At 35.2% G+C, this 72089-nt stretch overlaps 2 protein-coding genes across 4 annotated transcripts; one reads left to right on the top strand and one right to left on the bottom strand.

Annotated features, from left to right (window-relative positions):
* Positions 1-17377: 17377 nt before the first annotated feature.
* Positions 17378-29314, bottom strand: LOC18441187 (mediator of RNA polymerase II transcription subunit 11). Of its 3 annotated transcripts, none has more exons than XM_011627612.3 (4): positions 28876-29314; positions 26834-26943; positions 26570-26686; positions 17378-17942 (listed from the first exon to the last, which is right to left on the bottom strand). In XM_011627612.3, the coding sequence occupies exons 2-4, from the start codon at positions 26888-26890 to the stop codon at positions 17766-17768; spliced, it is 351 nt and encodes a 116-aa protein (XP_011625914.1). In that variant the 5' UTR covers positions 26891-26943; positions 28876-29314; the 3' UTR covers positions 17378-17765. The 3 variants fall into 3 exon arrangements, with proteins under 3 accessions (XP_011625914.1, XP_020527210.1, XP_020527211.1); XM_020671551.2 differs by lacking the exon at positions 28876-29314 and adding an exon at positions 27299-27721; XM_020671552.2 differs by lacking the exon at positions 28876-29314 and adding an exon at positions 27092-27134.
* A 13373-nt stretch (positions 29315-42687) lies between these two features.
* Positions 42688-44149, top strand: LOC148781283 (uncharacterized). Its single transcript, XM_088871034.1, has 3 exons — positions 42688-42948; positions 43212-43726; positions 43888-44149. The coding sequence occupies exons 1-3, from the start codon at positions 42688-42690 to the stop codon at positions 44147-44149; spliced, it is 1038 nt and encodes a 345-aa protein (XP_088727160.1).
* Positions 44150-72089: the final 27940 nt, after the last annotated feature.

Raw genomic sequence — 72089 nt, forward strand, 5'->3', positions numbered from 1 at the left:
GAGAGAGAGAGAGAGAGAGAGAGAGAGAGAGAGAGAGAGAGAGAGAGAGAGAGAGAGAGAGAGAGAGAGAGAGAGAGAGAGAGAGCTTTCTTTCTTAAGGGGGGTGTGCCCCCTATTTTGGCATTCTAGAGAGATATAGAAATACTAGAGAGCGAAGAGAGATTTAGGTGTAGAGATTTATGGGTATTGTGTCTTTTATTTATAGTGCAAAAATAGTATTATGATTTTTTAGGGTGTTCCATGGCTTGCCTCTTCATGTGATAGTGAATATGTATTATTAATTTTCGGTGACTTGTGGGACAAGAGATTTGAGCCCTCTATTCCAAAGATAGGCCATCAATATTATATGGAAGGTGCTAGAACCTTTATCACCCACTTCCTAAATCATTTTTCCAATCAATAGAAATTAATTAAAATAATTACATTCATAATATTGTGCATACGAAAATCATACATAAGTCTCCTTATGCTTTTCAAAAATCCATTCAAAGCTTTCTCAAGGTAAAGGCTTTTTAAGACATCACAAAGCTTTTTCTTCAAACCAAAGCTTGATTCAACAAAATAAAGAAAGTCCTTGGAGTGGGGTGTGCCACCCTAGGTGGTACTCCACATTACAGTGGTGGTCCCATATAGCTTATTGGGTCTCTTATGCAATAATCAAATTAATTAAAATATTATATGATTTTTAAAAATTCATAAAAATTAATTTAAATAATTAAAGCAATCTAAAATCAATAACTTTGTTTTTATAAATCCAAATTTGATAAATAAAATATCCAGAGATCTAAAAAAATTCAAATAACAATTCTAAAAAGCATATATAATTAAAACAAATGTAATTAAATTCATTAGATGGAAAAATGATCCATATGATTTAGGAATTAAATAAATAAACACTGAGGCCATCCACTTTCAACTGTGGACTACGGTCCACATTTGCTTTTCTCAAATCAACTCAGTGTTGCCCATGACCCACAGTCTATGCAGGGGCTTATTAGTGGGTCACCAAAGTCTAGCCAATGGGCAAAGGGTCGTAATATCAGTTTGTGGATTTCAGATTCTCCTCTAGAGACGTACCAATGTCACTTAGACCTGATGCGACCACAACTCATATGACGCATAGGGGTATCTCTCGCATATACATAAGCTTCACTCTGAAATGTGGTTGGCATTCTCGAAACGACTATCATATATGCATGTCATATGATGGCACGTGGATGCGGCTTTGGCCCCCGTCTTTGAACGCCCCCATCACACACAAGGGCTATAAAGTCCTTCGACTCACTCAGGTACTTCGACCTCATCAAGGAATGACCTATTAAAACTATTATCGGATAAATTTCTATACCCACGTAACATAGGTTTTTTCCAACCGTCTAGCCTAGGGTATTAATATAGTCCATGAAGGACCACACTCCTCCTGAGTTCATGTTCTATTATATCAAAATGTTTATTACAAGCACACATAAGCCACACTCACCCAACAAAAACCATATTTCCTAATACTATTTGGAGGTGCGCTTTAACCATATTTCTCGATACTATTTGGAGGTGCGCTTTATTTTGAATTCTTAGAGCCTCGGCTCTATACAAACTATACACTTTATAAAGTAGCATAGTGGCTTTTCAACAAAGAATTGTGTTTATAAAGTAGCATGGTGGCTTTTCAACAAAGAATTGTGTTTATAAAGGAGCATGGTGGCTTTTCAACAAAAAATTGTGACTGTTCACAAGGTAGTGACGGTTTTGACTGTTTGTTCCAAGAAGATAAGCTTAGGAAGTGTTGTATAAGTATTTTACTTTTCTTTCTCTATTAGTTAATGTGGGACTGAAAACTCCACATACCCTTTCTACAATGAAATAGTTCCAAAAAAAAACTATGGTAATAAATTATGTTGTTTTGAAATATTGCTAGTATTTTATAAAACTAAAATACTAACACTCATGACCAAAGGAAACTAGGGCCAACACGGTACATTAACTGATAAATAGATATCTAGATCCACATATCCCAACCTTAAAAAATGCATGTTTTATAATTGGGATTCAAAAAGTGAAAGTTTTGGGCGTTGGAATATGGGTTTATAGAGACTCAGTGTCTCAATTTCTTGGAATTACAGTGGCCCTTATTTGATGGACTTGGATTCTAGGAATATATAGTTCTAGAAAATTAATCAACAATAGTTTATTGAACAATTCATCGATGAGATACCAACATTTTTTTTGGTGAGAGATTTTTAAATTACAGCCCATTTATAATATGACTAAAATGACAGATGGTTCAGCTCACAAAACAAAATAGCAATATGTTGCATTTGGATTATTCATTTTTTATTTATAAGTCATTTTACTTTTTTTACCATATACCATGGAATATAATACACGCTCTTGTAAACATGGAGACATGGTTAACTAATTCTCTCCCTCTCTCACCAAATGTTAGCTCAACTGGCTAATCGATAGCAATGCGATAAATGGTAAAAGACTAAAAACTAAAAAAGAAAATGCAATCAATGGTAATACAATTTCTTATATACTTTAATGTTATAATAGGCACTCAAATGTGCAACTTGGCAAAATAATTTCTTGTGATTCCTAATAACCATTGTAACTAATCCCTAACTAACATAATTGATTGATATAACTAAACTAAGGGAAAAGTTTATATAAGGTTGCAACCTTAAAAATGTAGAATTACAGATGCACCTCAAAAATCCATCGTAGAACATAGTTTCAATATTGAAAAACTCTCTAATTGATCATCTCGACATCGAGATATATGAATATGAAAAAAAAAAAGAAGACTATGAGTCCCGAAAATAGTGCATTTTGCAAAACATTATCTAGACAATCCATTTTCATGATTGTTATGTATTTATAGATCTACTTGATTTTTGTTGGGTTTATGTGGCCTTTAAAGGCCTTATGAGTGTGTATTGAAATACTTTAATTATAGTGAAATATAAATTCAGTGGGAGTGTGGTCCCTTGAGGACCATACTAAGCAAATGATGTTTTCTTATATCGGACTGTGATTATCAATCTAGGCCATATGGTTGAAAAACCCAAGGTACCTGGGCATAAAGAATTAACCGATGAGGGTTTTAGGTTAGCCCTTGATGAGGTCAGAGCTTATGCCTAGATGAGAGAGCCGAGGGACTATGTGACTCTTGTGTGTGATGGTAAGCCTATTGAGACGGGGGCCAAACCATCATCCATGTTCCATCACACGGCATGCTTATTGATAGATCATTCAGGAAAGCCAGATATCCACCTTTGGGTGAATCACATGCAAGTGCGAGAGATATCCTTATGTGCCATAGAGCTGTAGTTACATCAGGTCATGGTGACCTTGAATCGTCTCTAGAAGAGGACCTGTAATCCACAAACTGGGATTGCGACCCCATGGCTTATCAGCCAGACTTTGGTGACCTGCTAATGAGCCCCTGCTTGGACTGTGGGTCATGGGAAACACTGGATCGGTTTGATAAAACAAGTGTGGTCAGTAGTCCACAGTTGAAGGTGGAGTACCCCATGATCGTTGATAGAATTTCTGAACCATATGGATCCACTTCCCATCATATTAATTTACTTGTATTCATTTTATTATCAAATTATTTTAGATTCTTTATTTGAATTTTTTTATAAGTCATTTGATATTTTATTTCTTATTTTTGGACTTATAAAAATGAAGTTATAGATTTACAAAGTTATAATGTTTTAAAATTCATTTTGTTCAATATTAAAATATTTATTAAAAAAAATACATGGGAGCCCATAGTGCACATGGGCCCACCATGTGGGTATTAGGTGGGGCCCCACTACCATACATGGGTGGCACGCCTCACCCTTTGATACTTTCTCTTGTTGCTTTGTCTTCAAGTTTATTAAATATTGTAATTATATCTTGTAGTATATGGTCAAATATTGATTAGGAAATAATATCTTATCTTGATTATTGAAGGAATATCGTGACGATATTATAGAAATATTTTGATGGAAAATATGAGATGGCATATACAATTTATCGTATGCAAACTATCTTTAATGGATTTAATTTATTTAAATATATTGATGGGAAAATGGTTTAAGGAAAGGGGGATAATGGTTCACGCACCTTTCATAATGTTGATGGCCCATCTATAGAATGGATGGCTCAGATCTCTCACCCCACAAGTTACCTTGATCAACGGTCCATATTCAATATCAAGAAAAAGACAAACTCTGAGAAACCCTAAAGAAACCCTAGACCTAACTTTCACTATAAATAGGGGTGCTCTCCCCCATCTCTACACACCTCTCCCTCTCTCCCATAACCTCTCTCTCTCTCTTAAATTCTCTCTCCTTCCTAGGGGCCATGCCCCTCTCTCTCCTCTCAAGCTTTCTCTCTATCTTTCTCTCTCATCTCTAGACCTAAAAAGAAACTAGGGTAAGAAATTAGAGGGAAGTCTGGAGTTATTTTTTTGGAGTTAGGGTTTTGTAGAGATTTAAGGGTGGTTATCTAGTTTGACAGAAATTAGCTTTCTCGATTCGAGATTGAAACCAGATCGCTGATCCCGCACCATAGGATGTGATGACTCGGTGTGAGATGTAAAAAGCCCGGTTAAGGTAATCTCCAGCATCTTTCTTTTATTTGTTAGTTCTTTTATTTTGTATTCTCAAGCGCAGTATTAGGTTGTATGAATGGCATCAAGTAGTTGAGATTTATTTTATTGATATATTATTTATTTTTGGAATTTCTATTATTTGTAATAGGACCATATGTTAGTGATCATGTTGCCAAAATTATAAGGGGTGATTATTATTAAAAAAAGAAATTGTATTTTTTCGGCAAAAGATCACATAGGTCTTTCTTTCATTGGTATCAGAGCTAGTTTTACTTGATTGCCATTAGGAGTCATTTTTTATAATGGTTGGTCGTACCTTCATCTCTGAGATCCTGAAAACCGAAAGGTTTGATGAGACCAACTTTGCTTCAAAGAAAGAAAAATCAAATTTGTGCTCTATGAAGAAAACTTGCATGATGTACTCTATGAGGGCCGACCTCATCGTCCAACTGATGACTCATCTCAAATAATCAAAGATGAGTACGCCAATTGGAAGAGGAAGAACTTAAGATGCAAGAACATTCTTTTATGTGCCATGACTGACTCGTATGCTTCTGAGTACGAGTCAATCTATACTGCAAATGAGATTTTTGATAAACTCGAAAGAAAGTACGCTGAACCCTCTCTCATGAAGCAAACTATAGCTATGAGAAGGTACAATGATTTAAAAATAGTAGAAGTACCAAGTTTGCAGATCTTGTGCACATGTTTCGTGCCCTAGTCAAAGATTTGGAAGATACAGGCATGAAGCACAATGAATCTATGTTATTGATGCATTTAATGAATTATCTTCTTAATTCATTGGAGAATTTCATATCTTCCATCTCTGTTAGAAGAAAGGCACCAAAATTGGAGGAACTCATCACGACCATCAAATCTGAAGGAGAATGGAGGAGTTCAAGGCAAACCCCAAGGGATGTTGTGCATATGGTAAAATCTCAATCATCTTTTAAATTTAAGAAAGGAAAGGGAAGAAATACTTTTGAGAAGAAAAGATATTCCAAAAGAAGAGATTTTGGAAATAAGGGAGCAAAGAGAGAGACTCGAACTTATTTTATTTGCAAGAAGGTGGGCCACATAGCCAATAGTTGTCAATTCAACAACTCTGGTGGAACTAACAAAAAATTGGTACGTGTGGTTTTCGAGTCCATGTTAGCTGATCCCAAGAGAGCTTCTTGGTGTCTTGACTCGGGGGCTACGACCCATATCACAAACACCAAGGAAGGTTACCGTTTTTTCACTTTCATAGGGCCAGGACAGTAGCATATTTATATGGGAGGAAATCAGAAGACTGATGTACTTGGAGTTGGAGATTTTGAGTTGAAACTGAAGAGTGGGAGCACCTTGATCCTAAAACAAGCACTTTATGCTCCTGATATGAGGAAGGGCTTAGTTTCGGTTTCTAAGATGTCTATGGCTGGACTCATAACCACTTTCATTGGGGAGAAAGTGGTGGTTAAGGAGGGCAAAGATGTGATCATGACTAGATGACTTGTAGACGGGCTATTTAATATTGAAATAAAACAGAACGTTGGTTATGTCTCGTCCCCTAATGAATTAGATGCTACCCTATGACATATGAGGTTAGGACACATTAATATCAAACGACTGGAAAGATTAAAAAGGGATGTGATTCTTTATAAGGGAGATTTATCGAAAGTGTGTTAGTCTTGTGTGCAAGGAAAACTAATAAGGAAAAATACCACCAGGGCAAAAAGAGCTACTAGCGTATTGAAAATCATTCATAGTGACATATGTTGACCTATGAATGTGACCACCAAAAGTAGAAAAAGATATTTTATCATTTATAAATGATCTCTCGCGGTATAACCGTGTGTACCTTATTCACGCAAAATCAGAAGCCCTAGAAAAATTCAAATAATATAAGGCCCAAGTAGAGAATCAAACCAACCTGAAAATTAAAGTCCTTGGAACCGATAAAGGGGGGGAATATTCATCTGACATTTTCAAAGAATTGTGCATTGAAAATGAGATCATCCATCAGTACACCATGCCTTATACTCATAAACAAAATGGTGTAGCTGAGAGGGGGCATATGACCTTAGTAGAAATGGTAAGGAGTATGATGGGGTATGCAAATCTCTCATTGGAGTTTTGGGGAGAAGCCGTATTAATGGCATGTCACATCGTTAACCAGACTCCCACAAAAGCTGCCCTACGTACTCCTCACAAAATCTTCACAGGTCGTACTCCCTCCCTTGAACACCTGAAAGTTTGGGGTTGCTTAGCCCATGTCCTTATCCCACATCAAAATAAAACCAAATTGCAACCCAAAACTATCAAATCCATTTTCATTGGTTACTCAGATCATGGTAAGGGGTATTGATTCTACAACCTTGAAATTGGTACGGTTATTGAAAGCCGCGATGCTCACTTATTTGAGGAAGAGTTCCTTGAAGCAAGGATGAGTAAAAAACTAGCCAACTTTTATGAGGAGGCAAAAAACAAGGAAGTAGTTCAAGACCCTAACCTGTTTCTGAACTCCCTAAAGAAAGTGAACCTTTATCTGAATCAAGACGAAGTAACTGAGTCAGTAGACCACCTCTTTACCTAGAACATTTTGTCTACCTTGGAGAACATTTTGATAAGGTTGGGGAAGATTTAGATTCAGAACCCAGAACTCACCTTGAAGCCTTGACCTATCCTGAAAGAGAATACTGGGTAGAAGTCATGAAAGATGGGTATGCTTCCATTAACCAAAACCATGTATGAGAATTAGTACATCTACTTGAAAAACATAAGGCCAATGGTTGTAAGTAGATTTTCAAGAAAAAGTTGAACTCTGAAGGGAAAATATAAAAATACAAAGCTAGGTTGGTTGCATAGGGTTTCACCCAGAAAGAAAGGATAAATTATGAGGAAACTTTTTCCCTTATTGCCAAATTTCCATCTATCCGAATCCTTATAGCTATAGCAGCCTTTTTTGACTTTGAAGTTCATCAAATGGATGTCAAAACAACCTTTCTAAACGGGGATTTAGAAGAAGAAATTTACATGACCTAATCTGAGGGATTTGATGAGAAAGGCAAAGAGAACCTTGTATGCAAACTTAATAAATCCCTTTATGGCCTGAAACAAACATCGCGACAGTGGTACATTAAAATTCAAAGAGACTCTTGCTCTTGCAGGATTGTCTATAAACAATGAGGATTATTGCATATATCAAAAGGTCAGTAGGAGTGATGTGGTCTTTATATCGTTATATGTGGATGATATGCTAATTGTTAGTAGCTCAATTGCCCTAGTAGTAGAGACGAGAAATTTCCTTGCACAACACTTCGATATGAATGATCTTTGAGAAACTTCATATGTGTTGGGCATCAAGACAATAAGAAACAGGAGAGAAAAGACTATATAACTTTCACAGGTAACCTACTGTAAGAGGATACTGAAAAAGTTTGATATGGGTATGTGTAAGCCCATATCAACCCCAATTGACAAAAAGACGAAGCTTAGTAATAAAATGTGTCCTACCGAAGACATGGAGAGGGTACCATACAGGAGCACAGTTGGGTCTCTTATGTATGCCATGACGGGAATGTCATGAGTCTGGTAAGCCGTTTCCAAAGAAATCCAAGAGAGGAGCATTGAAAAACTGTAAAAAGAATTCTCAGATATTTAAAGGGGACCATGAACTATGCACTCACATATAAGGGGGAACTCAAATAGCAATAGAGGGATATTCAGATGCAAGCTATTTCGCGGATCCAGATGATGCAAAGTCTATATCTAGGTATGTGTTTATGCTTGGAGGGGGTGCGGTTTCTTAGAAGTTAAAGAAACAAGATATTGTGGCCTTGCGAGTATGTGGTATGCTGTCTAGCAGCCAAGGAGGTCGTGTGGATTAAGAAGTTTCTTAATCAACTTAATTTTCATCCTGTAGGATGTAAGGCAGTCCAAAATTTATGCGACAACACTGCGGCTATTTGTGTCTCTAAGGAGCTTCGGTTTCACATGAACTTCAAGCATATTAAGCCTTATTTTTATTACCCTAGAAATGAGGTAAGCTTGAAAGAGATTGATATCAGCTACATAGCTACAGATTTGATGATTGCAGACCCTCTGAGTAACGGGGTTATCCCTAATGTTGTTGTACGACATGTGAGAGAGATGGAGATGAGAGAAAGTGAGGGAGAGAGAATGTACGGCCTTCAAAGGCCAAGTGGGAGATGTTGGTAGTGAAACATAAACTCAGTGGGAGTGTGGTCCCTCGAGGACTATACTAATCAAATAATATTTTTTTATACCGGACTGTGCTTATCGATCTTGGCCAGACAGTTGAAAAACCCAAGATACCTGGGCATAAAGAATTAATTGATGAGGGTTTTGGGTTAGCCCTTGATGAAGTCGGAGCTTATGCCTAGATGAGAGAGTCGAGGGACTGCGTGACCCTTATGTGTGATGGTAGGCCTACTGAGATACGGGCCAAAACCTCATCCATGTTCCATCACACGGCATGCATATTGATAGATCATTTGGGTAAGCCAGATATCCATCTTTGGGTGAAGTGTATGCATGTGCGAGAGATACCCCTATGCGCCATAGAGCTGTGGTCGCATCAAGTCGTGGTGACCTTGAGTAGTCTCTAGGGGAGGACCTATAATCCACAAACTGGGATCGCGACCCCTTGACTTATCGGTCAGACTTTGGTGACTCACTAATGAGCCGTTGCTTGGAATGTAGGTCATGGGAAACACTGGGTTAATTTGATAAAGCAAGTGTGGTCTGTAGTCCACAGTTGAAGGTGGAGTACCCCATAATCGTTGATAGAATTCCTAAATCATATGGATCCACTTCCCATCATATTAATTTAATTGTATTCATTTTATTATTAAATTATTTTAGATTTATTATTTGAATTTTTTTATAAGTCATTTGATATTTTATTTCTTATTTTTGGACTTATAAAAATGAAGTTATTGATTTACAAAGATATAATGTTTTAAAATTCATTTTGTTTAATTTTAAAATGTTTATTAAAAAAATACATGGGGGCCCATAGTGCTCATGGGCCCACCATGTGGGTATTAGGTGAGGCCCCACAGACTATACATGGGTGGCACGCCCCACACTTGGGATACCTTCTCTTCTTGCTTTTGCTTCAAGTTTATTAAATATGGTAATTATATCTCTTAGCATATGGTCAAATATTGATTAGGAAATATTGACCATATCTTATCTTGATTATTGAAGGAATATCTTGACTTGATATTGTTGAAATATTCTTATGGAAAATATGAGATGGAATATGCAATTTATGGTATGCACTCTATCTTTAATGGATTTAATTTATTTAAATATATTGATAGCAAAATGGTTTAAGAAAAAGGGGATAATGATTCATGCACATTCCATAATGTTAATCGCCCATCTATGGAATGGATGGTTTAGATCTCTCACCCCACAAGTCACCTTGATCAATAGTCCATATTCAATCTCAAGAAAGATGTAAACTATGGGAAACCCTAGACCTAAATTTTACTATAAATAGATGTGCTCTCCCCTCATCTCTACACACCTCTCTCTCTCCCATAACCTCTCTCTCTCCTCCCTAGGAGCCATGCCCCTCTCTCTCCTCTCAGGCTTTCTCTCTCTAACCTTCTCTCTCTTCTCTAGACTTAAGAAGAAACTAGGGTAAGAAATCAGAGGGAAGCTTAGAGTTATTTTTTTGGGGTTAAGGTTTTGTTGAGATTTAATGGTGGTTACCTAGCGTGGCGGAAATTAGCTTTTTCGGTTCGAGATTGAAGCTAGATCGCCGATCCCGCGCCATTGGATGTGGTGACTCGGTATGGGGTGTAAAAAGCCCGGTTGAAGTAAAATCCGACATCTTTTCTTTTATTTGTTAGTTCTTTTGTTTTGTATTCTCAAGCATAGTATGATGTTGTATGAATGACATCAAGTAGTTGAGATTTATTTTATTGATATATTATTTATTTTTGGAATTTCTATTGTTTGTAATAAGACCATCTGTGAGTGATCATGTTGCCAAAATTATAAGGGGTGATTATTATTTTTTAAAAAAAAAAATTGTATTTCACCTGCAAAAGATCACATAGGTATTTCTTTCAATTTTTACCATTTTTGGATTTTTAAATTTTATAATTAGATATGTAAATAGATTTCCAGATAATCCTAAAAATGTTTTACACCAAAAATACATGTTATAATAAAATTTGAAGGTGCTCCTTAATTGGATTGTTTAAGGTTGCAACCTTATAAAAACCACACCCCTAAACTAATTGTAGCCACCTAATTTCGCATGGTATTGAATTGGGGAATTGCCCCTAGTTGTTCAAATTTGGGCGGTTCACTATGGTGAACTATCCAGTTTACCATTTTCTCTTTTGCTTTTTCAATCAGGCAAATTATAAGATTAGGAATCAGTAACTAGAAGATTATGATCATGAGGAGTGTGGTCCTTCATGGACTATATTAATACCCTAAGAATAATTGTGACCTCCATGTACAAAAGATAAAAGGTCTCTTTATAGACAATCTCAACATACAATGACTATATTTTATAGTACTCTATTAAAAGTACTGCAAATTAATATTAAAAGTACCGCAAATTAGTATTAAAATACCTAACTTTAACTTAATTAAACATAGATTACTCCAAATTTGATTAACCAAATATGAAGTAGAATAATTTAAAAATATTCTTATTGTAAATTACAAACAATATATATTTTTCATGAATTACAATAATTTAATTAGATATGAATTACACTTAGATTTGTAGATTATAATAGTCTAATTAAAAATAATTTATAATAAAAAATTAATATAAATTTTAGTAATGTCATTAAACAGAAGTTACATTCGACTTCAAATTACTGTAATTTTCAATAAATCGATTAAGCACGGATTAAGCAAATTATAACAACTGTGCTATAAATCACATTGTTCTATTTAGACATGTATAATAGAAATCTAAATAAACATGATTATAGCGATCCAATTAAATATGAATTTACATTGATTTATAGAAATTTGCTATAAATTAGCCTAACTGTGATGTAGATATAACTAAGGAAAAACAATTAAAAGTTATAATTTTATTATTTTTTAAAATTTATGTTTTTAAGGAATGAGGAATTTGGTGCGTGAGTTGTGTTTGGGAAGGTGTGAGTTGTTTTGAGAAGCTTATCCTTAAGCTATATAAAATAATGAGATAGGTAGAGATAATAATAAAAAGTCATATTTTCATAGACTTGAGAGATTTACTTAGATATTTATAGAAGATTTAGATACAGATTGATTTAGATATGGGAAAGACAACGGAGAAGATTTGAAAGACATTAGGAAAGAGATAGAAGGTAGAGAGAATATTAGAGAGAGATGATAGGAGAGAGCAAATAGGGAGATGAAGAGAGAGTATAAGGAGGAAGGGAAGTACCTAATTTTCTAGAGAGAGAGTTTCTTTTTTTTCTTTTCTTTTTTATGGGTTCTTTTTAATTATTTATTTATCTTATTTTGAGTTATATTTAAATGAGAATAACTCTCATTGTAAATAGATTAGAGAATGAGAATTGAGTAAATTTAATCTTGTGAAAATTTCGTTTTTTAGGTAGATTCCATTACAAACCTTAAGAGATGGTATGTTCTCTCCATCATTTTTTTTATTGCTCCAGTTTAACTTAATGTATAAATAATTATACTAAATTACGACAACTAACAATTAATAAATTTTAAGTACATTTACTACAATTTATGATAAATTAATGTCATTTATAACACATTTACTAAAGTTTTGTTTGATGCAATTTATTGCAAACAACATAAACTCCTAATTTTGGTACAATGAACCAAAATTAGGGCTTTGAATCAATATTCATGTTTTGAAACCTTGATAATATTAGGGGTTCAAGAACCCGAATTAGGTCTTTAAAAGAATCTACATGAGAAATAATATTAGGAATATTAAAGGTTCCACCCTCAGTGAGGTCATAAGCCCCCATATCTTTTCTCACTACTTCCAACTATGTTTTTTTGACCCTACCCCTTACCATTTTTTAGCTTTACAGGTGTTCTACTAAGTATACGCTCCACATGGGCAGCCTACTTAAGTCCACTCTCTCTCATCTTGTTATATATTTGTACTATACCTAAATTCTCCTTAATATATTAATTTTGAATTCTATCCCTTCTTGTCTTGCCACTCATCCATCTCAATTACACTCATTCTATAGGTATGTTATTTCTTGTTCGCCCAACAATCTGCCTCATAAATCAAAATTGGTCTTAGATTGTTCTATAGACCATTTAGCTTCATTAGCATGCACGATTACATAAAACTCCGATTGCATATTTCCACTCCACCCACCCAGCTCTAATTCTATGTGCGACATCTTTTTCATCTCTCAATTTTCTTAAAGTATTAACCCAAGATATCGAAAGTGCGTTTTTTTTTTTTTTGGTATTTCTTCACTTTCAATCTTAATTACTCCAGCATCTCTGCGGCAATTATTACTAAACTTACATTCCATAAACTCTATCTTAGTTTGGCCAATTTTAAAATCTTTAGATTCTAGAGCATCCCTCTAAAGTTCTAACTTTGTGTTGACGCCATTTCGGGTCTTATCAATAAAAACTATATTGTCCACGATCAACACGTACCACTTTACTTCATATTGTAGGTGCCTAGTTAACACAACTAAGACAAAGAGGTATGGGTTCAATGGTAATCCCTGATGTAAATCTCTTGTTACTGAAAACTTACTCTTCTCTATACTAGTTGTTCGTACACTAGCTATGCTCCCTCAAACATATATCTCATAAAGTCTTTGTCGTGTCTGGTGACATATTTCTTCTCCAATACCCCCCAAATCATTGAGATACTATATTATATGCTTTCTCTATATCAATAAAGGCTATATGGAGGTATTTTCTCTTCACCCTAAACTTCTCCATTAGTTGCTTAAGTAGGAAAATAGTCTCAGTTATTGACCTCCTTGGTATAAAACCAAGTTGATTTTTTGATACAATCGTTTTATACCTTAGTCGTTGCTCAATCTCTCTCTCGCATAGCTTTATAATGTTGCTAATAAGTTTGATTCATTGATAGTTCGCACAATTTTGTATCTCTTATGTTTTTATAAATAGGTACCATAATAGTTTTTTCTCCATTTATCTGGCATTTTCCATGAATGTGGAATTTTAAGATAGTTTCTCACTCTATAATCTCTCTAAAATTTCAAGATGCTCTCTCTCTAAAACTTAAAATTTGAGACAGTTTCTTTTTCTAAAATTTTGAAATGATTTCTCTATCTAAAATTTGATATAATTTATCTCTAAAATTTTAATGTACTTTGTCTCTAAAACTTAAAATTTGATATAGTTTCTCTCTCTAATTTTTTTGAAATAGTACGTAGTTTATCTCTCTAAAATTCCATAGTGTCTATCTCTAAGATTTTAATATAGATTCTCTCTTTAAAATTTAAACTTTGAGATAGTTTCTCTCCCTAAAAAATTTGATATATTTATCTCTAAATTTTTTTCATGTAGTTTCTCTATCTAAAATTTTAAGATACTTTATCTATCTAAAACTTAAGATTTGAGATAGTTTCTGTCTATAAAAATTTTGAGTACTTTCTATCTCTAAATATTTTCAGGTACTTTATCTAAAATTTGAAATATTTATTCTCTCAAAATTTTAAGATGCTCTCTATCTAAAAATTTGAGCTCTCTTTGAAAGTTTTCAAGTACGTTCTCTCTCTAAAATTTGATATAGTTTATTTCTAAAATTTTAATATGCTTTCTTTCTCTAAAACTTAAATTGAGATAATTTCTCTCTCTAAAAATTGTTGAGACAGTTATCCCTCTAAAATGTTTTAGGTACTTTTACTCTCTAAAAATTGATATAGTTTCTCTTTCTAAAATTTTAGTATACTTTCTCTATCTAAAACTTAAAATTTAAAATAGTTTCTCTCTCTAAAAATTTTGAGATAGCTTCTCTCTTTAAAAATTTTCAAGTACTTTCTCTCTCTAAAATTTGATGTAGTTACTCTCTCTAAAATTTTAGGATGCGTTCTCTCTTTAAAACTTAAAATTTGAGATAGTTTCTTTCTAAAATTTTGAGATAGTTTAGCTCCCTAACATTTTATATATTTTTTATCTCTAAAAATTTTAATATACTTTCTCTCCCTCAAGCTTAAAATTTGATATAGTTGATCTCTAAAATTTTGATATAGTTTGTCTCTTTAAAAATTTCAAGTATTTTTTCAATGAGTAATGATCTTATAGGACCTTCCCCCACCTATGTGTGTAGGACCTTAAAGGATCACCATTAAAGTCGACACGTATCTTTAGAAAAGTTATCACATGGGTGTGAAACTTGACTTTTTTATAGATCCGTGCCAAATTTAATGGTGATCATTTGGGGTCCTACACATATGGGTGGGGGAGGGTCCTATAGGATCATTTTTCTTTTTCAATTTAGAATTGATACAGTTTATCTCTTTAAAAATTTAAAATACCTTTTCTCTCTAAAATTTAAAATTTGAGATAATTTCTCTCTCTAAAAATTTTGTGATAGTTTTCATCTTTAAAATTATAAGACAGTTTATCTCTCTAGAATTTGATATAATTTCTAGCTTTAAAGTTTTAATAAACTTTCTCTTTCTAAAACTTAAAATTTGAGATAATTTCTCTCACTAAAAGTTTGAGATATTTTTCAGTCCAAAATTTTTCAAGAAGTTTCTCTCTTTAAAATTTTAAATTATTTTCTCTATCTAAAGCTTAAGATTTGAGATAGTCTCTATGGATAAAAATTTTGAGATAGTTTCTATCTCTAAAAATTTTCAGATACTTTCTCTAAAGGGAAAGGCTTTTATACTTCCCCTACAGCATAGAAGATCTATGCTTCCCCGACCATCCAGCCATCCAATTTTGATCAAGAGAACCACTCACTGTTTGATCTTAGATCCGACGTCTCAAAGTATTTTATTTTTAGTTTTTTTTATACAAATTATATGGATATGAAATTTGGTACATGCCATCTTCTTATTGAGGCGCACCTATAAAAAAATATTAAAAATAATTTCTCGATGAAATATAATGATCAAAATACTCCTTGAAGCTTTCAGGGGTATTTTCGTTATTTTATTTTATTGGAAATAAATTTTTTATATTTTTTGTTAGTGTGAGTTTATAGAAGATTGGATGTCCAAAATTTGGTGTCAAAATAGTCTATAGAAAACAAATTAAAAATAAATAAGTGTAGAGATGTGACATTGTGATTGGGGCAATCTTAATCCTCCATTGAAAATGGAGGGTTGGATAAAGGGAAATATATAAGTTTTATGTTGCAGCAGAAGCATGGATGTTAGTAGTGTAATTAGATGCTGGCCTTGCTCTTACTCATCTGCACAAAATGAGAAAGTCAATAAGTTCCATGTTGAAAGAAATAAGATCGGAAAATTAGGAAAGCCTTGTGATAGACTATTTAGAAATATGGGTGTCATTTCTTTGAAATTATTCATGAACTTTAATGGTTTGCATTTTAAAGATTATTTTTGGTCTTGTGAATCTTATTTTACAGCCCATATTCTGTCATTCTTCTGCTTATTTTTATTTTTTTTAATGGGAATGTCAAATTAAAAAAGTTTTTGTTAATTTGGAAGACATTTTTATATAACCCTTGCTTGTTGCGTGTATTTTATATTATTCTTCATCTCATATTATTTCCAATAATTAACAATGCTTATTTACTGTGACTCAATATTATCATTTTGACTATTTTAGCCTTGACCCAACTCTTTAAGTCTTAGACCAGTGTATTTTTTACTTAGCCAGCTCTGAGCATCATATAAGGTCTGGGGGGAGGGGAGGGTACATGGATGACTTACTATTCATTTATGGCACGTTTGGTTCGTGCATAAATGTTCTTAGGAAAGCATTTTTACGTGAAAATACTCGGCCGCTCCTTGACCCGAAACTGAGGGCACGTTTGGTATTTGCATCAACACATTTTCATGTGAAAATTATATTAGGCTCGTTTGATATGCGACAAAAACAAAAAAGAGAAAAACTACCTGGAAATTTTAAAGAGAAACTCTCTCACATTTTTAGAGAGAGAAAGTATCTCAAATTTTAGAAAGAGTGAGTATATTAACATTTTAGAGAGAAATTTTATCGAATTTTAGAAAAAGGAAGTACTTAAAAAATTTTTAGAGAGATAAATTATCTCAAAATTTTTAGAGAGAGCAATTATCTCAAATTTTAAATTTTAGATAGAGAAAGCATATTAAAATTTGACAGAAAAACTATATCAAGTTTTTTAGAGAGAAAGAAGATGAAAATTTTTTGAGAGAGAGAGTATATCAAATTTTTATAGAAAAACTATATCAAATTTAAAGTTTTAAAGAGATAGCATCTTAAAATTTTAGAAACTGAAACTATATCAAATTTTAGAGAAGGGCAAATTTGAAGATGTCATCTTTGCAAAGATTTCAACATTCACGCTACTTTACAAATACTAAAATAGCAGAAAGAACAACAAAACAAGTCCACTTTTTTCAACAATTTTGCTTTATATGTGAACATATGCCACATGTTCATCGCTAGCCTGTGCTACACATTCCATACATCTTCGTAAAGGTGTATGCTAATGTTTGGACACCCTCCTATCAATATGTGGTCTCCATTGATAAAAATTGTCTTTGAAATTGAAAATTTTACAATCCAAATGCCGTAGTACCAAAAACATGACCCTATTTAAACCATTCATCAAGCATTGAAATGGTCATGTGTAACAAAAGTCAAGTCATGCCATAAAATCATAAAAGCAGTCAAAACACTCGTTGTCTCTTAATGACATCCATGTACTTCAGGACACAACAAAATACAATTTATGCCACCAATAGTCACAACCAACCTCCTATAATGGAAAACTAGAAGAAGAAAAGAACCTCAGCCTCCGAGGCATTCGAAGATTTTTGTTTCTCGATTCTTTGTCGGAAAAACAATCTGTATGCATTATCATATGCACTAGATAAATATACATTGCCACTAACCATGACTGAAATAACATGCATGTCGTGGGGATCATTTTGATTGGCATATCATTCCTCTGTAATGATCTATCATTCACATATAAAGAAGCAAGGAGAAGAAGAAGATATGACACAATCGAAAATCAATTTGCCTTGTTGTACTCCTCTATGGTCTGTTTCATGCCATCCAGCCGTCCTATAATCATGCCGAGCTTCTTGCAACACATCTCATTAGAAATTCTGGAATTGTAATCACATTTCTCGAATGGCCGATAATCACATGCACTTTTAATTTCCTGCCACAACATCATCTGAATCTCCTGCATTCACAATGTAAAAGAGAGCCCATTAGATATGTACGATAAAAATAATTAAAGCATTTTCAGCAACATCATGAAATATTTCTTGGAAAAATATATATTCTTACAGGGTTATCTGACATTAAACAACCCTTCGAATACAAGTGTTAGATTAACATGGCTTGTGAAGGGTCGACTCACTGAATATGTGGTTGCTTTCTACTAGAAAGTTGCTTTATATGGGTTGTGCTTGGTCATTAAGTAAAGGCACATGTCAAATTATATCTAAAAGATGAAGTAAACTTTTGTCATCTTTATAAAGACATAGCAGAAACTTTTACTAAAGAACAAGAACATATGTACTAATTTTGTTTGAAATACCCTTCTACTTTTGTGAGATATTCAAATGTATCCCCACTTAATACTTAAGCTACTTGTATAAAGCAACTTTTTACAAAATAGCAACCACTTTTTCATAAATACAATCCCCACCCCTTTCTAACCTTAAGCTTTGTAATTTGAGGATTCTGAAGTGTGCGCACACACACACATACACACACTTATAGGAAAACATTTATATAGGCAATCAATCTTATACTATTAAAGTAAGGAGGACCTCAAAAACCCAACAGATAATTTTCTTCAGATGCTGGAAAATCTCCAATAGATTATCTTGACCTCGAAGTGTATGGATAAGGGGAAAAAACAGATTCAAGTCCTACAAATGGTGCAACACATTATTTGGATTGTCCATTTTCAAAATTTTCAAGTGTTTATATATCTGCTCAATCTGCACTATTTTGGAACTTTGAATTTCACAATTAAAAATGAAATTAGATTTTCAGGCTATCGCAAGGGCTTCCAGAACTGAAACTGCATCTTCAAGCAAGGTTTGTAGGTGCGCCTTATTTTGATTGTTTAAGGTTGACACCTTATATAAGCTGCACCCATATGTGTGTGTGTGTGTTAAGGGTTCAGATTTTATGTTTCTTTTTATGGGCATTAATTGGTATGAGAGCCATGTTAGGGCTCTTCAATCGTTTCAGCTTTGTAATTTCCCGTTTTAGGGGGTTTACTTAGGGCATCTCCATTATGGTCGATGAGAAGCAAAACTTTTGTCCCTTTCTCCTCATCTTCTAGCTGTCATTGAGGATGGGACCAGAAAGAGTTCGCGAGACCAACTCATCCTGGCAGGGTGCTCTAAAAAAGAGCCCCTCCAAGAAGTGGCTTTTTGGAAATTAAATCGAGAAAGACCCTGGCAAAATGAAAACCATTGTCTACAACCCCAAGGGCTTATTTCAAGCCTCCGGATTCAAATCCATTGATAATGTAGAGGAAGTAGTGTCCGAGGTATCTGAAAACTCGGAGAGTCCTTATCGAACTAATTGTTGATACCAGAAAGCTAAGAAAATTCATGGAGAAGGGCATAAGATTCATCTATATCGGGAGATTGGAAGTAGTAGTTAACCCTTAACCAGGGAAAACCTAAACATTTCTGAACTTGTCAATGCTCAACAGCTAGCATACCCTTTTTGATGCAGCCTTAATTGGAGCAATCAAAGCCTCTCCAGCCAAGGCAAGATTCATCTCTTTATATCCTCGAACTTTACCATCTCATTGACAAACCAACACCTAAACCAGGTCCTGAGGCACAACAGGGCTTTGATGGCTCTGATTGCCATCACTTGGAAAATTACATACTGAGCCATAAACACATATACACCTACAACTAGGACTATTGTCTGATTTGAGGGAATATATATGGAGGAAGATATTGAGGATCAGATAATGATCCCTCAAAGAATAAATCCTTCTAAGGTCAGTATTCCTTGGGCATGGACTCTCGAGCATCAATCCGCAAAGGTCCTTGAGCCTCCCCGAGCGAGTATCAGCTCCAGCAGGCCAGGTCAGATCTCCATTGACTTTGGCCAGAGTATGAGGGCCCCAGCCTCCTCCTATTCTCCAAAGAAACGTTGCAACATGAGAAGTCGACGCGGGCCATACTCTCGCGCATCTTCCGTACCTTCCCATGCCTCTCAAAACTATGGAAAGATCTAGAGGTCATGGCTGCTCTTCGTGAGCATTACCTTTAGGATCCCCGAAAACAACGGTGGCTAAAAGAGTACATTCAGTCCCAAAGAGTAGAACTTTGAGAGTGATGGATCAAAGATCTCAAAATGGGACAAGAGGTTATCCTCCTAGACTTCGTTATGGAAGGCTAATAGTGCATAACTCCTTTGCCACTTCTGAGGAAGTGGATTGACTGTGGAAGATTATTTAAACGATGCTCGCAGAAGACTTTGGCTCAGCCAATTCAAAGAATATGAAAGGTCACTCATAGACCATCTTCGGAAAGCATATAGCAGCAGCAAGAAGGTCTAACTTGACTTCGGCATGTGGAGAAGAACTTGAAGTCTCCTCTTTTCCACCATTCGAATGAAAAGCAGGTTGCTGTCCCAATGTTCCGTCTGAAGCCCACTCAAGCCAAACCCTCCTTCATTAACAGTTGAATTGAACCAACACCGTACTGCCTGCCATTAACCTTAAGTATTGGAGAGGATCTGGGGGATCAAGTCGAGAAGCTAGTCTATTTGGTCGACAACCTTCTAATGACTCATGCCTAAGTCTCTCCCAAGCCCAAGATGGCCCAAAAGATGCAAAATTCGTTCTCGTCTGAGCCTCAGACAGCATAAGGCAACATATCTCCACAAACTTCAGCCTTTCTGCAAGCAAAGACGGGGACTAGATCCCCCAAGATTGAAGAGAACCAGTACAACTGCAGACAGAAAATTCAAGGGTAACTATGAGATAATTACCAGAAAACACTTTTATGCCTCCATACGAGTGGGAGCCATGCACGGAGGATAATCTGATGATGAGACTACCAAACTCTTTTCAGAAGAGTGTGACCCAGATGATGGTAGCAGCTATTTTTCCAGGTTCCAGAGCAGTTGCTTCAATGGGTGCCAACGATTCATTCAAGCACTCCAGAGGAAACCAGCCAAAGTCAGGCGCATGCCCTGACTTACAAAGTCCCCCATTCTATTCCCAGGGGCTTCATCAGTAGATGGCCAAAGCTCGGAGCAAATAACCAAAATGCTAAGTCTAATGGTTGCAAACACTAATGCTAGGCTCAAATTGAGACATTCTATATGATAGCCCAAGGTTTCATAGGAAATCCATGATGTTGGTGGTATCAGTTTGACAAATGTGGTGAGGAGGAGATAAAAGCCTTGGTGAGAGTGGAAGTGGACAGGACCATCGAAAGAGATGCATTCGGTAGTCAAATTCCCAATCCTATTAAAAAGAATTCTAGAAAGCACTCAGAGATACATCTAGAAGTGGGTTAATACTAATGGGTCAAGCAAAGTGACTGTCAAGGCACTCCACCTAAGCTGGAAACCGTGACCCAAAACTATCTTCTCAAACCAACACAACAGGAACCATGATCCATAGTCATGCGCAAGGGCTCATGATTGGCCTATTAAAGCTAGCCAATAAATAGTAGAACCACGATTCCAATATGTGGATTATAGGTTCCCCCTTAAGAGCAAGTCAGATGCGCGTATCACTATAGTGCAAGGGGACCTCTCTCTATACACATGTACATGTATCCCTCTGCAGGGATGCTTCTTAGTATGCAACTGTCATACGTAAATGTCGTGCAGAGGTCTGTTGAGGATTTTGGCCCTCTCTCTTACAGATCTACAACCGCACACAAGAAACCACAAAGTTCTCTTGGCATACAAACCATTCTTTAGGCATCTCTCCGACCTCAAAAAGGGATGAACCTGTAGGAATCCTCAACGGTGGTGCCTATGCCTAAGGGAAAGAGTTTTGGACATGACCCGAGCCACAAACAGCCTAACCCTGGGTCAATCAACCAATCATATACTCCCATTGAAGTGTACAATTCACTATATTTATTATATTTATATGCTCTCACGAGCTTTAAAAGCCACAACCACTTGGCCTTTGAAGCTTGTACAATCACCTTGTCTCACTCTCTTTCAAGCCCATCTCATGTACATGCTTGGCAAACACATTTACCACACTAATGCTTTGGTCAAGGATCTACCAACATAGCCTCTGTCAAGAGATAAGCAAACTCGATCTCTCCTACTTGGATCTCGTTGCGTATGTAATAGTCCGCCTTTATATGCCTGGTTTTTTTACGAAGTTGTGGCTCCTTAGCCACACAAATCGCAGCCAGGTTGTAGCAGAAGATCCTCACACACAAGGATTTACTGGATCAAATCTATGCTAATTTAGGAACTTCTTCAACCAGAGAGCTTTTTTTGTTGCGAGACAACAAGCCACATACTCTAAGTCTCTAACTCCAAAGTAAAGAGCACAACGACAGTTTGTTTCCTTGAGCACCAAGAAATGGCTACACTGGCAAGTGTGAAGATATATTCGATGTGGACTTCATTTCATCTAGATCTCCCTAATAATCCACATCTGAATATCCCTATATCTGAATATCTGAGCCTCCTTCATAAGTGAGGATGAGATTAACAGTTCCCTTCAAATATGACATAACTCTTTTATTGCCTTCTAGAGCTCCATGCCTGGATTACCCTAGAACCTGCTACTCATACATATAACAAATGATAAGTTTGGTCTCATCCCCAACATAGAACACTTTTGTATGGGATTCTCTGCAATGGCTTCTTTTTCTTCTGTACTCATGGGACATATGGCTAGGCTTAACTTGGTCTTCTTATCAACATGGATATGGACCTACAATTTTCCATCTCAAATCTTACTCTCTTTTTTTTTTTTTTTTGCAATATGCCTCATGAGATAATTGAATGGTTCTCTCTTCTATTTCTCATAAGCTTAATTCCTAGCACATATGAAGCCTCTCCAAGAGCTTTCATATCAAAGTGTTGTGAGAAGAACGCTTTTGCTTCAAAACGAGTCATTGAACTACTGGCAATTAGCATCCACACACAGGGAGGTGAACACATCACTCCAATTCACGTTGACATATATACAATAATCCTCCTTGTTAGGCAAAAACCAGCTTTTGGCAAGGTCTCTTGAAATTTTATGTACCACCCCCTCGATGCTTGTTTTAGGCCGCAAAGGGATTTCTTAAAGTTTACATAGTAGTTTTTCCTTCCCTTCTCTATGCAGCCATCTAACCACCTATGCCCTGCAGTATGGAAACCAACTGACCTTTCTCCATGTTATATAACCCCCAATTAAGAGTCACACAAGGTAGGTTGAGAAGATACAGAGGGGAACAAGTGTTGCTTGCTGGATTCTGCACTAAGTAAACCAAACCCCCCCCCCACCCCTCCAAACCAAAAGAAAAAAAAAACCAAAATGCCTCTGTTACCAAAATGCTCCAGGCAGAAAATTAGAGAAAAAAGACACTCCTGAAATCAGAAACCCTGACACTCGAATGCAAAACCCCAAAATCCAAGTAAAATCTGTAGACTCTTGTCAGGGTTGAATTGTCCTTTTTTCTTCTGGAAATGGTATGCCTTGCTTATACTTATCCCCCATCCAAGCCACAAAACAAGTACATATACCGTCCATGCATCTTGAACCTAATAGTTATTTTGAATGAAGGCGCATAGACCATTATTGGATTGAGACTGGTGTAACCTTCCATTTTACATTAAGAAGCCACTGGAGAACTTTTATCTCAGAATTCCAATGTATTGGTCAGCCTGCAACTACATTTTGCTATATACCATCTTGACTTTCAGAACTATGTTCATACATGCTAATTTCATCCCTTTACTAATTATCACTATCAGATGGAATTCCTTCATGACCTTATTCAGATCAGCATTCCTAAATGAATGCCATGCAATAAAATTATCGAACTATGGAGGCTTACCTCTAACAAGTCTCAAGACCACACCACTTATGTCTTGCTCCTCATAGGGTATTTATTCACATAGCAGAAGATATTAGAGAGTCAAAAGAACTTTACTCGAAAGAAATTATTGGCAATTGCTCCTTGTCCATTCTGACATAGTTCATAAGGTTTGGTGGCGTATTGCCTTGCTCTTTCGTGAAGAAGAAAGTATCCTAGTCTCTTTCCTAAAGCCAATTTGGAGTATTTTTTCACCTCTCATTAATTTCTTCTGGGAAAACTACAGTCAAACTTTTTCTTCAGACTCATGCTGCCCATTCCTCTGATCTTTGAAAAATTAATAGTTCTCACAAATGTGAACCTCCAAATCCCCAAGTATCTCTATCCAGTGAGCTGGTTTTCAACAAATAAACTTTTAGCCACATTTGAACTTTATCCTTCCCTCCATCTAGAAGCTCCAATACCAAATCCCAGCAACCACATCAGAAACTAAGTCATCTCATTCTGACCATGTTCATTTACCAAAACCTACATGCTTCTACGATTAAAAAGTGATCTAACTCATCCTCACTTGTTTCATTCTGTATTTAAACCAAGGAAATTGGTTCTACCATGTGGAAGCTGATCAAAATGCTCAATTCACAAACTCCAAGATTTGATCCTTGCTTGATGTAGGGTCCTCTTTTCTAGGATGAAAACCCATTAGAGTTAAACCACTTCCAAGGCACCATTAAATCTCTCATTTAGACTAGACTTCAAACAAATTTCCTGGTATTTCTCCTTAAATGCTATTATGATTAGCATTTTGCACCATTATCATCAATGACCAAAGCCATCCTCCAAGGAAGGAAATGATGGTGACACAGGAAAAAACGTAAGCACTCTTTCTCGAGTACCTTCGTGAACCCCATAGGAGACACCTCTCGATGGAAAAGAAGTGCAATCACTGCAAAAAAATTAAACTTAGAACCCATGAATCAAAAGGCTTGAACTCAGTTTCCATGGTGAATTTGGTTATTTGACAAAGAATCCCACAGAATTCTTTAATGTTGTACATGTGAGGGGAATTTTGGTCAACATGAAGGGTATTTTGGTCATCGAACACTGTGTATTATATTTATCTTTCATCAGTTCCTTTCTTGTCGCTTGCTACCATTGTCCTGCTCATTTTCACATATATTCAAGGCTGTGTGACAAGGACACGAATACGACAATCCATGTCTAAGTCAGATTCAAAAAAATCTGACCCATCACCTATATTTTGGCAATGATAGTATGACACACCAACACAAGTCCATACATCACTTACATGTCTATATATTCAGATAGATAATTAATTTATAACTTCAAATCAAACATGTTTCTTTATAGTACACTTTTATTTTTCTACATTTCTAGATATGTGCAATGTTTTGATGTGCTATTGTTCTAACCACTTCCCGGTTGGGTGTGGTAATGGTCATTCCCGAATAGCATAAGGATTTCTATCTTATGTGGCAGCTTCAATTAATGAAATGAAAAATAAACACGAGGTTTTAAATAGAAGGTCTACATAAGGGAAGGCAGCCTACACAGTGGAAGAAGCAAACATCCATAGAAGATGAAGAAGTTTAGACATTAACTATCTAACGAAAAGAAAGACATGAAGGAATCATGAAAGATGAGGACAGACGCAGAGGTGAATCTTAGGAAGTACATCATTACAAGCATAATAAGTTTTGGGTGCAGCAACAACTCCTGCACCAAACCACCTTGCTTGGGACAATGGTAAAACAGCCCTTTCTTAGTTTTTCCCTAGAAGAAGCGATTCAGATATAAATGGGACTGATATTCTGCAGATATTGACGCCACACCAAGCACCCAATTATGTAGGCCTTGCATATAAAGCCACTATATCTGCAACTTACACTCCATTCCAAACATGCCGTAAATATACACACAATATAACTTTTCATGGTACCTATATTTGATGCCCTCCGACTGATTGATGAAAAAAAAAAAAGGGTCCATGCCCTTAGAGTTAACCAGTCAATAAACTAGTAACTATTTCCGTTACAAATACTAACTCGTCTTGTTCAAAGGAAATACACCTCATGAGGCAAGAAGGTAGATGCCAATAAGAAGCTAATCAACACAATCAAACCATGCAAGCCATTAAGGGAATGTTCTATTCAATAAAAATAGAATGTGTCTTTCTATTGCTCTTGTAAGTTCAAGAACTCATGCCATCAAAGTTGAATGCATGACACGTGATACCAATTCTACTTATAAACATGCCGAACTTGGTGTACATTTATGCCAATTCTACTTAAAATATGCTGAACCAGGTGTACATTTATCACATTAAGAGGAAGACACATTCACTTTCTAGAGACATAATATGAGAGAAAGATCATCATTTTCTTCAAATCAGAATGATAGGATGGATAAATTGCATTTTTCTAGAGTCAACACAAATCTAAATCAATTACTTGATGACCAATACAATAGAATGCAGAAACTTTCAACAAGTTCATTATAAATTACTTTGCAACTTGTTATGGCAACTACAGGGAAACCAATAATACGTTGAACAAACGATGCACAACAAATCCAGCCGTAAGAGCTCTACATCACTGTTAGACATATTACAACAATAAACAAAAGCGAAAATCAAAACTAAGATGAATTGCAGAATTCATGTGCTCACATAAACTTGCATAACAATGATTCATAGATCTCACTTTCAAAGGATAGTCTGAAAGAAAACAACAAAAGAGTATACTAAAAAAAGGTAGATACTAAATATCTAAAAAGCAAATACGTGTTTCACCTTAATGGATTGCATGAACTCCGGGCAATAATTATTAAGAACTTCCATTCTGGGACCTGTTCCATTTGCCAATTCCTCCATTACTCCACCAGCAAGCTCTAAAACACGAACTATCCTCTGAAAATTAAGTGAACAAAGACTCAAGATTTAAGCCACCATTTTAGAAAACCAAAACATCACATTATAAGATGTGACCAAAGGAGAGGTGAAAGAATGTTTCATGAATAATAACACTCTCTCCTCTTTCCAATCAAAGGGAAATACCTTTTCGACTTGATGAAGCAGCTGCAATGAGGCATTAGGAACATCATTTGTATCCATTTGACCAAACTAGAAACAGAATGCGTAATTTTTTCTCTTTTATTTGTATGCACCTGCATGAAACATTCATAATCAAGGACTTTGGATCATCAGTTATATCCCTATGCCCTAAAATGAGAGAGCTCCTGTTCGAATTGGGGAAGATCAGAAAACAAGTTCCAAGGTCGATGGGCTCTAATTCACGGTAAAACAAAACTTCACCTCTCGAGGTGGGGGGAACTTTTATTTTCAGACGCGAACCCTCTATTAACTATTCACAACTTACGATATATATTATATTATATAATAATTTATTTATATATTAAATAATATATTTAAAATATAAATTATATTTTAATAATATTTAATATATGATATATATTTATGTAATATAATATATTTATGAGCGGTGACCCTGCAGAACCCTACCTCAAAATAGCGGTGATCTTATTGGACCCTACCTCAAATAGAGGTGATTCTCACTAGACCCTGCCTCAAATAGTGGTGATTCTTACTAGACCCTGCCTCTCTCCCTTACCGCATCTCTCCTCTCTCTCTCTCTCCCTCGCAACCTCTGTCCTCTTTCCCTCACGGCCTCTCTCTTCTCTTTCCCTCAATATAAGCCAACAATGATGTGGACCAGCTGACAAGTTTTGGTGTTAGAGATTTTTTGTGGAGCAGTCATACTCATTTGATAGTCATTTAGTGAATCCTTGGAGTTCAGAAGGTTAGATTGAATATTTGGCAAGATCCGGTTTCTTTCTCATCTTGCTACTTCATTCATCTTGTTCTATGGTCTTTTAATTTCTCTGTATTAGCCATTGATAATGGTCTCTGTATTAGCCATTGATAATGGTATTTGAGTTGAGAGGTCTTTATGGTTTAGAGTGTTTGTGGACATCCATGGCCCAAGCTTTGGGTACAAGGAGAGGAAGAGAAAAATAGTGTACAATGTTTGTAAGGAATTGTGGGATAACATATTGGCCCGGTCAACTGCTGCACCAGACCTCAAAACAGAATATAATGAAATTCTGAAAGTTCTACAATAGGAGGAGGGGAACTCTGAAGGTTCTGTTGCCATGGCAGATCAACATACTTAAATGCTGCCTTTAATAATATGAACTTCCTGTCTTGATTCCTTCTCGGCCCCCTGGATTTTTCTCTGTGCCTTGAATAGCACACCCTTCCCCAAAGTCCTATAGACGGCCCCAAACTTTTTTCAAAAGTCCTACATCCCACACCCTCCATCCAATTTCAAGCAGATTGAACCTATTTATACATAACAACCCTCGTTTTTGCTCGAAATTCCCGACCATAAAATTTGGCCCTTCCTCTCTCTCTAAGGCTGAAGTGGCTAACCAGTCTGAACTCTATGTGTGTGTACGTATGGGCGTGTGCAAAACACACAAGTCAGAAATTTTCTAACCGATTGGGTTACGGCAAGAAGTGCGATGTTCTGATGTTCAGCTAACTTTAATAAAATTGATCAATTTACAGTCCATGAACGGATCAATTTACAGCCCATGAACAGAGTTTACTTGGCCTGGAATATGGTAAATTAAAATACACAAGCTCTCTAATACTGGACGCGAATTGGAGCAAAATAATGCAAACTTGTAACCAAAACTGAGCGAGAAATGCAAAATTTGAGCCGAGTACAAGAAAGCATTTGTAATTTCCTGTCCAAAATTACAACCGGAGACAATTGAAAGAAGAAGAGTAGGCACAAGAAGAATGGGAAGAAATTAAAATGGGGTGGATTACAAACCATAAGAAACAATGGAGTATACTAGACAAAACCCATCAAAAGTATCGAAAAAATTATGAAAAATCCTATCATAACCTCATTAACAATCATGTAGATTTTGACAACTCCCAATTTATACATTTTTGCCCATTTATGAATACAAGTAGTCAATTTATCAAATAAAAATAGCTTATCCAAACCCATAAAAAACTGCCCAATCTAGTTAAAGAAAAGGAATAGTTCAACAAATTTTGTTCACCTCGGATATGAGAAAATTTTCTGAACGCTTTGAATCTTGTGGGTTTTGGTAACAATTTACTCTCTAGAGTTCAGCTACCATGGATTTTTTGGTGCTACCGATTCTCTCCATGAAGAAGAGGGAGAGACAGAATGAGAGGTGGTAGCCGCCATGAACAAACCAGAGCGAGGAGAGAGGCCGTGAGGGAGTGAGGAGAGAGGCCGTGAGGGTGAAGGAGAGGGAGAGAGAGAAGTGCTGGGGACCAGCAAATCAGGGTGGTTTTGCATGGGCAATCTTGAGAGAGAGAGGGAAATAGGGATAGGTTGGGTATAGGCCTATGCCACTATGTGTTAGGGTCTTTGTGGGGAGAGAGAAAGACAGGTGAAATTTAAATTTGAGTCATTTTCACTCGAGATTAGAACCATAGGATCAACGGTGATCCTTAGGGGCCTCATGCCACTATTTGTGGCAGAGTCCTATAAAATCAATTTCCTATATTTATATAATATCTGTTTTATTTATGTAATAGATATTTCTATATAATACAAATATACATTAATAAAATAAATATAAAATGTGTTTTATAGATTTATTATATTATTACAATATAGATTTATTATATTATAAATAACATATAATATTTATATTATATTATAGTATAATAAATATATATGTATATATATATATAATATAATGTATTTATATTATATGTTTTATTTATGTAATAGATATTTACAATACAACATATATTATATAATATTTTATATTTAATATGAAAAAATATTTAAAATATAACATTTTTATAATATTTGAAGAGTATTTAAATAAATATAATTATATATTTTAAGTTATAATAACTAAATATTGCGTATATAAATTAATATATTTACAAAATATATTTAAATACCAAACAAGTTACCAAACATATGTAATTCATTACGTTGTGCTTTTTAAACATGTTAACAAGCATGGTGAAACGAAAGTTTGCAAAAGTTTTTCATGCAAAGTGTTTACATATGTAAATATTTTTCCTGGGGAAATATTTATGCACCAAGCAAATGTGCCCTTGCCTTTTTGTTCTCTCTAAGGAAGATAGTATCTTTACAACTACACAAGTTCTTAAGTTTTCCATGATATGTTCCATCCTGTAGGCAAGTAGGTTCAGAACGCTTCATATTGAGATTTGAGGGAACCACCTTCCACCCCTAACAATGATTAGAGTTTTCACCTTGTATTTAAAAAAGGGAAAAAAGAAAAAGAAAATGAACAACCTATTGAAAACCATTTTAGGAAATGTAAGAACAATGTAGGCTTCTGGAATTGACAAATAATTGATTCCAGCTAGTTTGCACAAGACTTATTTTCCTCCTCTCTGAGGAGAAACCATCAAAGTTCAAATTTACGTACTTCCAATGGGTAAGATTTATATAAAAATATCTAAGAACTCGGAAGCTTTCTTTTTGTCATTGTTCCTTACTCAAGAACAAGGTCTAGTACTCTAGCCCCTTGAAACTGTGAGAGATAGATCCTCTGATATCAAAGTCTCAAATTCTCTTCTAGATGATCTTTGCTGAAGAAAGAAATGACAATGAAATCCTGTAAAATTTTCTCATTTTGGATGCCCTAGAATACAGTGGGAGGGTGCTGCCTCTAATTCTACCTACCTGTTTTCGGAACTAGAAACCAGCATTATAATGGAGAGCTGTTGATTGCAATGCATTGAATTGAGACTAAAAAATGGTTGAAGAAGCTTAGAAGTCAAGAGATTTAGAGAATGTAATATCTATAATTTTCGCGGCCTTCGTATGTAAGGAACATATGTTAATTGACAACGAACTCCACATGGATAAAGAGAACCTGGTCCTTTGGCCACCTTTTTAGAATTGAGATGGCTAAACAAGTGTGGTAATGTAAAGAGATAGATTCAATATGGGAAATGGTGATCAATAACAAAAGTGTGTTTAGAATTTTTTAGTGTATGACATTCTGATTGGAATTATTTGATAAGTAGAATTGCAAGTGCATTGGGCTACTCTACATAGTATTGACGAGGGTTGGCCAGTGGAATTAATGAGATGTTTTTTTTTTGGACATATTGTTAGTTGGAATATATTGGAAACAGTTCCATATATCGAAACAACTTTGGACACTATGGAGTTTTCAGAAAGGCTATATCATTGGTGTCCAGTATGAAATCTCAAAAAATTATAGGGGTATGTAAGTATTTACCAAAGCCTCACTTAAGGTATGATGGGAATTAATTACAAAGGAGTGGATAATATTTCAGTGTTTAACGGGCATAACTCTCAATTACCAGTGATTTGACTTACGTAGTTAGTGGTTGTGTGATGCGGAAGAATTTGGTTTATATATGGATAAATGGTATAAGGTGAAGTTCCTTGAGAGAGGGAGCAATGAATATTTCTGGCAGGATGATTGGGTAAGTGAGATAATTTTGGGAATGGAATAGGGTGAATTTTTAATAGCTTGGAAATTGAGGGATATGGATGGAAGTTTGAGCATCTCATGGAGTGAGAGCTCAAGATGTAATTTTGGTAGGAGAAGCAGTACTTTGCCATGGTGATCTTGTGGCTTCAAGGCTAGCTTTGATGGAGAATGGGGTTAGGATAATCCGGAATGAAGTTCAAGTAGAAATGAAGGGGAATCCAAGGGAAATAATTGTTATTTTTTGTTGTATAGAGGAAGAAACTTTTCCTAATGGGTGTTGTTAAGGGAGCAGAGAAGAGTTTTATTGTGGAGTGAGAGGTGGTAAAGTAGTTTAAAAATATATTCACAATTGGATGTAGGAGGCTGTAGAACCCAACTGGAGGATATTGATAAAGAACTCTATGAAATTCTTTTCTCTTCAAACAACTAAGTTTAAAACTATTGATACGGCTTCTAAGTTCATTGCCAAGGGATTCTTATCGGGCCTCTCTTTGATCGATACATGGTGTAATGGAAATATTGTTCCTATGCGATCCTGTGAAGCTGGAATAGGGCAATTGTTTAAAAGTTTTGTCCGATTTCATTCTTATCGGCTAGAGAAATGGACTCAAGGCTAAGTGGTTAGGGTAGCAGGGCGCACAAAATGACATCTTGAGTTTCATTCCTATAATGCATAGGGACCTCATTCCCACTAAACTACCAAAAAAAGTAGTATTTCATTCTCTGTATGTTGGGTTTAGGTGGTTAGTGAAGTCCATCATCCTAAGGATCTCAGCCCTTCACCAAATCAATAAAAGGCATTGTGTAAAACGTGGAGCTAGTGAGAGGTCTATTTTGCTTGAGCAATGATTTTAAAATCTATTTCTCATTTTAGAAGGTAGGAGGGGGGAATTACATATAGTATGTGGACTATGGAGCAGTTGTCAGTGTTCATGAGTTAAAATGACTGATCTACCTGGTGCATTGTGGAATTTAATTTACTTGGTTGGATAATCAAAGGAGCTGGCTGGATTGGAACCCTTTTAATCTCGAGATTCTGGTAGATGGATGGAGCGCTATGGAGAGTGTTTTGTTTGGTTGATAAGTAACATTATCTGTAGCTATTGTCAAAGAAAATCTCATTTCTGGACACATGATGACTTGGTTAGAAACCGTGCTTTGAACATGTCCACTGCTCTTTAGATTTGAGTTGAAAACATAATTATGGAGGTTTGGGCAAGTTTCAGATTAGATAAAAACTTCATTGTCGAAGCAGAAGCTTAATCAAGTTGGAGGTATTTGGGGCTTTGGAGGTTTGAAAGGTGAACATTCGTAAAGGCTATTGCTTTGTCATAAGGGGAGATGAGAGGAATGGCAGTGTGAATCTGAAGAAAAAGTTCCACAATGTAGTTTGGCAGGAAGCTATTAGTTAGAAGTTAAGATATAGGGAAAAGCTTACTCTAGGAAGGGGACTTGGAATACTTGGATTCCTTCACAAGATGATTAGTGCATGGTACAACCAGATGTTTATGAACTTATCAGTGGACAAGGAACATTTTGTGGATCCGGAATTTGACAGCGCAATTGATGTCTTCCTTAGTAATCTTTATTAGAGTAAGTGATCTCCTTTCAGGGTTTGGACTTTGTTGCTCTCTAACTTCTGCCATGTGGTTGGAACCTTTTGTAGATTTAGAGTTAGTAACGCACTTTTATTCATGTGAGGGATGGTTTTTGTGTGACATTACTTAGGCATGCAGATGGAGAAGAAGCATGTGATGTGCATTTGAACAAAGACCCCGAGATGACAGTAATCTATCTTGAGATGAACACAAAATATAATATCTTAGTTCCAGTTTATATATATAAAAAAAAGTACTTTAGTTTCGAATTTAAGGAGTCATGGGATTCATGTAAATACAAGCTAATCAATATGGAAGGAAACCTGGATCATTTTTTGTTCTTATGTCTTATTAATGTGAATGAGGGAGGTGATGACATCATTATCATGGCAACCTAGGAGCCTTATGGAGGAACATATAGATCCCATTTGGTCTGTTAGGTTCAATATATAAGTCTGGGATACCCATCTGGCATGTAAACATTGTGGGGAAGGTAGAGGCAAACTAATGCTTATTAAAGGAGGAGCCATCAAGCCCCTAGCACATTGAGGCCTACTATCACCAGCACTCTTCTTGACACTTGGGAAGTATCATGGCCTTATGGTATCCTACAATAGAGGGACTTAAATGGAAATGAACATAGTAGAAGGGACAACTTATTCATTTGTTATGTTGTAGTCTCAATAGAAACTCTATCCGAGATCAAGCAGTTAGAATCAAATGGAACTTAGAGAGGCGTGAAACCCTAGCTTTGCTCGCCCTTGCTTGAAGAAATTGCTCTCTTGACCGAAGGTTGCCGCTCGAAGCTCGCCCAGACCTTCTGCTCATACATAGAGAGCTTAGACCGATGTCCTAGAGCTCTTCGGTGTTTATGTTGTGACATCCAGAGGACACAGGTGACTCGGGAGTTCATCTCTTTCCCCCTTGAAGCTGTCTTCTGCTTTTTTGTGTCTTTTTTTTCCCTCTTGCCTTAGATTTGAGCTCGTGGTTGCAGATATGTGAGCTCTTTGCCTCAGATATTAGGTTTTGCTTTAGATTTGAGTGCTTCTCAGATCTTAGTTCATCTTTCTTATTTGCGTTTTTTTTTTCTTCTTTTTTTAGGTTCCTTTTCTTTCTCTCTTCTTTGCTTCTCGAACTTTTCTGATCCCCTTTCTTTTTGAGTTTTTCTATACTTTTTTTTTTTTTTCTTTTTTTTCCTCTCCTTCTGTTGCTAGCTCATTTTTCTTTGTGCCCCCTGCCTTTTTGTTTTCTTTGAGCTCAGTTCTGTTAATCTTAGGCCATATTTTCTTGCCCTTTCCTTCTTCTGACCACCACCTTCTGATTCTCTAAAGAGAGAGAGAGAGAGAGAGAGAGAGAGAGAGAGAGTGTGTGTGTGTGAGAGAGAGAGGCCCCCCTAGAGATTGAGAGAGAGTGGCCTTTTGGCTGGGGAGGCGGGGGAATTCTCTCCCCCCTTGAAGGGAGAATTCTCTCCCCCCTCTTCCCTTTCGTCGCCCCCCTTTTTGGTGCTTTCATTCGTCCCTCCTATACACTCCTACCGCCCCACTGTCTTCATCTTTGCCCATCTTTGTTCACCCTCCACCTTCGTCTATGACCTTTTTTTATGCTCTCGGCCTTCTCTCTCTTCCCCGACTCGTAACTCTCCATGCTTAAGTTAACGCTTAAGATAGGGTTACCCTCCTTGGGGGGGTTAGCCATCTTGTTGCTCGACTTCTTTTTTCAAAATCTATTGTATCTTGCCAAGGCTAATGCCTATTATGGGGGACAGTCAGTTTCTTGACCTTGATGAACCATGTGTTTGGTAGGTTGTTACCATTGTACCTTGCCAAGGCTAACATTTATTATGGGGGACGGTTAGATTGCTGACCTTGATGAACCCTGTGTATGGTAGTACGATACTATTTTTTGGAAAGTTATTTGAGTTTGGTTCCCTGTCTTTTGGTGCGTGGTTTTTTCCTCTTACCTTGTTCCTAGCTCTTCTCCAGTTTTCGTTCTCTTTAGTTTTTCTACTCTCTGGCTGCTTCCATTCTCTTTCAAATCCAGCTTTTTAGCTGCTGGTTGTACTCAAACCCCATAGCTATGCTACTAAGCTCTGAATTGTCTTTCTCTTGGGTACCGTTTATCTTATGCTGGTTGGTACTTTGTTCCAACCCCTGCTTGTAAGGTTTCTGTTGAAAGGGGTGTTTGTTATTGTAGGTCTTGTTTGTGGTTCAGTTTGAGTGGGATGCTAAGGAGTTTGTCACCTATGGAAGTTGTTGTGTATGGTTTAGCAATGATTATAAGGTTGCTAGTGTATTTGCGCTCGTAGGTGTTGAGGGTTATTTGTGTTTTGTTAGACTCGGTTGGGTCATATTTGGAGCAGAGAGCTTAGTCTCTTTATTTCTTCTTCTCTACTTTGTATTGTAATTTGTAGTTTTGAGCTCGCTTTATATTAATGAAAATCATAGTTAACATTCAAAATAAAAATAAAAATAGAAACTCTACTCTGGAGTTGTGCATACAATTGTATTTCATTTTGCATTTGTATGTCAATGCTGATGGTGGAAAAGCTAGAGAGGCTAGAAACAAAATATCCTGCAAGAACTGATGAGAATGGATTTTGATCGGATTATGTGAAATGAGAGGGGAATTAGACTATAGGCTAAAAGGGGTTTGGGTTTGAAAGGATAGCAGAGATGAATATAACTCCTCTTTAAGGTGGATGTTACTGGAGATATGCTGAGCTGATATCCCTGGACGATTAAGTTGTCTATTAAATATTGTGGGAAGGTGGTGTAAGGTTGATGTCCCAAAGTTGGGGGATCAATTTGATGTCAAATTGTTAATGCAATTATAGAATAGCTAGAATAGTTACATTCATACTTCTGTATGTGCATATATATGTACATACATGTCTGTGTGTTTGCGCATGTTCGTGCTTTAAAAGAGAACATACATTTATTGCGAATGATGTGAACCACACATTGTAAAACAACGACAACAATAAATGTGTGTACGTGAAACATCAAGATAATATTATAGTCCTTACATACCCCAAAGAAAAAACATATTGTAAATCGATCAAAATTTGTTGCAAACTTGTTCATGGCTGATATAAGATGTTTCTTTTTCTTAATGTGCAACTGTTATTCCCCGTATCAGATGAATCATGGATATATGCTTGTAGGTTTGCATTATAGCTTCTAACTGTTTCGTTGTGTTTTTTCTATAGCTAGTATACATCCTGTAACATATTGGTTGTTTATGTGCTTATTAAACACATCATTTCCTTTGAGAATTTAGTTGAAATGCTGTTATGACCGCACCATAACAACATTTCAATTGTTATGCTGTTATGCCTTTTTTGTAAAGGTGTGGTTTTTGTAAGGTTGCAACATTAAACAATCCAATTAAGGCGCACCTTCAAATTTTATCATAACATGTACTATTGTTGTAAAAAAATCTATTTTCATATCTAATTAGAAAATTTAAAACTCCAAAAATGGTTAAAATCAAGTAGATCTATAAACATATGAAAATCTTGAAAAGGACGGTCTAGATAATGTGTTGCAAGATGCACTATTTCTGGGACTCATAAATTTTCTTTTTCATATTCATACATCTCAATGTCGAGATGAACAATTAGAGGGTTTTTCAACATTAAAACAACCTTCCCGATAGATTTTTGAGGTGCATATGTGATTCTACATTTTAAGGTTGCAACCTTATATAAACTTTTTCCTTTTTGTAATTCTACACAAACAATACGGTTATTTGAAATGTTGTTACATAATGATATTATTTACTTACCAGTGCAGGAGATCCTAGTGATATTGTGAGAGGAAATTCAGAGGCATGTGAATATTGGTCATTCGAGAAGTGTAATATGATGTAAGAACTTAGAATTTGAAATGAATTGAGCTGCAAGAAGCTTAGCATTATCATAGGATGGTTGATGGCATGAAAGAGATATGATGGGTCATGGAGATTTTGTAATCATAATTTTTCTCTAACTGGTTTTTTTCTCTTTCAATGTGTGATAATCCATTTAAAGCAAAGTTTTATCCAAAGTACGTGATACAGATTGGGAATCACCCTATCCAGATTAGGAATTGGTGATAACCAAATCAGTTCTTGCCTGGTCTGAGGAATTGGTGATAACCAAATCGGTTCTTGCCTGATATCAGAAATTGATGATAACCAAATCGGTTCTTGCTTGGTATTGATGTCCGTTGCACAAAGTTTTAGGATGGTACGAGAATCCATTTTCGTCTCTACTTATAAAATTTTAAACTCTAAAAATAGTTCAAATCAAGCAGATCTATAAACGCATGAAAATCTTGGAAATGGATGGTCTAGATAGTGTATTCTAGGATGTACTAATATTTGAACTTGAAATCTTGTTTTTTTTTTCCTATATCCATATATCTCGATGTTGAGATGATCAATTATATGTTTTTCTAAGGTCAAAATGACTTTTTCAATATATTTTTGAGGTGCACTGTAATTCAACCATTTAAGGTGTTAATCTCATATAAACGTTTTGTGTTTGAAAGGCCCCTAAAGTCTTTCTTTTCTTTCTTCTTCTCTCTATATATAATTTTTAAGAAATAAAAAATTAAGAATATTAGCTATTATTTTTACAGAGCTATGAGTATTATATTAATTATATAAATAATCATAATCGTAATTGATAGTGTAATTGTGTTATAATCCCTTGTGTATACTTATGTAATTATATTTTAATAAGTATAAGATTACAATTATTTGTTTCATGTATATTTTCTTATTTTCTAATTGTTTAGTATTACAAGCCATGGTTGGTTTTTTTTATTATAATTATATAAATTTGTGTATAATTATCTAGTTTTTACAATATAACTCATCAATAATAATTAATTTAAGCTAATTTATATATTTGTTATATTAAATGTTAGTAGTCATTTTTATTAGTTGTAGTAATTAACTAATTTAAGAGCTAAATATACTTATAATTGAACTAATGATTATCAAAATAATATCCTCCATACGTTATATTTCCTCATTTAGTATAACATTCCTCCTGCTCAACTATAGCATCATTCATCATTAAAGGTTTATTGCCTATTTTTTATGCACTATCAAAAGTCTAAGTTAGTTCGTACAACTTATAAATCTACCCTTTGTCTCTCAGCACGAGTGAGAAATCATTATTTTTTATTTTATGTAAAATTTAATTTAATTTTTTTAGTACATTCTATATTTTCGTGACCTTGATTTTGTAAATTTATTTTGCTAAGAAAATATCATTAATGTAGAAATATTACGTTATGCATGATGTTTAAATAACATGTGCAACACAGGTGCTTGCTACTAGTTTGGATAAAAGGGGGCGCGATGTATAATTCGTTGTCTTGGTAACCTGAAGACCTAGATATTCATCATAAGCCCTCGTTTTTCCATGATTTAAGACTACAAAAAAAAATTTCTTTTTTCCTTCCATTTCTTGATTGTCTTGGCCTCCCCGCCCCCCAACAACCCCCCCCCGCACGCCCCCCATTCAGTCGTCTTGAGGGCTTAGGGCCATGTTTCCAGCATGGACAACCATGAAAGCGTTTAGATCATTGAGCAGTGTTTTAAAACCCTGACCCTGGCAGATGAACCGGCAATCTGGGATGCTAATCCTGATCGGCTCTGATTTGAAAATAAATTTTTTTTAAAAAAGAAAATAACAATAAAACATAAGCTGTGGAAACTGAGCAATCCAGATCATCCTCTTCCCTATCAAAATTGGCTGATTCGAGGGAACTGGATGAATCTGTGAGAGCTGGCACAATTCTCTGTTTTGGCTAGAAACCACTTCAGTCACTATAGATTCCCAATCCTCATCCAGATAGCTGATCCGTATCAGTGGGTTTTTTATCACTAATTGAACATAAACACTTGCAACAAGATCTTTGTTTACCTATCAATAGCGGGAAAATAGCTTCTTATTATTTTTATTTTTATTTTCATAATAGGCAATTTGTATCATGGGTCGTTGTTCATAACAGGCAATTAACCCCCACTAAATGTTCCGTCGTCATGAGTCTCACGTGCCCCACTTAGCTTCTACGCATGACTGAAAAGAAAAAGGATCATTAATAAATAGGCCGTATACTATGCTCCTGTGGGAGCATATTGTGCATTTACTCACTTGTTGAAAACACCAATATAGGATTTCTTTTTTTAATGTAATATTTTGGGAACTACATAAGAATTACTGGATGATTATTTTCAAAAAAAAAAAAAAAGAAAAAGTTTGGTGACACTTAGATCGAGCCCTTTCAAATATTTGAGGTCTATTCAATCTTGAGGCATTAGCTTTTTAGTGTATATAAAATATATTTTGGAACTTTCTATTTTACCAATATCTGTCTATGAGTTCTAGAGATTACATCCTTAAGATTTGAAATCTAAAACATTTGGCCTAATAAAAGGGTGAGGTTAGTATAAGGTGTCTTCCTTATACTATACAAGTAAGATGAACTTCTAAATTTTGTCAGACGATGTAGTTCCGGAGTCAAAAACTTTATAATAAATTGAATAACCGTATTAAAATCTAATTATATAATTTAAAATTTTAAAAACCATACAGATCAGGGAGATCTATAAACACTTGAAAATCTTGAAATTAGATATTTCAAATAGCTTGTTACAAGATGTAATATTTTTAGGACTCAAAAATGTATTTTTCTTAATATCCATACATCCGAAGGTCGAGATGTTCAATTGGAAGGTTTTCCAATTTCCAAATACTCTTTTATGTTGGATTTTTGAGGTACACCTTAATCCTATGATATAAAGTTTCCAACTTATATATACTTTTAGGAAAGTATAGAATGAGACCATTTACCTTTGGTACAAAGTGAAACATTAATCTTTGACCATTGGATGTGAAATTGAGTGGCTGCAATTATTCCATTGAACAAGCTCAAACTTTAAAAGAAATTTTCTCGAACACATCCAAACTATCAAACTTCACATCAGATGGTTGTAAGTAATTGTGAGCACGTTGTAACAAAAGTAAATGGTCTCATTGTATACAATCCCTATACTTTTTCCTTAAAAAAAGATGAGAGAATAAGGAGGAAATGTTTATGACTTGGTGACTCGTTGAGTGACAAGACACAGCAGAACCAGGGACTAATAGAAGCATGTCATCTGAACTTCTGAACCAAAACGAAAGAAAATGATAATATCAAAGCAAAAATGACAAGGTTTATCTTGTAATTTTTTTTCATCTTCCATGAATTTTTTTTTCGCCATAAATTTGCTGTTTTATTTTTAGAGATAATTAATCGGCGCATTGATTGACGCCTTTGAATAATGTTTTCCAAATCGTCAATATAGAATTAAAAAAAGAAAGAATATATGAATGCTTTATATATCTTTCACCTTAAAGATCACAAATTTCAGAAACAAACGGTTCTATGAGCTCAAATTGAATTTTCTTCTTCTTCTTCTTCTTCTTTTCTTTTTCCCTTTGCCCTTTTTTTTTGTTTTGGTTTTGTTTTGTTTTTTTTTTTTTTTTGAGTTATCTATAAAGTTAATAAAAAATAACCCGAAACTAACTCTTCCAAAATACTTAGGCTCCCATCCAATTTTGACCCCACTTGGTGTACAACATCTGAGAACCTAACTAGAATAGTTAAAACAAAAAAAAGATGAACTAAAAATGACCATAAGCATATGCTGTACAGTTACTCCCGCAGGCTAAAATGCTACTCTAGAGAATCTTTTCTAAATCTACTTTTTAGCAGTGCTTAAGAATCACAGGATTATTATTTTTTTAAAAAAATCAAATTTTTTTTAATGGGTGTGGTTTCTATAAGGTTGCAATCTTAAACAATCCAAGTAAGTCAAACCTCCAAAATTTATTATAACATGTAATTTTGGTGTAAATGTTTGTTAGGATTATCTCAAATTTTATTTTTATATTTAGTTATAAAATTTTAAACTCCAAAGCTTGTTAAATTCAAGTACATCTATAAACATATGAAAATTTTAAAAATTGACGGTCCAGATAATGTGTTGCAAGATGCACTATTTCTGGGACTCGATTTTTTTTTTTCTATATTCATACATCTCGATGTCAAGATGATCAATTAGAGGGTTTTTCAACATTTAAACAACTTTTTTTTATTGATTTTTGAGGTGCATCTTTGATTCTACATTTTAAGGTTGCAACCTTATAATTTTTTTTTCCTTTTTTAATATCTTAAACACTTAAATTTGACCATCCAAAATTGGATACTCTCTTTTCAATTTTAGGATATTATTATTTTTGGGCACATTCATATTCTTTTTTATTTTATTTTCCTTTTCCTAGGGCTGGATTGTTCCTTGGAGAAGAGAATGCACTCACTCAATAGGTCCAAACTAGTGCTTAAAGATGCAACATGACCTAAATTGCAAGATGCACAGTTTCAGTTTTAGATATCTACAGTCTACATTCTATTATAAATAAAGCACTAGTTGCTTTATGCAACAAGTATACTTCAAGTGTGGGAATTCTACACCGGAGATGGAGGAGCCAAAGTAGGGAGGTGAGAGTGATTTCGGTGATGGGGATAGAGAGGAAGATGGTGAGAAGATGCCTGCTGTTTCTATTCGGTATAATTTATCCAATGGTTTAGTACTGGATACTCCTTTTCCAGTGATTAGATCCTTTTTTCTACTGTCGAATGACATCTTTGGTCCGAGTGATTGGGCCAAAAGAGGTTGGAGTCTTTCTTATGCTCCAAAAATTAAAGTTCTTGGTGAGAATATGGTTGTTTTCCTTCTGCGTAGCAAAGAAGATGCCCAATACGCATTGAGAAATCGATTGTTAGAATTCGGGGTAAGCTGTTATCTTTAGATCTTTGGAAACCTTCTTCTCATTATTCTTATATCCCCTAGGAAAGTGTCTAGATTTTTGTGTCAGGGGTCCCACTACATGCTTGGTCGATGGAAATTTTTAGTAAGATTGCCCCCTGTTGTGGAGAATTTTGTGATATTGATAGGTTATCCTTCATGGGGGTTGATCTGAATCAAGTCAGTCTGCGGATTTGGAAATGGAAGGGGGCTCCACTTCCAAAATAAATCAGATTATTAGTGGGACAAGAATCGCTTTTGATTAAGATTTACTCAAAGGCTAAAAGGGCCATACTGGTGTTGCCTAAACCTGTGGTAAATATTGGAAAAGAAAATAAAAGTGGATGGACCACAGTGATTCATTGGAATAGACCTGCTAGAGATGCTGCCCATGAAGCGCAGGTTCGTAGGCCTTCGAGATCCCAGGCTAATGGTCACTGTAGGTTTGTCAAAAAACGGAACGAAGAAATTCAAAATTTGAAAATCACGAAACGGTGGATCCCAGTCGGCCATTTCGCAAACAGTCCGCCGTTAATGCAGTAATTCGGTTACATCCCTACTTGATGACACATCTGATAAGGTGGTCCCTCACGGATCACAAAAATATTTCCCTACCTCTTTGGTGCATGGAGGTAGCATAGATATGCATGTATCTTTATCTAGAAAAGTGGAGCAATTCGTGGCAATCTCTCCGGTATTTCAGCCGGGCACCTCGAGTAATGGAAATGTTTCTCTTTCTCTTCCTCTTTCTTCTTCGTTTTCTTCTAAGGTGCCAGTCCAATATAACAACTATAGTAGAGAGTTCAGTCCATTCTTCTGGTTTGCAGTGGCGCTTCCCATAGCAGGTCATAAGTAGTGCTCGGTTCTATCCCTCGTGCTTTTAGTAATTGCCAAGATGTATCCTCTCTTCCATCGCTGTGCCTCAAGGAAAGCCAGGATGTCGCGAACCATTGCTAACCAAGGTTTTGATCCTCTCTTGATCGATCCCTTGGAACTGGTTGTGATTAATGATAAACAAGGTCACAATATTATTCAAAATCAAAAAGAGTTTTCGGAGGAGATTGTTTCGAATTTGGCAATGGTTGAACTGGAAGTCCCAAGTCCCATTAATGTCATTCGCCAAAAAGAGAGACCGCTATTGCTTAGCTTTTCGTCCTCTGCTCCTCCGATGAATTCTTCGTCGTTTACTTCAACTCAGGTTTCTGAGTCTGACCCTGTGAAGATTCGCATATGGTGGAAGTTAGTTATGGAATTACTTCGGATAATGATGAGGACTCAGATGTTAGTTCAATTCCTAAGGAAAACTTCCCCTGCCCTCACAGGGATGGGCTAGGTTCTTCTTCTGCCAACCCTTTACCACGAACATCATTTCTTGGAACGTGCGCGGTTTGGGTGATCCAAACGCAAGGAAGACGTTCTTCTTTAGTTTCTTGTTACAAGCCAATGATTCTAATTTTGCAGGAAACCAAACTTTCCAAGCCTACTATTGTGAGTGCTCAGGAAGTTTGGGGTCCTGAGGCAGTTGAATTTTTGGGTTTAGACTCGGTGGGGGCCTCTGGTGGCCTATGGATTATGTGGGACCCATTGTGTGTGCAGTCGTTTTACTCTGTTTTTAGAGATAATTTTCTTATGGTTGGTTTTGTTGGTTCTAAAACTGGTTTTAGTTGGGGTTTATTGAATGCCTATGGTTCGCAGGCTTGGCCTCAAAAACAAATTTTTATTAGTGAGATATCTGTTGTTATTAATTCAGTTGATTTTCCACATTGCTTGGGAGGGGGCTTTAACTTTAGTAGATGGCCGGATGAATGTTCCAATGGTGGATCTAGTACTTCGGCTATGCGTCTTTTTAATTCCTTTATTGAGTCCAATGCTTTGGTAGATTTTCTTATTTCTGGTATGTCGTTTACGTGGTCTAATGGGAGTATGTCTGCTTTATCAATGCCTAAGCTTGATAGGTTTTTGGTCTCTGGTGACTGGTCGAATTTTTTTCCATTAGCCTTTGTTAGGGCTTTTCCTAGACTCTCTTCCAACCATACTCCAATCCTTTTGTGCACTAAAGTTCATAAACAGGGGCCTAGGCCTTTTAGGATTGAGGCCTGTTGGTTGGAAGATAAGGATATGGTGTATTTGATTAAAGTGCATGGGAGAATTGCATTTCTTCTGGGTCTGTGGATTTCCAATTGCACAAAATACTTCTTTGTGTGAAACATAAATTGATTGCATGGAAGATTGATAGTGGGTTCAATGTGAAAGGAAAGATCGAAGAGGCTCTTAAATTTATTATGGATGTCAATGCTAGGACCCAAAATTCAGGTATCCTTTCGAAGGAGTTGGTGTTAGCAAGGAGCTCTAAACTTAATGAGCTTCATGAACTTCGTAGGATGGAAGAGATGTATTGAAAGCAAAGATCTAGGGTCAAATGGCCGAAAGAATGGGATTCAAACACAAAATTTTTCATGCTATGGTCAATGCTAGGAGACGTCATAATGATGTTTCTGGCCTGGTTATATATAGAGAATTGACCCAGATGATTTGGATGGGATGTCAAATGCTGTTGTCGAACATTTTAAGAAAGCCTTCTTTACTGAGGTTGCCTTCACACCTCGTCTTTCTAGAGTGGATTTTAGCCGCCTAGTTCCTCAGTCAGTTGATATGTTGGAGAGGGAGGTGACTATTGAAGAGTTAAAGAAGGCAGTTTTTAGCTCCCAAGGGATAAGGCACCTGGTCCCGATGGTTTTTCTCTGATTTTCTTTCACAAATTTTGGAACCTTATCTCAGCTGAAATATTGATTATGGTGCGTGATTTTATGCGAACTGGTGTGCTCTTCAGAGGAGTCAATTCTACTTATATTGCTCTTATCCCAAAATAATCGGTTATTGGTTGTTTGGAAGATTTAGGGCCCATTAGCCTTCTTTCAAGTCTCTACAAAATCATTGCTAAAGTGTTAGCAGGAAGACAACATTGGTCTTACCAGAGATCATAAATGGGCCTCAGGTTGCTTTCATCAAAGATAGAATGATTATAGATAGTGTTTTGATTGCTCAGGAATCTATTCATTCGAGATCGGGTAGTGGTAGTGCTGGAATTGTGATCAGGTTGGATATGAAAAAAGCTTATGATATGGTGGAATGAAATATCTTGCTAGAAATTATGAAGAATATGGGGTTTGGTGAGAGGTGGAGAAATTGGATGTATGATTGCTTGTCTTTGGCCCATTTTTCAATCATTTTCAAAGGCAGTCCTTTGGCTTTCTTTGGGGCATCTCGAGGTCTTCATCAAGGAGATCCTTTATCCCCATTTCTCTACACGATTGATGCTGAGAGTTTCAGTAGGCTTCTTAGTAATGTTGAGGCAAAAGGACACCACGGGTTTTCAAATGCCCAATGATTGATTGTGTATTTCACACTTACAATATGCGGATGACACCCTTTTATTTAGATAGAACTTGGGGAATGGACAAAATATAGCTTTTTGGCATCATAAATGGATCGGGGATTCACCCCTTAAATATTTATTCCCTTTGATCTTTGAGCGAATGACTAATACAAATGCCATGCTCTCAGACATCATTAACATTACAGGAAATCAAGTGCATTGGAAAATTGAGTTTCCTTATAATCGCATTCCAGAGTTGGTCTTTCAGGAGTTTGTCCAATTATTAGCATGTCTCAAAGAAGTATATATCCCAAATAATGCTTCAGATGAAGTTGTTTGGGAACATGCTCCGGATGGAATGTTTTCGGTTAAGTCCATGTACAAACTATTATTTCATGATCGATGGAGGTGGACTTTGTCGGAAGTTACAGTCGTTTGGAATTGACCCGTGCCCCCCAAGATCAAAGTCTTTTTATGGTTAGTAGCACAAGGTAAGATTCTAACTATTGATAACCTCATCAAATGTGGAAAAATCTTGCCTAATATTTGTTTATTGGTGTAAGAGCGATGCTGAATCAAGAGCTCACTTATTTTTGCACTGCCCTTTTACACAAAAGATTTGGCATTGGTTTTTTGTACGATTGGGGGGTACACTGGTGATGCCTGCGAATATTATGGGGATCTTATCACATTTAGCAGCCTCTTGGCTGCCAAAAACAGGTCTAATATTATGGTAAATTTCAAGAGGTATGATTCTTTGGGAACTTTGGAAGGAGAGAAATCGAAGGGTCTTTGAGGGGTGCTCTTTGTCTGTAGAGAGTATTTTGGATAAAATTTTACATTCAATTTGGCTCTCCTATTTAACCACTAAGGAAGGAAAAGATGTGCTAGAGGTGGATGTGAGAAGGAATTTTTCTAATATTATCCAATTGAAGCCATTTTCTAGTAGACCATTGGGAAGATGGACACCACCACCTTTGGGAGTTTTTAAACTAAATTTTGATGGGAGTTCTATGGGTAATCCAGGTCTTGCTGGTTTATGTAGAGTGGTAAGAGATTGGAATGGGTATGTGATTTTCTCATATGCTGGGCCGTTGGGTTAATACTGCTAATTTGGTGGAGATTAGGGCTCTTCTTTATGGTTTAAAGCTTTTTGCTGCTAGGAATTTTGGTGTGCCTTGTGTAGTGGAGGGTGACTCGCTCAATGTCATCAAGTGGTGTACGATGGAACAAAATTCACCATGGGTTCTCCAGTCCTTTCTATTGGAGATTTTGGACATTTCTAGGACGTTATGCTATTCTTTTATACATGTCTACCGTGAAGCTAATGTATTAGCTGACTATCTTGCCAAAGGTGGGATTACTTTCAGTGAGACTATGGTCTCTAATACTGTAATTTCTTTTAGTGCTTGATCAATAACTTTTTAAACTTCTATAAAAAAAAAAGTATCCTTCAAGTGTAGGTGCTCCATTTTCCACATCTTTCGTGAAGCTAATATGGTGGCTGATATTCTTGCAAAGAGGGCTACATCTTATCAAGGAGCTATTGTTTGGTGTTTGCGTCTACCGGATTTTATTTTTCTTGCTTTAACTCATGATTTGGTACAAATGCCATATTCTAGGGTTATACGACAATGAGCTGTAAGCTTCTTATTTCTTACTTATCAATGAAAAACGAGTAAGGGTCTTTTTCCCCCGCTGACTTACCCAAAAAATAAAAAAACAAGTATCCTTTGTAGTTTTGGATATTCACATGGAAAATAATAAGTTTTCTCCCTTTAGTTTCATGTTCCCTAGGGTATAAACTCCATTAGATAAACACCTTTCTAAACAATAAAATTTTTTTAATTTTCCTCTTAATGTTACTCGTCGGTGTTGTTAAAGTGAATAAATTTTGGATTAAAAAAGAAAGAAAGAAAAGAGTTGTTGAGTCTTCTACTAGGCGAAGTAGATACACAAAGTACTCCAGCAGGAGCTTACCAAATATTGCATGAGCTTACCAAATATTCCCATTCTCGTCGTGAAACCCTGTAAAGTTTTGTTCCTATCATGACATGCGCTAGAATCCTTTTGTCAATCTACAATGATATCTAAATTTTTTTCTTTTTTATGACTTTTGAATTAAGGTTTTCGTGTTGGGAAAATATTTATTTTATATCTCCCGGGGGAAAAATACTTTGTTAGGTTTCAAATTTTGGGATATAATCTCTACAATTCATAAAATAATTTCAAAAAAAAAATCCCAAATAAACTATCAATGTAAAAAAAAACTAACGCCTCAAGAAGTCAATAAAGACTATTAAATTCTTTAAGGGCTAGATTAATGTCACAAACCTCGAAATTCTTTATTTTTTCTTTTGAAAATAGTCATCTAATAATTGCTATCTGGTTCCCAAAATTTTAGTTTTAAAATTTAGACTGAGGTAGTAGGTGTGTAGTATGCTCGCGCAGGAACACAGTATATGCGTTCTTTTCTCGTTCATGTTCTATGCTCCCTCCCATAAGAACTCTTATATGCTCCATCGCATGAGAAACTTAAACGGCATAAAAGAAATTCAAATTTTTTAATTTAATAATTTAATTTTGTTTTGAGTGATTTACATACCGATGCTAAAATTTTAGGTAAAATGTGAAATGCTCTAGGTAGAAATTATAAAGAATTCAGTCAATCCACATTCTTTTTTTATTTTTTCCAAAATCGCCCCTTTGTCAACACGAATTTTGATTTTTTTTTTTAGTTTTTTTATTAGTAGTGCCTTAAAGCTTGGGGCATTGCCCTACTAACAAAATTTTTTAAAAAAATTAGGTTGACCAAAGAGTAATTTTGAAAAAAAAAATAAAAAAGTAGTTTGACCGACGTTTGTAATTTTTGCCTATAAGATGAACGTTTAGTATTTTATGTAAAATTTTAGAGTCCGTATGTAAATCACTCTTTTACTTTGCATATTCTAATCACCATGGCCTAGATTAAAAATGTTGGAAAATTTTGGATCCAAAATCCATCTTTAAATGAACTTTAGAAGGGGGACTCACATGCATAAATGAGTCGGTCGACTCATAGAAACCCCATCCTCATTAATGTGTTACTTATACATTGAAACAAACAAGCACACGTGTGCAGTTCCATAGCAATTATAATTATATTCTAATTAAAATTCTAATTAAAAAATTATAGTTATAGTATAAATTACATTATTATAATTACAAAAAATTTAGGGAAATTTGCACTTATATCCATAGTAATTCTTGTTTTCAAAGAAATCCCTCCTTTCATATTTTATTATTAATTTTCATTTTTATTTTTTTTTCACCCAATTTGCTACCTCTTTGGATCCGAAATCATACATATGTAACAAGAGATGCTGAAGATCCAAAGTTTTTTGGGTAAACTGGAGATCCACAGTTAGATCTGAAAATACATATGTGACATGCCTTCGGATCTTCATATAATACTTTCTAGTCACTTTGGATCTTGAAGATCCTTACTAGTGACAAATAGGGAATGCAAGAAAAGGACAAAAAAGGAATATGTGCATAAAAATAAAAAATTTGAGAGCATATTTCTATTGGGTGAGGTTTGCATAAGGTGCCAACCTTATACTGTAGATCTAAATTTTGTAGGAAAATATAGTTCTAATATTGAGAAAATATAGTTCCAATATTGAAAATTTTACAGTGGCTTGAAAATTCATGTTTAATTCTAATTATAAAATTTAAAATATAAAAAAGGATAGATCTTTAAACACTTTAAAATATTGAAAGTAGATAGTCCATGTAACTTGTTACAAGATGCACTATTTCTATAATTTTAAATTTATTTTTTTCTTAAGCACATATTCTACGCTCCCTCAAGAGCATAGTTTACTTCTACTCCCTTGGTCAGATGACCTACTTGAGAGGATTTTTTCAATCTAAATAGTAAGTAGCTTAGAATCACTAGATGATTATTATAAAAGAAATAAATAAATAAATAAATGAACAAATAAATAAACTAAAATTTGAGTTTTCTAACAATTAGATCTCGCCGTCTAAAAATTGCGTGATTTCTATTCAATCTTGAGACTCTTTTTTTTTTAAGTGCTTAGAGGGTGCAATTAGGAAATTGTTTTAATTGAGGTTAATCTATATATTAAAGAGGTTGAACCTCTAATTTTTGGGGTCCTAAAACTAATCATAGGTGGCATTTTACCCGGGTAGTAATGGACAATATGTATCCAAATATCTTGAAGTCCAGATGATTAATTGAAATCCTAAACCTTAAATTCCAACTCGAGAACCCTCTTTTGTATTGGATTTTTGAGGCATATAGTACAACGTTTACAAGGTTTGCAAAATTATATAAACTTCTTTTTTTAATAAAGAAAATCATAGAGGATATTAGCGTAAACTTATCTTAATTATAATTATATTTTTATAGCAATATTTTATAATTTTTATATAACAAAGTTATGAAATTATAGTAAATTATAATCATATAATTATAGTTGTATTGGTTTACTATAAATTATATAATAATCCAATAATTACATAACTTTCATAATTTTGTAGCAATATGCATTACAGATTGCGTATTAGTAAATATGCGTCCATGAAAACGTCAGTACTTATACAATCTAATATATTATCATACTTTAGCTCTCCTTAGAGAAGCATGTCATATTTATCGATAATTAGAAGCATGATTTTTCTTATTTTATTTTATTTACAAAGTCATATAATTTTATTCAAAGAAATTTCTCTCATACATTTCTAAATTGATTTACTGCACACATGCATATTTAAATTGATTTACTACATGTATGCAAATCAACTAGTTACTATTATTTCAGGAATCCAATCAATTCATCATAGAATATTATTTCCGACTAACTTCTATTATAAATCATTAAAACAAGACAATAGAAATACATCTATTTATTCATTCTACTCTCTCTCTCTCCAATCATTCACGAACCCGTTGCTGCTCAAAATAAACAAGGGAAATTTATCAAACTACATCTTAAACTATTTAACATCTTACCCGTACTCTTCTAATCTAATTTCAAATAGCCCATCTACCTTTTGATCAAATTCCAAATTATCTATCAAATGATGTATCAAAATGGGATTTGAAATTTATCAACATGCACTTAGGGTAAAATGTTAAATTGTTCAAATGTCAAGTCTATTTTTATGATTCCCCAATAAGCAAATAGAGAATGAAGTAACTTAATTAAAATAAATAATATAATGTAGGAGAGAGAGAAAGTTTATAGTAAAAGAAAGGGTTTGAAGTTACAATTTAGAGAGATAGAGAGAGAGAGAGTATTGAAACGTAGGCTCGAGGAAAGGAATCAAGGCGTTGAGGATGGCGAGCCAAGTCAAAGTTAGAAGTGAAGAAGGTGACTTTTGTTGAAAATATATTGTGTGATATGTATAAATATCATATGTGTATTTATACTCTTGTATTTTCTTAATAAAATACTGTGAACTTTTTCTGCCTCTTTATGTGTTGACATGGTATCAGAGCTAGGTTACGATTTGGCACTCTGTCATCTGCCATTGAAGCCTCTGATCTGTAACTTCGTCAATCTAATCGCCTCTCCTTGTTCGTCTGGCTTCTCCATCAACTCCGAATAAGCATAAACTCCGAATAAGCATCAATGATTGGATATATCTGCCAATCTGAGTAAGTTTCAAGCAAATTGGCAGGCTTCTTGTATTTTGGATCTGTTGATCTTCTCCACCAAACACTTGGTTAGCTTCCTTCTTATTCCTCTCAGCCTTGGCTTTCTTGTTCGACACTTTCTGACCTCTATGTAACCAACTAGCATTGGAAAAAAGTGCGTTCTTCCCAACAGGTGGTTGACCCTGACTTTTTTGATTTCTTGATGATTGGACTGGTTTGTGTGCATCATTATGTTTTTGGTGATTTCATGAGCTTTATGTCGAAGAAGCATGAAGTCTTTTTCATTTCTCTCTCTACTTTGCTCTCTTGTTTTCCTGTTTTTTGAATTCTCTCTCCGTCTAAGAACTCTTCTCTTTCTCTCTCTACGGTCGTTTTTTCTCTCTCTCTCTCCTGTTGCATGCCATTTTTTCTCTCTGTTGTAAGGTTCTCTTGTACCCAACCTTTTGTACAACTTTATTTATGCAAATTAAGGTTTGTGTTTTGTGCACCTAGGGACTATACTACCCTCTCTAGACTTTTACCTTTCTCTCTCTATGGCTTTGGATTTTGTATACCCTTTCGCTCTGATTAAGATCATTAGACTTTTAGCGTTCTCACCATAAAACTTTGTAAAAGCACTTGTGGGTATCACTAAAAACAAGAGAGCCAAAATAATGGCATCAACTCAACCAATTATTATTAAGTTAGATGAATCAACTACAATCATTGGTCTTATCTAATTTTTTTAAAGGAAAAAGGCTATGGAAATATGTAACTAGTGATAAACAATGCCCTAAGCCATCAGAAAATCTTTAAGAAGATGAATTTGAATCTAAACTGGATGAGTGAGACGTTAATAATCATAAGGTTGTCACTTGGATTGCCAATTTTGTCATTCCCTCCATAAGTATGCAACTAGGAAAATTTGAAATAGCTAAGGAAGTATGGGATTTTTTAGCCAGAAGACATGTCGAAATCAATTTTGCTCAAACATATGAACTTGCGACAACAAAAGGGGCAATCAGTTTCAGATTTTAACTCTGAAATGACTATTATTTGGGATCAATTGGCACTTATGGAACCTCAGTGGACAAATGATGCCGAGATCTATTATAAGTATCATGATGAATCTCATATTGTACAGTTTCTGATGGCACTACAAGATGATTTTAAGTCAATACGAGCCTCTATTCTTTATCAGACTCCTCTTCCGACTGTTGATGCAACATTGGCAGAACTCATGGCAGAAGAAGCACGAAAAGAAACTCTTGATAACTTTGTTAATGTGAGTGACCTTGTTTGGTGGGTCCTCTTCATAGTGTTACCTTCAATTCAATAAGGAAGAACTCTATTATAAATAGAAAACCCTTCGATAATATGTTTCATTTTTCGATGCGACTATTGCAAAGGAATTGGGCAGATAAAGTACAACTGCCATATTAAAGTTAGAAAAAAACCTCATTCACAAAGTTTCACTGCAGCACTAGCTTCTGCTAGTCTTTCAGTTCAGACCCCCACATCTGCATACCTTACTACAAAAGATGTTCAGAAAATAATCTAACAAGCTATCTCTGGTAACTCATTTGTTGTTGTTTCTACATTATCTTATGCTTCAGGTAATACAAACACATATTTGTTCCTTGGTATATTGATTCTGGTGCATCAAATCATATGCATGTGCTCAATATTTTATAGGTTCTCCCATTTCTATTAATAACCATTCTCCCATTTGCATTTTTAATGATGCCTGTAAGTCATATTAGCACATTTGAAACTCAAAATCTCTCAGTTTCTGATGTAATCTTGGTTCCCAGTCTCTATGAAACTGATTTTTGTTGCTCAATTATGTGAACAAGGTTATGACATCTTGTTTTCCTCCTTTGGTTGTATTGTGCAAGATCACTCGACGCGAAAGCAAGTTGGGATAAGGCATTAAGTTGGTCCTGTTTTTTGTTTTGGAACACCTATATATTCCTCGACAACTTGGTGCTTTCCATTTTGCTGACACTTCCTTGACAGATCGTCCTAACTATGTTTTCACTCTTTGGCATAACAGGCTAGACCATATTTCTTTCTCTCGTCTTCAATTTTTTATATCCTCTGAAAATTTAGGGACTGTACAAACTGATCGTTTTTATAATTGTGTTAATTGTAAACTAGCAAAATATTATACACTACCTTTTTCTACTCATGAGACTCTTACTACCTCACCCTTTGAACTTATCCATTCTGATGTGTGGGGCTTTGCTCCTATTCATTCAATGGGTGGTGCTTGCTACTATGTGTGCTTCATTGTTGATTTTTCTCACTATATTGAGATTTATTTGTTACACAATAGATTTGATTTTATCAAGTTTATTGTGAATTTTCCACCATGGTTAAAACTCAATTTTCTAAAAACATTAAAATCTTTCGTTCTGACTCTAGTAGGAAACATTTATCTAAATCTTTTGATAAGTATCTTGAAATCTCATAGTACAATTTCTCAGTTATCTTGTCATGATACACCTCAACGAAAGAATCGCCACATTGTAGAAACTGTCAGAACCCTTCTTCTCTCCTCATTTGTGCCAAAAGATTTTTAGGGAGAGGCTGTTTACACCTCCGCATATCTGATCAATAGGATTCTTTCTTCTCTTATAGGGGGGCATATCTCTCTATGAGCGTTTTTATATTCTGCTCCTCTTAACTATTATCATCTTCATGTCTTTGGTTCAACATATTTTGTATTTATTCTAAAACTTGAACAAAATAAGTTGTCCAAACGGTCAGCTATTTGTGTTTTTTTGGGTTATGGTCTTCAACAAAATGGTTTACGGTGTTATGATATTTCGCGAAAATTTTGTATCTCTTGTCATGTAACCTTTATGGAACACATTCCATTTTATTATCTTCCTAAGTTTTGTTCCACAACCCTTTCATCAACTAACTCACTTCAATTCATTGATCCCTTTGATCAACTTTTTTTGGTTATTAATAGTCTTGGATCACTTGTTTCCCCTCTAGACACTCAAAATAGTTCTTCTCAGTCTATTGTTCCAACACCAATAGTGGCAAGTCCTGAAAATGCTTCTCCTGAAGGTGATTCTGCCCCTCAACATAAGCGACGTTATCTTGCATGCTCACATTCTGCGCCCAATATCTTCAAGATTTTCACAGCTTCTTAGCCTCAATTCTTGCATTTCATGAACCTCAATCTTATCGTGAAGCTGTCTCGGACCCAAAATGGATGCAAGCTATGGAAGATAAGCTTCATGCTCTAGAGAAAACTAATACTTGATATCTTGTTGATTTTCATCCTGACAAATCTATAGTTGGATGTAGATGGGTCTATAAAATTAAAACCCGCTTTGATAGGACCATTGATCGATATAAAGCTTCCTAGTGGCAAAAGGATTTACTCAAGAATATGGAATTGACTATGAAGAAACCTTTGCACCTGTAGCTCGTATGACCTCAGTTCAAACTTTAATTGTTGTTGCTTCTATTCATGATTAGTCCATGTATCAAATAGACGCTAAAAATGCATTCTTCCATACAGATTTGTATTAAGAAGTTTATATGAAGCCTCCTCTTGGCGTCCCTCATCATTCTTACCAAGTCTGCAGGCTTCGATGAGCCTTACTTGGTCTTAAAACAAGCACCCCATGATTGGTTTGAGAAAATCACCAAGGTTATTACTCATCGTGGTTTTGTTTAAAGCCATCGTGATTCAGCCCTCTTTATTCGTCGTTCATATAAGGGCCTTGTTATATTATTATTATATATTGACGATATGATTATCATATACAATGATTTTGATGGCATTCATGACAACCAATTACACATTTATACTTGTTTTGACACGAGGAACCTTGGCCAACTCGGTTATCTTTGAGGAATAGAGGTGGACTCTTCTCCACGTGGCTATGTTTTATCTCAGGTAAAGTAGGCCTCTGAAATTCTCTACAAGGCAAGTTTAACGGACACTAACATAGTGGATACTCCACTAGAGCTCAATGTTAAACTTCGGCTTACTAATGGTGAATTTTTGTCTGAACTTACAGGATATCGGCAAGTGGTTGGAAGTCTTAACTATCTAACAGTTACTCCACTGAATATTAGCCATGTTGTTCACATTGTCAGTCAGTTCATGTATGCGCCCCGCTCTTCTCATTATGTTGCAGTACTTCGAATGTTAAGATATCTACGTGGCACTTTATTTCAAGGTATTTTTTTCTCCTCTACTTCTCGACCATAATTGCATGCTTATTCTGATGCTGATTGGGCAGGTGATGTTACAGATCTTTGTTCCACCACTAGATTCCTTATTTTTCTTGGCTATTCCCTTATATCCTAAAAAAGTAAGAAACATGATGTAATTGCTCTCTCAAGTGCGGCAGCTGAATATTTTTCCCTTACTCATACTACCTGTGAAATTATCTGGTTACGATGGTTACTCATAGATATGGGTGTTTCTCATTCTGACCCTTCATCTATTTTTTGTGATAATAAAAGGGCTATTCAAATAACTTACAATAATGTTTTTTATGATCGAACAAAGCACATTGAGATTGATTGCCACTTCACTCGATATCATTTTTTGCAAGGAACTATTATATGTCCCTTTGTTCATTCAGAACACCAATTTGCTGATCTCCTCATAAAGACTCATCCTATTGCATGCTTTCGCTACTTATTATCCAAACTCCAGTTACTCTCTTTCAAGGCACCTTGAGTTTGACGGGGGGTATTGAAAATATATTGTGTGATATGTATAAATATCATTTGTTGGGATAGTTTCTTTCTTTTGCGGATCTATTTCGTTTTATATAGATATATGCAATCTGTCACATATAACAACCTATGTGTATTTATACACATGTAATTCCTTAATGAAATACTGTGAACCTTCTCTACCTCTTCACGAGTTAACAACTTCAACAACGTCTGGTTTACTGCAACAGTGAGGAAAATGATAGGGAAATGCAAAGTCATGGTTGAATACGATAACATTGTGAGCGATGATAAGAAGCAGCCATTGATTAAAATCACAAATATATTTAATGTGAGGCCATTGCCCCCACCACGTGGTTTCTCTGTCCATGAGGAAGTCGACGCTTTCTGCAACGATGGCTGGTGGGCTGGTGTGATTACGAAGGTGAATGCCGAGGGTCCCAAGTACATCGTGTATTTATAAGATTGAGAAAGAGATGATTTTTTAGCATAATCAGCTTAGGGTTCATAAAGACTTCATTGATGCTCATAGTATCATGCCATCTTCTTCACAGAAATTGCTATTGAAGGAATAGTCCATAAAAAATAAGGAATCTATTCTTCCAAAAAATAACTACAATACTACTTTAGTAATAAGAGAGAAAGATCCATCCATTGAGCCAGAAATGAAGCCCCTAGTCAAAGCTTCGCCACTTGATGAACTAGAACTGAAGAAATGTGGATCCAATATTGGAATAGCCAAGAAACTTTCACTTTTTCCCTTATCTTCAATACCTCCAAAAGGACATGAACCTAATTAAGAGAATGATGTTTGCATTTTGATCAAAGCAATTTATGACTTTGAAAAGCAAAGTAGAAAACATGGAAGAAGCACCCAAATGGACTCGTTGGTTACTAACGAAGGGCTAAAGAGAGCAAAGAAAGGGGAAAATAATGGAAAGACAAGTCTGGTCACCCCATCTTCAGATATAAAGCCAAGCTAAAACATCGAGGAAGCAAAGGTAAAGACCAAAGAGTTTGAAGAGTGGAAGATTGATGATGTTAAGTGTCATGGAGCAAAGAAGGCAAAGAAGGGGGGCGATAATGTAAGTACATGTATGGTATCCCCAGGTTTAGAGGTGAATCCACGCCAAAACAACAACATTGAAAAAACTAATAAACTTTCCCTTTCTCCTATATCTTAAATTCCTCAGGAAGGAACCAAAGAACTTGAAGAAGAGAACAACAGTAGAAAACGTGAAAGAAGATCCCAATTGGACATGCCTGATTTAACCCCAACCAAGGAGGAGGCAAAGAAAGCAAAGATGGGGAAAGATAATGGAAACATAGGTATGGTTGTCTAATCTTTAGAAGCGAATCCAAGCCAGAACAACGAAAAAGCAAAGATAATAAAAAGTGTTTGAAAAAAGGAAGACTGATGGGAGCAACTATCATAGGTTAAAGAAAGCAAAGAAGGGGGAGGATAATGGAAGTATGTGTATGGTTTCTCTATATTCAGAGGAGAATACATGCCAAAACAGTAAGAACGCAATGACTAAGACCCCAGAATCTTGAGAGAAAAAGACTGAATGGGATTAATTGTGATGAGATTTACATGAGTATCCCTCATTATAAGGGTAAAGAGAATAAGAGCTGCTAATTTGTCCGTACTAGTTGGGATTTATAAGGATATGAGTTTGGTTTCATATTCTCTCATTTTTCAAACCTTGTATAACTGTTTCAAGACTCAGTTAGGAGTACTCAGATTCGGTCGAGTAACTCAGACTCGCCCTATAGGCGAGGCGAGTTTATCCTACGTACACTCTACATGATTTATCGATATGTTATATATATTGATGTACCATTTTTTAACACGGATACTTACGTAGCGTACTGGTGTGTGACTCTCTTCCTTTTTATGACATACTAGGTTCGAATCCTTTCATTGAACCTTTTAATTTCCCTTTATTATTTTTAAAGAAAAACAAATTGTCCAAGTGGATTCAAACTTAATCCCTCTAGGTCAAAAAACTTTATGCTTAACCGAAACGCCATCATACAATTTTTGTAAATAAATGTATATGTGTATTTATATAGTACGGGTTTTAAGAAAATAGAATAGCAAAACCTCAAATTGGCAAGGTTGAGGATTCAAACTTCAAACATCCCGCACATAGAAACCCTAAGGGCAACCGAGTTAACCATCAAACCCTTTCACACTTAATGTTTTCAAAATATGGCCGTACTATACATATTAAATTTTGTCGTTGATTATTCTCGCCCGAGTAATTTTGGTCGACAATGGCCTAGTACCTTGGCTGAGTCGAGTTTTTGAACTATGCTTTGTATCTTCAAGGTGATCACAAATGGGCCAATGAGATATTTCTTAATGATCTTCGAGTTGCATTAGCAACTCAATAATGATAAACACATGGAGGAATTGAATCGAGTCACTTCTTATAAATTTATGACTACCATAGTTTCTTAATAAATCTATATAGAATAGGGTGCATTTTGTGCGTATGGTGATGGCATATTCTGCTTGTAAAAAGTGTGAAAGGCCTTTTGTTGTGGTGGTAAAAAAGGTTTAACGTGCTGTCCAGGGATGCTTTACTTTAGGGTGGTTATGAAATATGCTTTAGAGGTCCTTAAAGTTTTGTTGGGCTCTCTTTTAGATAATATATAAGGGCATTTTGAATGCGTGGTTTGGGTTGTGATTATAGTTTTTGGAGGAGATAAGGCTTGTTTTTCCACCTCTGCCGATACTGATTTCAGAGACTGATTTCAGAGACTAATGGAAAGGGGTTTTGGGTTTGTTTATGGGATACCTGACTACTAAGGGATGCTCATCTCTCTCTCTCTCTCTCTCTCTCTCTCTCTCTCTCTCTCTCTTGTTTCATGTCCAAACTTGGAAGGAATTGAAGATGAGTTTTATGTGTAGTAAGATCCAATGGTGTATGATTTCGGATTATTTTTTAGTCACTAATTAACTGTCAATTTGGGGTGGATGATTTTGAGTAATTTTATAAAGGATGCAATTTTTTATTTTAAAAAAATAAAATAAAAATCTATTAAGGAAAAAAACAATGTAATGTAGTACATTGAGAGTCCAAGTACTAAAAATCTACAAAAATAAAGAAAAAAATACATATATATCTCTCTCTCCATATAAGTTAAATCATCATCATTACTAAAATGGAAGCAAGCTATGGAAGATGAGATTCATGCTCTATAGAAAACTAATACTTGAGATCTTGTGGATCTTACTCCTGATAAATCTGTAGTTGGATGTAGATGGGCCTATAAAGTTAAAACCCGCTTTGATATGACCATTGATCGATATAAAGCTCGCTTAGTGGCAAAATGATTTACTCAAGAATATAGGATTGTCTATGAGGAAACCTTTGCACCTGTAGCCCGTATGACCTCAGTTCGAACTTTAATTGTTGTTGCTTCTATTCGTGGTTGGTCCATGTATCAAATGGATGCTAAAAATGCATTCCTCCATGGAGATTTGTATTAAGAAGTTTATATGAAGCTTCCTCCTGGCGTCCCTCATCTGTCCCATCAAGTCCGCAGGCTTTGATGAGCCTTATATGGTTTAAAACAAGCATCTCATGCTTGGTTTGAGAAATTCACCTACGTTATTACTTATCGTGGTTTTTTTCAAAGCCATCAGGATTAAACCCTCTTTTTTTGTCGTTCATCTAAGGGCCTTGTTATATTATTATTATATGTTGATGATATGATTATCATATACAATGTATTTGATGGCATTCGTGACAACGAATTACACATTTATACCTGTTACAAAATGAGGAACCTTGGCCAACTCTTTTATCTTTTAGAAATAGAGGTGGACTCTTCTCCACGTGGCTATGTTTTATCTCAGGTCAAGTATGCCTCTAAAATTCTCTACAAGGCAAGTTTTAACTTACATTAACATAGAGCTCAATGTTAAACTTCGACTTATTGATAGTGAATTTCTGTCTGATCTTACATGGTATCGGCAAGTGGTTGGAAGTCTTAACTATTTAACAGTTACTCCACTGAACATTATTTATCTTATTCACATTGTCAGTTAGTTCATGTATGCACCCTGTTCTTCTTATTATATTGCAGTACTTTGAATATTAAGATATTTACGTGAAATTTTATTTCAGGTTATTCTTTTCTCCTCTACTTCTCAACCATAAATGCATGCTTATTATGATGCTGATTGGGCAGGTGATGTTACGAATCGTCGTTCCACCACTAGATTCCTTATTTTTTTTTGGGGATTTCCTTATATCCTAAAAAAGTAAGAAACAAGATATAGTTGCTCGCTCAAGTGTGGTACAAGAATATCGTGCCCTTCATCTATTTTTTGCGATAGTAAAAGTTCTATTCAAATAACTGACAATATTGTTTTTGATAATCGAACAAAGCACATTGAGATTGATTGCCACTTCATTCGGCATTATTTTTTTAAAGGAACTATTATACGTCCCTTTGTTAATTCAAAACACCAATTGGCTAATCTCCTCACAAAGACTCATCCTATTGCGCGCTTTCGCTACTTATTATCCAAACTATAGTTACTCTCTGTCAAGGCACCCTGAGTTTGACGAGGGGTGATGAAAATATATTATGTGATATGTACAAATCTAATTTGTGGGATAGTTTCCTTCTTTTGTGGATCTATTTCCTTTTGTATTGATAAATGCAATCGGTCACTTATAACAACCTATGTGTATTTATACCTCTGTATTTCTTTAATGAAATACTGTGAACCTTCTTTACCTCCTCACGAGTTAACAGCTTCAAGGGTGCCTGGTTCACTGCAACAGTGAGGAAAATGATAGGGAAAAGCAAAGTCATGGATGAATATGATAACATCGTGAGTGATGATAAGAAGCTGCCATTGGTTGAAATCACGAATATCTTTAATGTGAGGCCATTGCCCCCACCACATGATTCTCTGTCTATGAGGAAGTCGACGCTTTCTGCAACGATGGCTGGTGTGCTTGTGTGATTACTAAGGTGAATGCCGAGGGTCCCAAGTACATCGTGTATTTATGAGATTGAGAAAGAGATGATTTTTTAGCATAATCAGCTTAGGGTTCATAAAGATTTCATTGATGCTCATAGTATCATGCCATCTTCTTCACAGAAATTGCTATTGGAGGAATAGTCCACAAAAAATAAGGAATCTATTCCTCTCAACAATATCTACAATACTACTTTAGTGATAAGAGAGAAAGATCCATCTATTGAGCCATAAATGGAGCCCCTATTCAAAGCTTCGCCACTTGAAGAACCAGAACTAAAGAAATGTAGATCCAATATTGGAATAGCCAATATACTTTTATTTTTTCCCCTATCTTTAATACCTCCGAAAGGACTTGAACTTGATGAAGAGAATGGTGTTTACATTTTGATCAAGGCAATTTATGACCCTGAAAAGCCAAGTAGAAAACAAGAAAGAAGCTCCCAAATGGACCTGTTGGTTACTAAGGAAGGGCCAAAGAGAGCAAAGAAACGGGAAAATAATGGAAAGACAAGACTGATCACCTCATCTTCAGAGATAAAGTCAAGCCGAAACATCGAGGAAGCAAAGGCAGAGACCAAAGAGTTTGAAGATAGGAAAACTGATGTTGTTAAGTGTCATGGGGCGAAGATGGCAAAAAAAGGGGAGATAATGTAAGTACATGTATGGTATCCCCAGGTTCAGACGTGAATCCAAGCTAAAACAACATGATTGGAAAAGCTAATAAAGTTTCACTTTCTCCTGTATCTTCATTACCTCAGAAAGGAATCAGAAAACCTAAAGAAGATAACAATAATAGAAAACATGGAAGAAGATCCCAATTGGACATGCCTGATATAACCCCAACCAAGGAGGACGCAAAGAAATCAAAGAAGAGGAAAGATAATGGAAACATAGGTATGGTTGCGCAATCTTCAGAAGCGAATGCAAGTCAGAACAACCAAAAACCAAAGATAATGAAAAGTATTTGAAAAGAGGAAGATTGGTGGGATCAAGTTTCATAGGTTGAAGAAGGCAAAGAAGGGGGAGGATAATGAAAGTATGTGTATGGTTTTTCTACGTTCAGAGGTGAATGCATACCAAAACAGCAAGAAAGCAAAGACTAAAACCCAAGACTCTGGAGAGAAAAAGACTAGATGGGATTAGGTGTGATGAGATTTACATGAGTATCCCTCATTATAAGGGTTTTAAAGAGAACAAGAGCTGCTAATTTGGCCATACTAGTTGGGAATGATAAAGATATAAGTTTGGCTGCATATTCTCTCGTTTTTCAAACCTTGTATCACTGTTTCAAGTCTCGGCCAAGAGTACTTAGATTTGGTCGAGTAACCCAGACTTGCCCTATGGGCGAGGCAAGTTTATCCTGAGTACACTCTACACGATTTATCGATATGTTATATATATTGATGTACCATTTTTTAACACGAATACTTACGCAGCGCACTGGTGTGTGGCTCTCTTCCTTTTTATGACATTCTAGGTTCGAATCCTTTCATTGAACCTTTTAATTTCCCTTTATTATTTTTTAAGAAAAACAAATTGTCCAAGTGGATTCAAACTTATCCCTCCAGGTCAAAAAACTTTATGCTTAACCGAAACGCCATCATACAATTTTTGTAAACAAATGTATATGTGTATTTATATAGTACGGTTTTTAAGAAAATAGAATAACAAAACCTCAAATTGGCAGGGTTGAGGATTCAAACTTCAAACATCCCGCACATAGAAACCCTAAGGGCGACGGAGTTAACCATCAAACCCTTTAACACCTAATGTTGTCAAAATAAGGCCATACTATATATATTAAATTTTGTCGTTGATTGTTCTCATCCGAGTAATTTGGCTCAGCAATGGCCGAGTACCTTGGCTGAGTCGAGTTTTTGAACTTTGCTTTGTATCTTCATGGTGATCACAAATGTGCCAATGAGATATTTCTTAATGGTCTTCGAGTTGCATTAGCAATCAATAATGATAAACACATGGAGGAATTGAATCGAGTCACTTCTTATAAATTTATGAGTACCATAGTTTCTTAAAAGGTGATAAATCTATATAGAGCAGGGTGGGTGCATTTTGTGCATATGGTGATGGCATATTCTGCTTGTAAAAATTGTGAAAGGCTTTTTGTTGTGGTGGTCAAAAAGGTTTAGCGTGCTGTCTAGGGATGCTTTACTTTAGGGGGGTCATGAAATGTGCTTTGGAGGTCCTTACAATTTTGTTGGGCTCTCTTTTAGATAATATGTAAGGGCATTTTGAATGGGTAGTTGGGTTGTGATTATAGTTTGTGTAGGAGATAAGGCTTGTTTTTCTACCTCTGCTGATACTGATTTCAGATATTAAGGGAATGGGTTTTGGGTTTGTCCATGGGATACTTGACTACCATGGGATGCTTATCTCTCTCTCTCTCTCTCTCCTCTCTCTCTCTCTCTCTCTCTCTCTCTCTCTCGTTTCATGTCCAAGCTTGGAAGGAATTGGAGACCAGTTTCATATATAGTAAGATCCAATGCTTTATGATTTCGTATTATTTTTTAGTCACTAATTAACTGTCAATTTGGGGTGGATGATTTTGAGTTATTTCACGAAGGATGCAATTTTTTATTTCAAAAAAATAAAATAAAAATCATATCAGGAAAAAACCATGTAATGTAGTACATTGAGTGCCCATGTACTAAAAATCTACAGAAATAAAGAAAAAAAATACACATATCTCTCTCTCTCTCCATATAATTTAAATCATCATCATTACCAAAATGTAAACAAGCTATGGAAGATGAGCTTCATGCTCTATAGAAAACTAATACTTAAGATCTTGTTGATCTTACTCCTGACAAATCTGTAGTTGGATGTTGATGGGTCTATAAAGTTAAAACCCTCTTTGATAGGACCATTGATCGATATAAAGCTCGCTAGGTGACAAAAGGATTTACTCAAGAATATGGGATTGTCTATGTGGAAACCTTTGCCCCTTTAGCCTGTATGACCTCAGTTCGAACTTTAATTGTTGTTGCTTCTATTCGTGGTTGGTCCATGTATCAAATGGATGCTAAAAATGCATTCCTCCATGGAGATTTGTATTAAGAAGTTTATATGAAGCTTCTTGCTGGCGTCCCTCATCAGTCCCATCAAGTCTACAGGCTTCGATGAGCCTTATATGGTTTAAAACAAGCATCTCATGCTTGGTTTGAGAAATTTGCCTATGTTATTACTCATCGTGGTTTTGTTCAAAGCCATCAGGATTCAGCCCTCTTTATTCGTCGTTCATCTAAGGGCCTTGTTATATTATTATTCTATGTTGATATGGTTATCATATACAACGATTTTGATGGCATTCGTGGCAACTAATTACACATTTATACCTTTTTTGAAATGAGAAACCTTGGCCACCTCGTTTACCTTTTAGAAATAGAGGTAGACTCTTCTCCACATGGCTATGTTTTATTTGAAGTCAAGTATGCCTCTGAAATTCTCTGCAAGGCAAGTTTAACTGACATTAACATAGTGGATACTCCACTAGAGCTCAATGTTAAACTTCGGCCTATTGATGGTAAATTTTTGTCTGATCCTACATGGTATCAGCAACTGGTTGGAAGTCTTAACTATTTAATAGTTACTCCGCAGAACATTAGTCATGTTGTTCACATTATCAATCAGTTCATGTATGTACTCCGTTCTTCTCATTATGTTGCAGTACTTTGAATATTAAGATATTTACGTGGAATTTTTTTTCAGAGTATTCTTTTCTCCTCTACTTCCCAACCATAATTGCATGCTTATTCTGATGCTGATTGGGCATGTGATGTTACAGATCATTGTTCCACCACTAGATTCTTTATTTTTTCTTGGCGATTTCCTTATATCCTGGAAAAGTAAGAAAAAAGATGTAGTTGCTCGCTCAAGTGCGGCAGCAGAATATCGTGCCCTTGCTCGTACTACCTATGAAATTTTCTAGTTACAATGGTTACTCCAAGATATGGGTGTTTCTCATTTTGACCCTTCATCTATTTTTTTCGATACTAAAAGTTCTATTCAAATAACTCACAATAATGTTTTTCCTTCACTCGGCATCACTTTTTGCAAGGAACTATTATACATCCCTTTGTTCATTCATAACGCAAATTGGTTGATCTCCTCACAAAGACTCATCCTATTGCATGCTTTTGCTACTTATTATCCAAACTATAGTTACTCTCTTTCAAGGCACCCTGAGTTTGATGGGGGGTGCTGAAAATATATTGTGTGATAAATATAAATCTTATGTGGGATAGTTTCCTTCTTTTGTGAATCTATTTCCTTTTGTATAGATATATGCAATTTGTCACATATAACAACCTATGTGTATTTATACCTCTGTATTTCTTTAATGAAATATCGTGAACCTTCTCTACCTCTTCACGAGCTAATAGCTTCAAGGTTGCCTGGTTCACTGCAACAGTGAGGAAAATAATAGGGAAAAGCAAAGTCATGGTTGAATATGATAACATTGTGAGTGATGATAAGAAGCAGCCATTGGATGAATTCACAAATATCTTTAATGTGAGGCCATTGCCCCCACCACATGGTTTCTTTATCTATGAGGAAGTCGACACTTTCTGCAACGATGGCTGGTGGGCTGGTGTGAATACTAAGGTGAATGCAGAGGGTCCCAAGTTCATCATATATTTATGAGAATGTGAAAGAGATGATTTTTTTGCTTAATCAGCTTAGGGTTCATCAAGATTTTGTTGATGGGCATTGTGTCATGCCATCTTCTTCACAGAAATTGCTATTGGTGGAATAGTCCATAAAAAGTAAGGAATCTATTCCTCTTGGCAATAGCTACAATACTACTTTAGTGATAAGAGAGAAATATCCATCCATTGAGTCAGAAATGAAGCCCCTAGTCAAAGCTTCACCACTTGGTGAACCAGAACAGAAGAAATGTGGATCCAATATTGGAATAGGCAATAAACTTTTACTTTTTCCCTCATCTTCAATACCTCCGAAGGACTTGAACCTAATGAAGAGAATGGTGTTTCCATTTTGATCAAGGCAATTTATGACCTTGAAAAGCCAAGTAGAAAATATGAAAGAAGCTACTAGATGGACCCGTTGGTTACCAAGGAAGGGCCAAAGAGAGCAAAGAAAGGGGAAAATAATGGAAAGACAAGTCTGGTCACCTCATCTTTAGAGATAAAGCCAAGCCGAAACATCAAGAAAACAAAGGCAGTGACCAAAGAGTTTTAAGAGAGGAAAACTGATGCTGTTAAGTGTCACGAGACGAAGATGGCAGAAAGGGAGATAATGTAAGTACATGTATGGTATCCCCAGGTTCAGAGGTGAATCCCAGTTTAAACAACATGATTGGAAAAGCTAATAAAATTTCATTTTCTCCTGTATCTTCAATACCTCATAAATGAACTAGAAAACCGGAAGAAGAGAACAATAGTAGAAAACGTGGAAGAAGATCCTAATTGGACATGCTTGATATAACCCCAACCAAGGAGGATGCAAAGAAAGCAAAGAAGGGGAAAGATAATGGAAACATAGGTATGGTTGCCCATTCTTCAGAAACGAATCCAAGCCAGAACAATAAAAAAGCAAAGATAAAGATCAAAGTGTTTGAAAAAAGGGAGATGAGATCAAGTATCATATGTTAAAGAAGGCAAAGATGGGGGAAGATAATGGAAGTACGTGTATGGCTTCTGTATGTTCAGAGGTGAATCCTTGCCAAAACTGCAAGAAAGCAATGACTAAAAGCTAAGACCCTAGAGAGAAAAAGACTGAATGGGATTAAGTGTGATGAGATTTACGTGAGTATCCCTCATTATAAGAGTTTTAAAGAGAACAAGAGCTGCTAATTTGGCCATACTAGCTTGGAATTATAAGGATATGAGTATGGCTGTATATTCTCTCATTTTTCAAACTTTGTATCACTGTTTCATGACTTGGCCAGGAGTACTCGGATTCGGCCCTAGGGGTGAGGCGAGTTTATCCCGAGTACACTCTACACGATTTATCGATATGTTATATATATATTGATGTACATTTTTTAACATGAATACTTACGTAGCGCGCTGGTTTGTGGCTCTCTTCCATTTTATGAAATTCTTAGTTCAAATTCTTTCATTGAACGTTTTAATTTTCCCTTTTTTTTTTTTTAAGAAAACAAATTATCCAAGAGGATTAGAACTTAATCCCTCTAGGTCAAAAAGCTTTATGCGCAACCGATATGCGATCAGACAATTTTTGTAAACAAATGTATATCTTTATAGTATAATTTTTAAGAAAATAGAATAGAAAAACCTCAAATTGGCGGGGTTGAGGAATCGAATCTCAAACATCCTGCACATAGAAACCCCAAGGACGACAGAGTTAACCATCAAACCCTTTCACACTTAATGTTGTCAAAATAAGGCCGTACTATATATATTAAATTTTGTCGTTGATTGTTCTCGCTCAAGTAATTTGGCTCGGGCAATGACCGAGTACCTTGGCCGAGTCAAGTTTTTGAACTATGCCTTGTATCTTCAAGGTGATCGGCCAATGAGATATTTCTTCATGGTCTTTGAGTTGCATTAGCAATCAATAATGATAAACACATGGAAGAATTGAATCGAGCCACTTCTTACAAATTTATGGCTACCATAGTTTTTTAAAAGGTGATAAATCTATATAAAGCAGGGTGCATTTTTTGCGTATGGTAATGGCATATTCTGCTTGTAAAAAGTGTGAAAGGCCTTTTGTTATGGTGGTCAAAAAGGTTTGGTGTGCTGTCCATGGATACTTTACTTTACGGTGATCATGAAATGTGCTTTGGAGGCCCTTACAGTTTTGTTAGGCTCTTTTTTAGATAATGTGTAAGGACATTTTGAATGGGTTGGGTTGTGAATATAGTTTTTGGAGGAGATATAGCTTGTTTTTCCACCTCTGCAGTACTGATTTCAGAGACTAATGGAAAGTGGTTTTGGGTTTGTTTATGGGATGCCTGGCTACTAAGAGTAGCTCATATATATATATATATATATATATATATATATATATATATATATATTTCATTTCATGTCCAATCTTGGAAGGAATTGCAGACGAGTTTCATGTATAGTAAGATCCAATGCTTTATGATTTTGTATTATTTTTTAGTCACTGATTAACTATCAATTTGGGGTGGATGATTTTGAGTTATTTTATAACCGACGCAGTTTTTAATTTAAAAAAAAAGTAAAAAAAAAGTATTATCAGAAAAAAAACAATGTAATGTAGTACATTGAGAGCCCATGTACTAAAAATCGACTGAAACAAAGAGAAAAATGCATATCTCTCTCACTACACATCTCTCTCTCCATATAATTTAAATCATCATCATTAGAGCCTTTTTCCATATAGTTCAAATGGAGGCCTATTTTGATATGGAAAAAGTTTATATAAGGATGCAACCTTATAATGTAGAACTACAAATGCGCCTCAAAAATTCATAAGAAAATGTAGTTTTAATGTTGAAAAACCCTTTGATCGATCATCTCGACATCGAGATGTATGACCGTGAAAAATAAAAAGATTTAAAGTTTTAGAAATAGTATATTTTACAACATATTATCTACACCGTCCATTTTCAAGATTTTCATATGTTTATAGATCTACTTGATTTTAACCATATTTGAAATTTAAAATTTTATAATTAGATATAAAAATAGATTTTGAGATAATCTTAAAAACATTTTACATCAAAATTATATACCATGACCTGCACCCTTTGGATAGTTTCCCAATAAACAATAGAGAAGGAAGCGATTTAATTAAATTAAACAATGTAAAGTAATACAATGTGAAGCAGTATATGAAGAGCCAAAAAACTAAAAATCGACAAAAACAAAGAAAATACATTCACATCTTTCTATGTGTGTCTCTCTCCAACCTCAATGCCCTAAAAAAAACCGACCGTGAAACCAGAGGGCAGGGAGGTTACATACAAACAAAAAGGAATTCAAAGACAAAACCCAGGGAAATTGAAGAAAGAGACCCAACTAATACCTACCAAACACTAGAAAGAGTATTCTGCCTTCTTACTGCTCCCCTCACTCACTAATTCTTCTTCTTCTGGCGTCGCTATTGAAAGTAGAGAAAATATCAGCAAGTAGGAGTACAATCACTCCAACACCACCATGCAGGAACCTCCTCTGCTGCTTCCCCCCATATCTTCCCCTCCTCATACTCAACACACCCACCCACTTCCACTGCACCAGACCCCACTTCGCTCGAATCCACATGGACCTTCGATGGGCTCGAGTGCTCAACAATGCTGGAACCTACTTGGGCCTTGTGAGTTTTGGGCTCGAGCCCACCTGGACGTCAAAGGCCAGCCTAAGCAAGTTCTCTCTCAGTGTCTCAAAGGCCCAATGCTTCAACCCTTGTCGCCCCATCCTTGCCATGTCAGCCTCCCACCAAAAGCCTGAGCTTGACCCAAACCTGGACCCTAATTTGGGTGTCCTCCAATTCAGAGCAAAGCTTAACGCCTTCTCTGCCTCCACCAACCCATAGTACTCCTCCATCAAGGTGTCGTGCACTCGCCCAGTAGGTTGCGAAGAAGATGAGGAGGCTTGTCTGTTGTTGGAGTCTTGAGTTTGGATGAACCTTTGAAGGACAGAGTCGGTGTAGGGATAGTAAACAGGCGAGCACTGCAGCGCACTCTGCTGCGCCATCTACACACAAATCAAACACCTTTTTGCAGAGACCGACTCGTCGTTTCGAGAATGTCACTTGGTATGCGTTTTTATTTTCTATGTATTTGATCTCTTTTGCTTGCGGACCCATTCCTTTCTGGCCTTTTTTTTTCTTGTTCCTTGATCACCATGGATTGCTAGACTCAGAGAGAGTTTTGGGGCCAAGCTTCTGTTTAGAGAGAGAGATACATTGAACTTTAGATTTGCTCGAAGAAAGAGTATATATCAGTTTTAGGAGAGAGAGAGAGTGTGTGTTTAAAAGTTCGTTGGAAGGCATGGAGTTGCAGAGAGGGAGGAGGGACTTTCCAAATTGAGTAAAGTTTTGAAAAATTAGCAGTTTAATTTAAATTTTTAGTGAACTTAAAAAGTTTTCACCAATTAATTGAGAATATTAAGCCCAATAGTCCCAATATCAAAGTTGGGGGAAGAAATTGAAAGATTAATTACCAAAATGTGAGAACGTTTTTTGGACATGATTGTTCAAATTCATGAGAACGTCCTTGGGAGTAATAAAAATATCAAAGAATCAATCTACTGATAACGACACCTCTAAATTTTGCGCCGAGTCTCGATGTCTTAACGATTAGAAAAAGGCTGGGTTACTTGGCTCGGGCTTGGTAACTTGGGCAAGGGGTTAAAAAAGTTTTAAATCCAATCAAAATAATTACAAATTCTAAATTATGAGCAATATTTAAAGTTAATTTTTAAAAATAAAAAATAAAAATATAAAATTTGGAAATTGAGTCTATAGTTAGAAATAATGAAGCAAAACAAGAAGAAAAAACATAAGATATATTATATGATAAAAAAAAAAAAAAAAAAGCTCACAAATCATCATAAAAGTATACATATCTCCCGTGTCTATCCCCTTGGTGGGAAAGGGGCTGGGATCGTGGTGGTAGTAAGCTTCATATATTAGTTGCTCATCGTGCTTTCCACTCTCACTGACTGTTTCAAAAACCTAACCATTTAATAAAAAAGAAATATCCTCGTACCTCCTAGGTTTAGTTTTTAAATCCCAATAGATCCAAAGACTCCAAATATATCTCATAACTCTTTGATTAACTTTACTCACTTTTAATTAATTTTTTAATCATAACAAATATAAAAAAGACATGCTCATTCTAAACCCTTCATCTCTTTACTTAATATATTCTCCCTAAATTTCTCTCTCTAATATTCACCCTCTTTGTCTCTCTAACGGGGAGAGTGAGAGTGGGAGACACAGGAAGAGAGAGAGAGAGTGGGAAAATAGGTAGAAAGAAAGAGATTCAAGAACAAGAGAAATGGTATTTAGAAATGATATGTCTTTTTTATATTTGTTTGGAGTAAAAAAAAAAGTTTAAAGGGAATAAAGTTAGCTTAGAGAGTTAAAAGATATAAAATTTAGAATTTTTATGACCTAAAATATGTTTTGAAACCTTAGGTCTATTAAGATATAAAACTTAAAAATAGATGGTATAGAGATATTTTTTCTTTAATAAATGAATAGCAAACTAAATTCCCCACTGAATTACCCAATTTTCTTTTTTTCCCTCCTAGTTTATGAATTTGAAAGTTCTGGATAAGAAATAAGAAATAAGGAACTTCCTTATGAGAATTAGATCCTTATTTCCTCATCCCCAATAATCCCGACTTTCTTCTTTTTTTTCGCATTCTTTAGAGAAAATAGGGAGAAAAGAGCTCCATTCATTAGATCTTAATTATGATTGATAGGAAACTCAAAAATACATTCTAAATCTCTACGCACTAATTTAGGAAGGCTAATTTATAGAATAGCCAATTTATCTTAGGTTTAGCGTGAAAAAACAACTACATAAGTATTCACCTAAATAAACCTATGCTTTTTAATATCAAAATTTAGAAATATACCTCTCTATCATCAAGTCAACGCAGCATTTTTAGGACAACATGAATCAAAATTTGAAGTATATATCTATATAAGGCTGAGGCGCTAAACAATCAAACTACGCCGCACCTAAAATATTCACTAGAAAAAGTTGTTTCGATACCGAAAAACCCTCAAATCCGATCATCTTGACCTTGAGATACATAAAGGTGAAAAAAGATAGACTTCAAGTACGGGGAATAATGCATTTTTGTAGGAGTGTTGCATCCTCATTTCAAACCAAATTTCAAGAAATGTCAATTCCTCCTTAATAGGTGGAATTGACATTTCCTCGAAATCAAAAGTTAAATGCACATACCTTAATGTTATTATTTTTATTATTAAATAATATTAATATGATATTATAGTATTTTTGTATTATAATAATCTAATATAGTATAATAATTATAATAATTATCATCATCATCCACGTCTTATCATAATTAATTAAGATCGACTAATTATAATAATTTTATAATAATATAATATATTTTATCTCTATTGATATAATATTATAATATTAAAAATATCATAAAAAATACAAATATTTCAATAGTGATATAAATTAATATTAATATATTAACATAGAATTATAATAAAAATCTACTCAAATGATCACTATTTCAATAATATCTATTTTAAATAATAACATTAATAACAACAACAATAATAGTAGTAGCAATAATAATAATAATAATAATAATAATAATAATAATAATAATAATAATAATAATAATAACAATATTGTAATATCATAGAAAAACTAATCAAATAATAAAATTACTATACTAATAATATAATAATATTATAATAACAATATTTATTTATAAATTAATATAATAATACTATAATATCATAGTAATACTAATAAAATAATATAATTATTATAATGATAATTATAATGATATTATAAAACATTATTTATTTATAAAAATATTATATGATATTATAATAATATAACTATAATTTTATATTATATTATAATAATATTACTATAATATAATATAT

This window comes from Amborella trichopoda, chromosome 7 (assembly GCF_054954075.1).
Source record: "Amborella trichopoda isolate Santa Cruz 75 chromosome 7, AtrichopodaSantaCruz75HAP2 v2.0, whole genome shotgun sequence".
NCBI classification, from domain to species: domain Eukaryota; kingdom Viridiplantae; phylum Streptophyta; class Magnoliopsida; order Amborellales; family Amborellaceae; genus Amborella; species Amborella trichopoda.

Bases quoted from the DNA above. Each gene is read 5' to 3' on its own strand.
- LOC18441187 (XM_011627612.3), bottom strand. From the start codon at position 26,890: ATGGATACAAATGATGTTCCTAATGCCTCATTGCAGCTGCTTCATCAA. The intron at 26,687-26,833 runs GTATTTCCCTTT...CTTAATTTTCAG, and splicing joins TGCTTCATCAAGTCGAAAAG to AGGATAGTTCGTGTTTTAGA. The intron at 17,943-26,569 runs GTGAAACACGTA...TTGTGAATGCAG, and splicing joins AGTTCATGCAATCCATTAAG to GAGATTCAGATGATGTTGTG.
- LOC148781283 (XM_088871034.1), top strand. From the start codon at position 42,688: ATGTCGCGAACCATTGCTAACCAAGGTTTTGATCCTCTCTTGATCGAT. The intron at 42,949-43,211 runs GTTTCTGAGTCT...CTAATTTTGCAG, and splicing joins CGTCGTTTACTTCAACTCAG to GAAACCAAACTTTCCAAGCC. The intron at 43,727-43,887 runs GTCGAATTTTTT...ATTTGATTAAAG, and splicing joins TTTTTGGTCTCTGGTGACTG to TGCATGGGAGAATTGCATTT.